The sequence below is a fragment of the Zalophus californianus genome, chromosome 2 (genome assembly GCF_009762305.2).
Source record: "Zalophus californianus isolate mZalCal1 chromosome 2, mZalCal1.pri.v2, whole genome shotgun sequence".
NCBI lineage: Eukaryota > Metazoa > Chordata > Mammalia > Carnivora > Otariidae > Zalophus > Zalophus californianus.
This window is the reverse complement of record NC_045596.1, coordinates 110,885,549-110,957,637: the sequence shown is the minus strand read 5'-3', so window position 1 is coordinate 110,957,637 and position 72,089 is coordinate 110,885,549. Positions and strand designations below refer to the sequence as shown.

Below are 72,089 nucleotides of genomic sequence, written 5' to 3'. Positions count from 1 at the left end.
AGTGAAAAAAAGACTTTCCTGCCTCCATGGAAGTTGCATTTTAATGGTGGAGTAAAGTATGCATGATACATACATACAAATATGACTAGATTTTGGTAGACAGTGATAAGAGTTACAAAGAAACATTAAAACATAAGAAGGAGAACCCTTCACTAGAAATATTTACTATCAAGAAAATAAGACCAAAAAAAATGTATACCAGCTTGATCAAACCAATCTGGAATCCTACCCTGATCCTCAAAAATTACTTCCAATCTCAAGGAAAAGATACACCGATGAGAGTATGGATTAATGGATAACGCTACAGAAAGTCAGAAAAACAACAAAAACAAAAGAAATATGACTGTAAATGTTGCATAAAGAACTAGATGATACAGGTTCTTGTCCCAGCACCCTATCTTACATGCTCTGAGATTCTGGGTTGCTCAGCAAATGTCTTTGAAGCTCAGTTTCTTCATCTGAAAAATGGATTCAATATTTCCTGTTCTGTGTAGCTTGTGGATCTAAACTATACCATGTAATTTATTCTCAAGCCAAAAACACAGTTAAATAGAAAATGTTATTTTTCTATAACTTAAATCCTGATTCATCATACAACTGTTTGCTGTTATGTAGAAACTTAATATTAAGCAATGAATAGTTTTATAACTGAACTTGAGTTTGCTCCTTGGCAGGTTACAGTTAGAGACTACATCAGATGAAGTTGTCACACTAAGGATACTTTATTTGTAGCAAATAAATTGATCTTGGGGCATGACTTCCAAAACCCTGACTCCCTGAGTGGGGGTGAGTAGGTTTCTTTTGTTTAGGGTTGGGATGAACATTTAGAAAGGGGAGTTTTGTCATGCTTGTAAAGGTGGGCAGAAGGTTGAGCAGGCATAAGACATTAATATTTTAATGAAGCAGAGGTAACTGTCAGACAAGAGGAAGGGACTGTGGGTGTGCTCCAAGAGCTGGTATAAAGTGGATGGGGTCTTGGACACTTATCTGGGGTAAGGAATGCAGGGGTCCTTTACTTTTGAAATAGCACTGGGAATTTTACCACTAATCTATTGTCTTGATATGGTCAGGCTATTTCAGGCCTGGTAGAGACTGTAGGTTTTGCATTCCCTTTGTTCCCTTAGAATCCTTAACTACTGTTGTTTTTGCATTTCTTTGTAATTCAGCACCTCCTGGGAAGTTCTGCAAGAAGTGTTTGGGCAAGTATGACATAGATCACAAAAAATACCTGCGGGTCTAAAATGATTTATCTTGCGTCCCAAAGGTTGTATCTCTTCTTTCTTTTCTGGGTATCCCTAACTCTTTCTGCTTAGTTTTCTTAGCCTTTTAATAATTTTCTCACTCTCTGTTTTCTCGTCTACCCCCTAAATTTCGTGGCCATAACTACGATGTAGGAATCTTTGGGTATGTGTAGTCATTCTTGTCCAATGATATCATATGTGAAGCTATGTTCCTTCCGTGATCTTTCATTACAGTATCCATTCCCTCTGGCATCTAATGAGATCCCCACAGCCTTGGCACCACATATACTTGATTTTATGCCATCTGTGATTTCATACTGGATCCTCTGGCTTTGTCTCTCAGAACTTGTAGGTTCCTCTCTAATTATGTGCCCTGGTTTGCCCTGGACTTGCTGGTTTATGCTGGATTAATAACTAATCATGTACCCTTTGACTCTCAAAAGTTTCCAGTTTTGATGAAAAACTCACTTCATTTAAGCATATTCCCTGGTTTGGACTACATGGCCTAGGAGCTTTCTCAGTCCCTCTCTGCCTGCACCTTTTCGGACACTGTGTCAACAATCCTGCCTCCACAGAATGCTGCCATGAGACACTTTGCTACAAGGCTCGCCATTTCTTAGTGCATCAATGGCAAGATGCAGGGCTCTCACAACTCTATTCAAACCACACTTTGCCTGGGGTTTTTACTCTTTCCTATTGCCTGAAGAACGGGTATCTGTTGGCTGGATGATTTTCTGAACTCCTATCAGCAAATAACTCATTGTTTTCCCCTAACTTCCTTATTGTTTGCTTGGTCTGGAAAGGGGGAGATTGGCTTTTCAAAAAAAAAAAAAAAGAAAGAAAGAAAAAAAGTGGCAGAACCCCAGGCCTTGATTCCTTGGGGTTTTGCTTTTGATATGCAAAAACAGGCTTTCTGAATTCTGAAACCTTTCCTCTCTCAAAAAGATGCGTCCTTGCAAATCAAACCCCTGCTTTTCAAGGCTACTTAGATACTTAGGAATGTATAATTTGACTCTATTCTCTGGATCCTTATACATAATTTCCCTTCTGAGGCAAATGTCCCAGACACCTCAGCCTGAAGTTCAAGTTTTACAGTGAAAAAAGCAACGATCAAAAAGAAACACGTTTGTGTGCACATGTGTGTATGTTTCCTTTCTTTTTTTTAACACTTCAGATAAAAAGCAAGTAAAATGATGTCTGTGAAAACATGTAGTTTACATAAAACTGGTCATGAAGTGATTTAACCATAGCTCCCAAGCCACCATTATTGAAGAAGTATCATTTAAAGGATTAGAAAGGACAGGCTACGGAGCTAGGTAGAACGGGGTAATTATTTTCAACTTTTAAACTAAATAAAAACTTTCTTCCAGCCTAAAGGATTAAAAATATTGCTCTCACGCTAATAAAAACAAAAGGCAAGTCGCAGACGTAAGAATGCAGCCAGCAGATAAAATTCCATCAATCACGGTGATTCCGAATGTTCAGGTTAGAGACAGAGGCTAAGAGATACAGCCTCACCATTAAATACTAAAACAGGAAGCCAGCATTTTGCAGAATATATTGGAGGGAAGCAACGCTGTCTGCAGAAGATAATTGATAAAGATGTGGTTGTTTGAACGACTGTGCTTTGACCTAGTGCATAAGCAAAGACTAAGACCCCTGAGGCAGACATCCAGCCTAGATAGCAAAGCATAAGAACTTTACTTGAAGCCTCACCAAAGGATCCCCACAACCTTGAAAAAGAAGCACCTGGAACAAATTAGAAAATAAATTATTTGGTAGTTACACCTGAACATTAGGGAGGAAAATCGGAGCCCAATAGCAGACCCTACTGCATGTCTTTTTCATTTTAAAAAATATATTTAGAAATATGTGTTTTTCATTTCAAAGAGTTTAGTCATTTTGATAAATTATTTTGCAGTTTTCATAAAAGTTTACAACTTACAGCTGATATTATGCATAGATATTTGGGTGAAGGGATTCTGTCTGGCTCTAATAAAGAAGTTTCTCACCTCACATAGGCTAAATCTGTTAATTAGCAACCTCCATCTACGGCAGATTTTATTATTTTCTGTGCTGTGCTCCTAAAATATAAAGTCCTAAATAAAGAAATAATAATACAACAGCATAAAATGTTAATCACATTAAAAAGAGCTCATTATGGCCTGTTTAATGGAATGTAACAAATTTTACTTCAAATTCCCACTGCACAGAGTCCCTTTCAGAACTGTAATATGGCACAAACCTCGTTACAGCCAAATCCACAGAAGGCATGACAGCGGGGCATTCTGCTTTCTTCCATCCAGAACGCTTGCATTTGGAATGCCCTCTTATGATGAAACTCTGAATAGACTATCCTTTTTCTTGAACCCTCGACCTCACATCCTTTAAGTGGATAAGGTATTAGCACATCAATATTTTATTGAAATCCTATAATAAGCAACATATGCATTACATTTCTAGGATAGGAAGGAGACCATTTTAGCAACAGGAATTAGCACTCTATTGAGTAAGAGATGACATTTGACTCTATGGGTCATTCTTTATAAGTCAAAATTCATTTAGTAATAGTAAAGTAGAAGAATGTGGGTAAGAGATCAATAAATAATGTACTCTATTCTGGCTATAGGAGACGCAAATAGGATTGGATCAATCATAATGAAGTTTATGTTTATAATATATTCTAATTTATTTTTAAAAAGCAATACCTGAAATGTTAATGGGAAATACGTTAGCAAGGGGTCTCAGGAGGTAATGTGACTCCACTGGGGATGACTTTGCATATGACTGCAGCTAGCAGAGATGGTGTCATTTATCTAGTTATTTATTTTAACTAGGGGCTTTGCAATGGTGTGATAATTATGAAGGCATCATCCAGGAAAAGTGTCCTCTTTTTCCTTTCTATCAAATATTATTCAGTTTTCAGGGCACCTGGGTGGCTCAGATGGTTAAGCGTCTGCCTTCGGCTCAGGTCATGATCCCAGGGTCCTGGGATCAAGTCCCGCATCAGGCTCCCGGCTCCTTGGGAGCCTGCTTCTCCCTCTGCTTCTCTCTCTCTCTCTCTCTCTCTCTCTGTCTCTCATGAATAAATAAATAAAAAGAATCTTTAAAAAAATATTATTCAGTTTTCAGGAACAAGCTCAAGTCCTAGTTCCTTCAAGACATTTGATTTGTTTTGTCTCTTCTGACCTCTAGTGATCACTCTGTTCTTTAAACTCCTACATTTTAGTACCACACCATTTGTTTTTGCATTGTAAATTCTTGTCCTTAATAACATGAGGTAAGTTTGCGTTGTTTCAGCAACATAATCATAGTATTTTGAAGTCAGTGAATATGTCTTACATTTCCTTTAATCCTACAAATACCCTGAACAATGAGTGTTACATAGAAGCTGCAAAATAAATATGTAATGGAAATAAATGTTTGGGCTGTACTAGACAAGTAAAGTGTGTCTGGAAATTAGGAGAACAAAAAGTTACACTACACGAAATCTCAGATGTTCTGGGTAATATTTTTTTTTACTTTTCTAGGCAAGGTAATTACGTCTTTAATTACCATTAATGTAAGTATTAGATCAACTGTGTCAATAGTGCCATTTCTCTGATGACACAGTTCAAAAGCAGCTCACTGCAAGAATCCTCCTGTAGCTATATTAATCCAGGAACCCAGCAACTTCATACATAGCATTATGAGGAACAAATCACCCATGGGGTGCCAGGTTTCGTGCTAGATGTGAGACATTCAAAATGATGTACAAAAAAGGCATAATTCATGCCTTATGATTCTTACAGTTTACTGAGGAACAGAGATATGAAACCATTGCTGTGAATGAAATGTGTATGTGTTTAGTGAAATAAATATCAGGGGATCCATTTCATATTTTTTGTTCCAAGAGTATCTTTATGAGAAAATAATACTCAAACTCTGGCTTGAAGAATTAGAGCTAGGCCAAAAAAAAAGAAAAATAATATGCAAAGAAAGGAAAAGATTGTGCATCTTCTAGAGTAAGTAAAAGATGAGTGTGGACTTAAGCTTAGTGCAAAGGAGGAGGGTAGGTAGGAGAGGGGTTGATGTATATCCATTCCTTACCCATGTTGTTTGTTGAGAGCCCACCATGTTTCAGGCACTTTGCTAGGTGCTGGGAAAACCATAGTGAAACTTGATCATATATTGCCTGTAAGGTTTTTGTTCTGAGTTTATAATCTAGCAGTAAAGAAAATATCAGTCAAATAATTGATTGTAGAGTAATCAAGTTATATCATTTTTTTAAGATTTATTTATTTATGTTAGAGAGAGTGGATGGCGAGAGAAAGAGAGCAAGCACAAGTGGAGGTCGAGGGAGAATCTCAAGCAGACTCCCTGCTGGGCGCAGAGCCAGACACAGGGGTCACAACCATGAGATCATGACCTGAGCTGAAATCCAGAGCTGCTCGCTTAACTGACTGAGCCACCCAGATGCCCCTGAAGTTATAGTCCTTTTAGCATTCTTGGGTTCTTTTTTAAAATTCAATCTGAGATAACTGTAAAGACAAATATTATCACTAATTTTAAGTATAGGACAAAGATTATGTGTACATTAGTAATGTGCCATCATGCAAGAAAGGTGTTGTCTTAAATTGGGAGATAAGTAAACATTTCCCTGAGAGGAATTCTTCAAATGAGAGTAAAATTTAAAGCAACAGCTAAGCATGAAAAGGGGGATATAGATGAAAGAGCATGTGCAAGCATAATATTTCCAAGAAAGCAAAATTTAGTCACTGTAGCTGGAGTATAGCAAATAAGATGGAATGCTTCAGGAGCCAAGCCATGTGACATCTTCTAGACCATGCAGAAGATTTTTATATGTATAACATATCTATAGTTCACATATGTTTTGTTTTTTCAGAGCATAAGGAAGCCATTGGAGTATTTTAAGCAAGAATGATGGCATGATCAAATTTGCATTTTGAAAAAATCATTAGAACTTCTTAGGGCAAACAGATAGGGAAAAACATTCTGAGGGAACTGGCGCTTTAGTGCCACAAAAAGTCAAGAGGGAAAGGATTGTCAGGTCACCGGGGTGGCTCAGTCACTTAAGCATCTGACTCTTGGTTTCGGCTCAAGTCATGATCTCAGGGTGCTGGGACTGAACTCTGCCTCAGACTCTGCTCTAAGCGTGGAGTCTGATGAAGATTATCTCCCTCTCCCTCTGTTCCTCCCCTGCTGGCACACACGCTCGCTCTCTCAATAAAATAAATAAATACAGTCTTAAAAAAAAAAGAGGAAAAGGAATGCAGCCAAAGTAATGTATTTTATATAAAGTCTGCCTGGGCTTAGGAAAGATCTGAGAGAGATTAGGTTTAGAAGTGAGGTGGGTCTTCTAGAGGAAGATCTGTCATTGGCTCCCCCTACCCCAGGAGTTCAATGAACAGGGACCAGGGGCTGCCGTTATAATTCAGGATCAGAATGGGGACTCGTTCATCCTTTTTTTTATTTCTTTGAAAGTGACGTGACATTATTAGATATTTATTGGAATGGTAAAAGACCAACATGCACAATTTCATATTTTAAGATATGATTATAAATTGTGATTTTTATTTTTGTGCAGTTTTTAAAATGGGAAAAATTTTAAGGCAATTGTGCAAGGGAAGTACTTTACCATTGCTCATAGAAAAACAGAACATTTCCCATTATCAGTGAAGTTCAAACAACATTGGCAGTTCAGGGAAAACGGAGAATGTTGTCATGCCCAGGTGACAAGTCCCCAAGGGAGAAACAGAAATTCAGCTAGGCTTGGGTGAGAACCAAATAAAAGATATGCATGACTGGCTTCTTGAAAGAAGAGGAGAGAGAGAAGAGCTGATCTGAGAGAGCCTGAGATAGTAAGTCAGTGTCCCTAGGTCCCAAAAAATTAAGAGGAAATAAGGAAAGTGCTTGTATTCTGTCACAAAAGGACACACAGGATTAAAATAATTCGTAAAATTAGGACGCAGCATGTAAGCATCAATAACTAGATGCCATCCTGGAATCCCAGAGAAGTTAGTGCAACATGCCGGAACTACAAGATCATGCTTGTGCCATGAACACCTTTGCTGAAAAGGGCTTTGGACAATGATCATAGCCCAGATGCTTCACCTTGATGTGAATACTCCCAGATGTAGTAGCCATTTTCTGAGAAAGAATTCTCTTAACAAGAAAATCCTGAATGGAGTAAAGGCAAATTAGAGGTTTCCATTTGTTTTCACAACTGAAAACACAGTGTGAAATATCATCACTATTAACCATATCTGTGTCAGCCTCCCTGGAATATGTAACATTTTCATATTAACAAATGTTTTTGCCCAGTGATTTTCTGTCATTAGTAACCTTCAACCTTTCAGGTGGCACTGGGGACTTTTTTCAAAACAGAAAAATGATGGCACTCTTGAAGGAAAATAACTAAGAGCGGACCTATTTTTAAGAACTAAGTATGAGAATGTAGTGTAGTGAACTATGGTTTCATTGAAGATAAGCAGTTAGTATACCAAATCCAAAGCACTGAGGATGGGGAACTTCATGGAAACTGAAAGGAAAGAGTGTGGGGAGTCTGTGACTTGGGTGACAGTTTGCTCAAGGCAACCCTTCATGGAGAGAGCTTGGGGGGAAAATACTCTGATCTCACACCTCTTTTCCCTCTACCCTTCTGCTGCAGCTGCTCTCTGGGGAGTCCAAAAGGAAGCATAGGGCAACTGAAACAGTAAATGTGATGCACAGAGGTTGTCCTGGAGCAGGGTGAAAGAGGTGGGGACATGGGCAAACTCATGGTCATGCTCTGCCTTGCTTCTCTCAAGGGTCAAAGGAAGAGATCTAGCACAAACTGCCTTCAGAGGAGGGTTCTTAGAACATGTGGGTCAAGAATTTTAAATTTTATTTCTCAAAAAAAGGAGTTTTTGAAGCTTTGTGCAGAAACTATAAGTTGAGAGAAAACAAAATCTCGTTTTCAACGTGGAAGTGATGTTTATGCCATAAACAATAGATATGGGAAGAATGCTTAACAATATGAGATAATTTTTCACATTCTAAACTTGATAAAGTTTCTATGTGTTAGGGATAATAAACAATATTTTGACACCATTATGACAGGTCCTGTGCCTTATATATCTTTACCACCATTGTAGAGGAATTGTGGAGTACTTCTTTTAAGTTTAAGGATTCATGAGCACCTACCACTAATCTTCCTCTTTGGAACTGAAATTCCTGGAAACTGGCTCTTGCCATAGGCATCCATGGTGCCTTAACTGTGTGGGGCAGGAGAACAGAAAGAGATATATCTGAAATCAGGGCCATGGAGAGCGAGAAGACAACCTGAGATCCCTAAGGCCTCTCAAAGGCAGGGGGAGAGCAGCAAAAACATTTCATGTGCCAGAAAAGTAGAAACAAAATAGCTGGAGGATAAAACTACCAGTCTAAAGAGGATCTCATGATTATGGTAAAGCCATTGCAGCCTCAGATAAGAATCAACTCAATGTGGGCACGCCTGGGTGTCTCCGTGGGTTAAGCATCTGCCTTCAGCTCAGGTCATGATCCCAGAGTCCTGGGATCGAGTCCTGCATCGGGCCCCTTGGTCAGTGGGGAGTCTGCTTCTCCCTCTCCCTCTGCCTGCCGCTCCCCCTGCTTGTGTATTCTCTCTCTCTTTCTCTCTCTCTGACAAATAAATAAAATCTCAAAAAAAAAAAAGAATCAACATATAAAGGGGAAAGAAAAAAATCGAGATTTTATAGTGAAGAGGAAATAAAACAGGAACAAGATTACCTGGAAATGACTAAATTAAGTTTTCTGATTTGTCTTTTACCCATATTCCCTGCTTCCCTCAAAATACACTCTGGGCAATTACAAAAAAAAAAAAATAAAAGTTAAGAAAGCTGTGTATTTTTTTTTTATCTCAGTTTTCTGTTGGTGAAACACTGTATTGGCAGTTGGATTTGAAGGCACCCACAGCTGGGCCAGGTATTTTGTGGCAGATTGGATTCCCTGAAGAGCAGACTTTGAGATAGATATGTGTGCAGGGACTTTATTAGAGATTTCTCTTGGGATCAACATTTATGGAAAGAAAGAAAAGGAAGTAAGATCGGCAAAGGAAGAAGTCAGGCTCTCTCCTTCCTGGCCCCTGACCAAACAAGGAGCCATTCATCACTGTCTATGAATCCATAACCTTGGGGGAACTCCTCTTTCTACAGAATGTGGGTGATGACTTGTACGAGCCAAAGCTCTGCTCAGTAAGAGAATTTTCCCTCACCACTATCTTTCGAAGTCTCTCTGAATGTAGCTGTAATGTATCACCATCTATTTTCAACTACAGAACCATCTGTAAACCAATCTCAGGCATTTCCTTCTACTGCTGTTAGGTTATAAGATATCCGCCATACAGACCTTGGTATCAGCTGAAGAAAAGCCTCTGGTAAAACAATGGTGGATGGCGTGAGGTTCTGGGACAACTATTTATGTAGCTTACTTATGCCACCTGAACTTGCTTGTACTTGATCTTATAGCAAGAATTGATCTGGTATATACACATTCCAGGTTACTAAATGGATTGTTGCTGGTCCTGCCCCACTTTATAAAAGAATCTAGTTCATAGTAAGCCATGTTGACTACATGATCACTTTAAATCTCATTAGTAGTCACTTCTCAGGACCTAAAAACACACTAGGATCTTTTTTATGAGGTATATAATTGGCACCATAGATGGAATAGCTTGTTATGATATCAGGAGTCTGTTTTAGATTTTCTCACTGGGCTTATAAAAAACTCCACACAGGGTCTTTTCCCATCACTCTTGCTTTTAATAGTATAGGTTCTGCTGGGCCATATGCCACAAGAGGTAATGTTGCTTGTAGAACGGTAGAGACATATTACAGAGTTTTTCTTTGTGTGATCTCCGCTAACTAATAGCCTTTTGTATCACCTAGTATATAGCTTCTAGCTATACCACGTGTGGTCTTTGTTGGCCAGAACTCAAAGAGGCCTACCAGGCATTATGCTTTCATCTTTGTAGTGGAAAGTACCAGATATAATAACAATCCCTTTATTTTGAAGAGGACATGCTTGTATGCCTCAGAACTGTTTTATTAGGTTGCAGACCTCTGAATTTTTATAAGCTTTATAAAATTCTCTTCTTATTGCTACCATTCTTACCAAAACTCCAATATCCATGTCATTTCTTGTTCATCCACTCCAATAGCATGGTGTCATCAGTATAGTGGAGGAGTAAGATGCTTTTTGAAATGTTGAACAGGTCCAGGTGTTTTCAAAATATATATTATGACAGGGAGCAGGAGAATTAACAGTCCGGGGGAAAGACTATAACTGCATAATGTTGTCTAGTCAAAGTAAATTTGAACTGTTTCTGAAAATGATACACCTAATCAATGGTCGCATAATATGTACTTAGAGACGTTCTGATCTGCTTTTGCAAAGATTCTTTATCTGACACAGAAGCGCCACTGGGGCTACTGCTGCATGGATTTTTACAGTAGTTCACTATAATAGGATCCACCTGGTTTTTGCATAAACCATCATCTGGTTTTTACATGGATCAAACTGGTACATTAAATAGATATATAATGAAGATCATCACACCTACATTCTTTAGATCTGTAAGGGTGGCACTGACTTTTGTCATTACACCCAGGATATGATATTGTTTGATTTACCATCTTGGTTGGCAGAAGTTCAGGGAGACAATTCCAGAGAATTCCACATGGTCTTCCCTACTATGTTTTATCTCATGGAACAGGAACTCAACTGGCATTTCATGCCAACATCCACCAACTATGCATTTCCCCTTATATAGTCAGGGACTGTGCAAATAATCAGCATGGATCTAAAGACTCTAATTATTACCTGGCCTGCATATACCATCTTTCTAATAGGAAACCATGATGACACTTCAAGTCTTGAATTATCAATGTTAAGTGTGGCCAAGAGTCCCTGAAATGTTTGAGTTACCTCCTTTCCCAGTATACAAGTACTCATTTATATGGTCACAGGTCCTCTGGAGAAGACCTGGGGTAACGATTACCCTGGTCACTTCCCATAGTGTTATATAGAGAATTTTCCTTCTTGGGGAACTGGGTCTCTCCTTCATTCAATGCATTCTTGGTCTGAAAACTTTCTTAAGACTAGAAACTGAGCAAGGAAAAATGACTTCTTATTTGGGTGACTGTCTTCATCCTCCTAATCATTCATCCTTTATTTATTTTGAATCACAGATTAAGTAGTACTTGTATAGGCTGATAATTTATTTTGCCCCTTGAAATACCATGTTCTACTCATCATTTTCATAACTCTCTAGCAGTTGGCCCACCCCGTCTCTGTTTGATCCTGCCACTATTTATGACAAGCCTGTGCTCATGTCTTTTAACAGGTAAGTGCTGCCACTTAACCAATGTGGTTTTAGAATATTATCATTCCTATTTTTATCAATGAGCCTAGTCTTGTAAAGACACCTACTGCTAGCCCTGGCCTAGAGGGAAGTGACTCATGAGCTTTTTAGTGTATCTCACCAGCAGATTTCTTACTGGTCTGGTCAATGATGCATCCTCTATGTCCTCCTGTGGAGCATAGTCCTCTGGTTGGTTTTTCCAGCTGTAATAAATGTCCATCTTAGCATAACGACAGCTTGGAGTCTTTTAATCTTTTTATATCTGTCCGCCTTGCAAATTCATCATTTCTATCTCAATGCAGACCATCGTTTTCTGTGCTTCTTGGAAACATGCTGAAAGTATGTTCACACCATCCCCTGGTGTCATAACAGGTTGTTAAATCCTGTATCCCCAGAGAATGATCCCAAATCAATAAACCTATTTTATCTAACTATGTATTCTGTCCTTTGTTCAGGCACCCCCCCAAATCTAATCCCATGCATACTCTTCCAAATCTTCTTTTACATGGTAGGTGGTTCCTGAAGCTCCTTTTAAAATATAGCATATTTCTTTCTTTATCAGACTTAACCTGCACCTAGTTATGTTATGTTAAGTTATGTTATGTCCTAATGGCTAGGAGTGGAAATAGCCCAAGGGAGGTGTACATTGTCTACTGGGGAAGAAACGTCTGCATTTGATGAATTAGCAAAAGTTAGGCAGCCAAGAATGACTCTAAACATCTCTTTACCTTAAAAATTTTACTGGTTAGCAAAACAAAATGGTTACTGAATTATCCTCACTACTAAGAAATTGGACTCTTTATATCAACAAAATTCACAGGTAACTGCAATTTATCCTTTTAAGAAATAAAACTGACTTTTACTTTATTTATTTATAATTCACCTACTCATTTAAATATATTTACACACTTCACTGACATTTTTTTATTAAACCATGACTTTATTTCACATTTTGCAAACTCAATATTATATTGAATATTAAGACACTGTGTTGATCTTAAGTCGTGTTGAGACCCACAAGTTGCTAGCTGATTAAGGAGTTATTACAATTGAAGTATGGCAATGACTCATTTTTGAAGAATTCCATAAAAAGATTTTTTTTAAGACAACCACTTTACATTGAAGAATTTTAAGTTTTTCTCTAATAATTATCATTTACTTTTTGTTTAAAATATGAATTTAATAAAATATATAATTAAATGATTTCATGTGTTTAATTTAGTTTCTTAATTCACCAAACAAGATTTATTTGACTTTCAAGAAATCCACTTACTTTGTTCCACATATGGTTGCATGTTTGGATATTTTTTTTTCTTTTTAAATTTTATATATACATATATGTGTATATCGTATGTGTATAAATATATGCATAAATATGATATACCCTTTTCCATCATGGAGCTAACATTCTAGTGAGAGAAAACAATGAACAAGCACATGAAGACATGTACAAGTGATAAGACTATAAAAGCATAATGAAAGTAGGCAACTGGGAAAGAGGTTATGTGTAACTGGTGACCTTTCCAATGAGGGAATTTTTAGCAGAGACTTTCAGGAAGAGGAAGAAAAGTCACGCACATATATTTTGCTGAAAAATTCTAGGTAGAGGGAAGAGTAAGAGAAAAGGTATGAGAAAAGAGAAAAGGCTCAGGTATGGTTATGTCCACGGACTTATCTCAGAAAAGTGTGGAGCCCAGTATGGTGGGAGTGAAGTTTGAAATTAATAGTATGGATAAGTCAAAAAACCTCCCCAAACATAAAATATATGTATACATTATTATTATTATTATTAAACATACATTATTAAACATACATACACATATGCTATTGTATATATGTTTAATACCCAAACTTAATTTGGTAAATAATCATATGATAAAGATAACTAACTAGTAGACTTAAAGGATGTTGTGAAATGCTAATACATAAAATCCAGAGAAATAGTTTTTTTCATTTTAAAAAAAGAATAAACATATGAAGAACCATTTCTACGATTCCAAGACTTCAGACCAACAGCAAAAAATGAACTAGGGCAAAATGGCCAGTATTAAAATGTCCTTCACTTTCATAACCTTGGTGTGTCTCACCTGGACTGTTCTTCTCATAGTGGGGATCAGAAATATTTTCTTTTCCTTTGAGATAGAGCAACTCACAATATATGGATTTCAGAAACTATTTCACAGAGTCATTCAATTCCATTTATTTCAAATACCGCTGCTGTGGGAGTAATAAATATGCAACTGCCTGTAGACACAATGAAGTATTTAATCTTGAGCAAAGGTTGTTGAGTTGTTAAACATGAAAGCCACAGAATGTGTTTCTCCACTCTGAGGAAAATAAAATTTTATTCTGGATATTTGTGTCCAAAAACGAACAAGGAGATTAAGGCCAAATGTGGACATAGGAAGATTAAAAGGATTTAGTGTATCTAGTGATTTTTGTTTTTTTAGGCTGACCCTGCAAAAGGTAATTTAGTATTTTTCATGAAAGAAAATTGGATGGAAGAAATAGATAGGCAGCAATGTACCTTTACAAATGCTAATGTTCACATGAATCTTAAGATTCGAGTTTCAATGTGGGATAAAATATGAATAATAGTAATATTAGGCAGATGGTCTTTTCCCCTTATGTCTTGCCCAATGAAGATAGACAAACGCAATAAAAGTCTAAAAGAAAAAATTATTTATGTCAAGTTTCTTATGTCATACACCACAATCAGCATATTTCTTTAAAAGCATGAATTCAAAGTTTAGCTTTAAGAGAATACTAGATCTTTAAGATTTCTTATGGGAAATATATATATACATTTTAATTAATTTTTTCTTTTTCTTCATTGACCTAAAATTTCACTGTAATTGTTCTCGATGATGAACAATTAAAGTAAAATTTCCTCCTTTCTTTTATTTTTCTGTGTACTCTTTAAATCCCCAATTCATGTCAATGACAAAGGCCACCAGCAAAAACCAGTAAGAGGAAACATATTAAAGAATGTCTACATGATCAATGACTAATGAAAATCCTAAGAGAAACTTGTTCTGAGAAATGCATTACTATAAATTGACTTAATCATTATCAGAAATGTCATTACTAGATTCCTTATACCCATAACTAATGTACTTTTAAATATACAATATTGAAATATTAGCAAATAGAAAACATGCTAAAACCAAAGACATACAGGACTAATGAAAAAAGAGCACTTTCTATACTTTATAGGTAAATTCTATACTATAAAGAAAGTAAATGATAACTTTTTTAAAATTACATTTGAACATGCTAACATACAGCTAATATTATGACAGCTGAAGGTAATACTAATCTTATTTTATAAAAACCGGAAATTATTACAGTACAATAAAATAATAATTATGATAAGGCAGTTAGTTTTATGATTCACAATCCAGTGGCTGGTGGAGGGACTGGTAAACCTAAAGTCTTACAGGGTTGATTTCTAACTAGAAAGAAACATTATCTGCAATCAGTATACAAGCTGCAAAAATTTGTACATGGTCTGTACTCTTCAGGTTAGTAAAAAATCACCATAAGAAGTTTATAGTATATTCAAGATTGTGTTTAGCAAATCTATAAAGTGCAAGTACATTTTACTTTCTATGGAGAGTAAATATTTTAGATTTTGCAAGCTCTGTAGTCTCTGTCTCAGCTACTCAACTATACTAATACGGGCAGAAGTTACCCTTAGACAACACATGCATGAGTAAGTGTAGCTGTGTTGAAATCAAACTTCACTTATAAAAATAGGTAGTGGACTGGATTTAACCTGAAGACCCCAATCTGCCAATTCTAGTTCTGGATAAATCTGTATAACATAGTAAAAAAAAATAGCACAGGATAAATGAATAGAAACTACCAATTCAATTACATATAAGATAATTAGTCAAACAATAAAACCTGGGTTTTTTGTTTTTGTTTTTGGCTACCTGAAATGGTTGACTGTCAAAGTTCTCGTTAAGAATCAATTTACCATGTATATTCTGTCTTGCTCTAAATATAAATAAACTTCTGTAAGCAATTATAATATAAGTAAAATAAGTTACACTTGTGTCTTTTGCATTAGTAAAATTTGGAGGGGGTCTGTTTTGGTTTGGCTAAGTAAGCTCCTACTAAACCTATGCTCACACAAATTACGATGAACAGAATACAGAAGTAACTAGAGAGTGAACACATATAGAACATTAAGGAGAAGAGTCAAATACTGGAAGAAGGAAATGGCTCAGAGTAGACTTACTGTTGTTTATTGGCTTTAGGCTTTAAGGAAGATGTCTGTGGCACAAAAATGATGGTTAAAACAGTAATAGAAAGTGAAGTATTTTCAGCCTGAAAAAAACAGAAGACAGAGTTTGGGCAACCACAGGGTGTTATAAAATAAAGGATGACTCTCAGACAGTAGAGAGTCAAAGTGAAGAAGTCCCAAACTCTTTATGTAAACTCTGTTGAATCTTTGATTTACCTGTGAACCATGCATGACACAGACTTCAGTTAGACAAAAAGAACCACTCTGGGATTTTTTAGTTATCTAAGAGACAGAATTTGCATTTTGAGTATGACAAAATTAAAAGCCTACTAAAACATAAAAACTGAAAAAATCAGCAATTTGGAGAACATCACATTCACAATGACTAGGATATAATCCAATTATTCCACATACAAAGAACTAGAAATAAATGACATATTCCACAAAAACACTGATTGATATATAGAACAGCTAAACAAAAAATTGGAAGATATGGATGATCGGAATAACACCATTAACCATCTATTTTGGTATTTACACAACACTACCCTAACATTAACAACAAAATAAATCCTAAGTGACTACCAGGAAATAATGAAGAACAGTGTAGAAACTAATAAAATAGAACACAGACAACTAATAGAATAATTTAACAGAGACAAATTGTTTTGTTGTAAAGATCAACACGATTTATAAACCACTAACTAGATTAATAAAAAAAAGAGTGCAGGAACACTAATTACCAATATCAGAAATGAAAGGATGGTTATCATTACAAGAGGTACAGGCATAAACAGAATTAGAGATTATTATGAACAATTATCTGCCAACAACTTCAATACCTTAGATCAAATGAGCAAATTTTTTGAAAAATGCAACTTACCCAAACTGACATGGGACAAAAGACAAAATCTGAATAATCCTATGTCTAGGGAATAAATTGAATCCATTATCATAAAGCTTCCAATCAAGAAAATTCCAGGACCAGATGGTATCACTGGTATATTCTTTCAAACATTTAAGGAAGAATATTACCAATCTACATAAACTTTTTCACTATATAGAGGAGGAGGAAACATTTCCAAACCCACAGAAATATATTAAAATAAAGTGATATTAATGACTAGCATTCCCCCATGAATTTATATGTAAGATTAATTTATAGTATTTTAGAAAATCGAATCCAATAATATATAAGAAGGATAATGTATCATAGCTAATAGGTTTTGTCACAGGCATACAAGACTGATTTAACTTTCTAAAATCAATTAATGTGTAGTTTGCCATATTAACAGAGTAAAGAAGAAAAAGTACAAATTCAATTTCAATAAATAAAAAAGCATTTTATAAAATTTGACACTCTTTCAAAATTAAAACTTGTAACAATTTAGTAAAAGAAGGAAATGTCCTCAACCTGATAAAGGACGTTTATGAAAAACCTAGGGCTAATATTCAACTTAATATTGAGGATTTGAATACTTTCTTTCAAGTTGGGAACAAGTAAAACAATGCCCATTCTCACCACTTCTGCAGAGGTCTCAGCCATTGCAAAAACAAAGAATAGAAATAATGGTACAAAGATAAGAGAGGAAGAAGTAAATTTATTTGCAGATGGCATGGTGTTTACACAAAATCATCAGGAATCTACGATGTCATTACTAGGACTAATCAGTGAATTTAGTAAAAAAAATCTCAGGATACAAGATTAATTTACAGAAAGCACTTATATTTTTATATACTATGAACAGAAATTCCAAAAATTCTATTTGTATGAGTGTCAAAAACATAAAGAACTTAGAAATAAATTTAACAAAATATGTTCTAACACCTCTATACTTAATGAAGACCTAAATAAATGAATAAATAAGAAAACCTATTGTCATAGATTGCAAGAGTCAATATTAAGATGTTAACTCCTCTCAAACTGATGTACAGATTCAGTCAATGTCAAATCAAAAGCTCAACAAGTTTGTTTGTTTTTGGTAGCAATTGACAATATGACTTTAAAATATGTGTGGAAAAGAAAAAGACTTAGAATATTCAAAGCAATCTTGAAAAAACAAACCTTAAAAATTTAGAATAGCTGTTTTCAAGCCTTACTATAAAGCTACAGTAATCAAGAGAATGTTGTTTCAGCATTAAGAATCAATCTCCACATTAATAGAACAAAATAGAGAGCCCAGAAATAGACTCATACTTACAAGACCATTTAATTTTCAGCTTACGCTCCCAGGCAAGCTGGTGTGGCAAGAAATATCTTTTCAACAAATGGTGCTGGAATTATGAAATATGTATATGAAAATAATAATAATCTTAATGCCCATCGCACATTCTATAAAAACATTTAAATTTAGATGGAACATAGGCCTATATATAAAACTTAAAACCATAAAACTTGTAGAGGAAAACATGTTTTCTTGATTTGGAGGGTTTCTTCTTAGACAAGTTACAGAAAAAGTAATTCTAAAGGAAAAAATGATAAGTTAGACTTATCAAAATAAAAAATGTATATTCATATGATAAAAGTATTAAGAAAATAAAGAAACCATAGTCTGCATGAATGTATTCACAAAAATATATCTTTAACCAAGTACTAGCATCCACATATCATGGTATATGATGAAAACCTTCTACAAATTAATAAAAGAGACAATCCAATAATAAAAATGAGACAAAGCTTTGAACAGACACTTCACAAAGTAAGATATAAAATGGCCAATAAGTGTATGAAGAAGTGTCAATCCTTCAGTAGTATTACACAGTAAAAAATGCAAATTAAAACCACAATAAGCTCAACTCCACATCCACCCCATATGGCAAAAGTTAAATAGACTTACAACATCAAGTAATGGTAAATAGGTAGAACAGCCAGAATTCCCATATATTCCTGATGTGATTCCAAAATACTAAATGACTTTGGAAAAAAAAAAAAACAAACTGATAATTTCTAAATAAAATTACACATAAATCTACCCTATGACTCAGCAATTCTAATCCTATGTAGTTAACCAAGAGAAATGAAAGTATATGTCACAAAAGTTCATATGAGAATGTTCATAACTCTTTTCATAATGGCAAAGAACTGGAAACAAGCTCAATGTACATTAATAGGAGAATTAATAAGCTATATTATATTCATGCAGTTATATATTTCTATTCAACAATGAAAAGAGAATAACACTCAACTTATGCTCAACCATATGGTTATTCTACTTTTATGAACAGGATAATCAAATATACAGTGGAAAATAACCATAACCATGTTTATCTTGGGGTGTGGCGAGGGTAAGAGGAAGCTTTTTGGTGATAATGATATTCTATATATTGTTCCGGGGTTGTGTTAAGCAGATGTGTGGAAAAACTCAGAGAATGGCATTAAAATGGATGTATTCCTTTCTATATCAATTTTTATCATAAGAAAAAATGAACAAATACTAAAATCTATTTAACAATATACATTCTGATACCCTAAAGAGAAAATGTTTGAAATTTATTTTGAAATGTACCAGTAAAAACATTTTTGGTTAAGGGATGGATAGAGGGATGGATACATGGGTAAATGGATGACAAATCAAATATAACACAATAATAGTAATAAAATTTAGATGGTGGGTATACAGGACACATCTACAAAATTATTTCAAAGGCTAAATGTTTACAATAAAATTATAAAATATTACATTTTTGAACATATTTTGATTTCAGTTTGTTGTCCCAGCCTCGGATTTTGTTCTCCTTCAAGAATTGTTAAACTGAGTGGGTTGGGGGTTGAGGGTGTTGAATTATTAACGACAGAGTAATAGGACCTGCTGTGCAGTTTGCTCAAGCAAGGCATGTTGTAACTGGAGTTTATTTTTGTTTTTATGGCGAGGTACACAGCATGAAGACTCGTTTCCACAAATGTAAAGTCAGTAGATATTTATTGTTGTCTGTAACAGAATCACTCCTGATTTGATGGAAGTCATGTTACCCCTCTTGTCTATTGATACTTATTGGTATATGAAAGACAGAATGTGTTTGTTTTTTTTTTAAAGATTTTATTTATTTATTTGAGAGAGAGAGAATGAGAGATAGAGAGCATGAGAGGGAAGAGGGTCAGAGGGAGAAGCAGACTCCCCGCTGAGCAGGGAGCCCGATGTGGGACTCGATCCTGGGACTCCAGGATCATGACCTGAGCGGAAGGCAATCGCTTAACCAACTGAGCCACCCAGGCGGCCAGACAGAATGTATTTGAATAGGGCTTGGGAGTTTCTATTGAAACAAACTGAATAAAATCATGATCTATTTTTCTTTGGCAATTAGTTTTACTAGAACATTTTGCAGATTTAGAGATTCTTCTAAGTTTCATCTTCTGGCATGAAAATGTATCAAAGGTCCTAAAGGAAAATTTTCCCTAAAGGAAGCTGCCATGTGGGCTGATGATCTGCAGTAACACGAAGGGCTTCAGGTTTGGTGGCTACTCTCAGACACAATCGAGGGACGAACTTGGAATCTCCAGGCTTAATTACCTGGCAAAATGCCCTGCTTTGAGGATAGGTTAAGTACATGAAGGTGAACTAAAATTGCTCTCACTTTGAAGCATGGTACAAAGTTGCAAATATGAAATGAAATGGAGCTATGAAGGTTGTGTCAGAATTCTTTGGAAAGGGTCTTCCACAGGGATGCGGCGGAGCGGCAGCCAAATTAGAGCTCCTGGAGGACAAACCACCCTCTATAATCATTCACCTGCCTCATATCTGTTGTCAGAAAGATGGGCCAATACCTTTGACTTGACATTCATGCTCTTGGTTCTTTGATCATTTAAGATGCGGCAGGAGGGACATGTTGTGCCTCTTGCTAATAAAAACATCTAGAACTCTAGCAATTATTTGGACAATAGAAGTGATAGGATTCTATTTGCACCCAAAAGTGATAAAGTAGTTTGTGTCAGTTATAAAACAAATATTAAGTAGATTCCTTCCTCCGGTCATCTGTTCTGCAATCATACATCTATTTAGTATCAAATGGTTGCTTTTAAGAGTTAGGGAATAAGGAATTTATAAATAAAAAGATATTGATTTCATGCATGCTTACATAAACAAGCAATTATAATTTTGTGGTGTAAGGTTTACTTCTTTGAATAGTCTCTTATACATTGCTGATTCAATAGGGTGCTGGGTTAATGCTTGAAGACAATCAAAACAGTAAAATGAGAGAATACTGAAGCCACTTCAGTGGAATGAAGACTATCCCCAGAAAATAAATGGAGTTACATTTTGGAGCACCTGTTACCTCCCACTGGCAATGTAGTCTGGATTAAATTAGGTACCCTGATGGAAACTCAGTAACCTCATCTGTAATGTGGGAATAATAATGATTATAATAAACTCTTAATGTTAGAAGTAAATCTAATTTTAAATACTCTTTGAATTTAAAACACAGCACATTTATGAGGTGGCTCAGTTGGTTAAGCGACTGCCTTCGGCTCAGGTCATGATCCTGGAGTCCCGGGATCGAGTCCCATATCAGGCTCCCTACTCAGCGGGGAGTCTGCTTCTCCCTCTGACCCTCTTCCCTCATGTGCTTTCTGTCTCTCATTCTCCCTCTCTCAAATAAATAAATAAAAACTTAAAAAAAGAAATAATTCTGTGAAATGTGAAATAAAAAGAGGACTGATAAAAATAATTACATGATCATGAGTTCAGAATCAAATGTGTTTTTTCACATGTTTACATTAGAGAATGGATGGGATTTAGGGATTTGGTACATTTTCAATATCCAGAATCAGAGTATAGGAAGTTTTAGTATAAAAAAGTATTCTTTACAATGTATTTTGTTAGAATTACATAAACGAAATCAAGAATCAGCTTAATTTTGATGTACTTTGTGTTCCTGAAAATCCCTCATGAGGTTTCAAAATTACTACAGCCCTTTAGAGTGTCAGGGAAAAAAAAAATCATTGTAGTTTAGACTAATATTTGAGTGAAATCACAAAGGAGAGAAAACTTTAAAAAATTAAAAGTCACTCCCCAAAATCAAATGTCTAAAAATAAGATTATATTAGATGACAAACCAAATATGTGTTATTGTTGTCAATAAGCATGATAAACTTTTCTTTTTTTTAACTTCAAACATTGGGATTATATCCCATGATCCATAAATGGCAAGTTATGAAAAAATTTTAGATGTTGTCCCAGACAAACTGAAGTTAAAAGATAGGGAGTTAGGATTACTTTACAAAGTAATCTCAGGAACTTTTCAGTGCCTTTGGAATCATTCCTTTATTATCACAGGACTTCAAGTCATTTTCCAACCCAGAAGTTAAATGTTCTACCTGGCAAAGTGTATGCAACTCTTTAACTTCCAAAGTCAAAACACTCACTTCAGGAAGTGGTGGGGCTACAGATAGGAAGTAGCAATAGAACCCTCATGGATGGCTGTAGGCTCATTCCTCCCTGTTTGGTGTGGCTCATCAGATCTGCCCTGCTTGTAAAGAACGGAGAGAGTTATCAGGTGCCAGTTTTGGGGTTTCATCCTACCTCTCTGTAGTCCCAAGTGATTTCCCATTTGTTTCAAGATATGATAGCCTCTTACTAAAATAAATACGAATAATGTAATTTCCAAATTCATCTAACAATCATAGATCAATACTATGTTATCTATTTAGACGTCCTTAATTCTGTAGGTTACTTATTTTATCAAATAAAAATTTGTTTTCAAATTTCTTTTCTAACACAGAGAATGTGAATTAGATAAAATAAGTTAAATGTCACAGTTTGAGTACAGAAATGGAAAAGATAAAAGAGACTTTTACTTTTCTTTTAATATATTTCCCTTCTCTAAGAGGAGTTCCTCCTGAGGTTTCAGAAGCTCCATAGTGTCTAGTATTTGTAAACAAATGGGAATTAAATGCCAGCTCCATGCCACATTATATTAGCTGAAACTAAAGTCAGTTTAATTTTTTTCCAATTGAGTTCAATCTTTGCGACCCTTTGTCCTTCAGTTTTAATAAAGAGAAAGTAGTTTGTTTAGATCAGAAAAAAAACTTCAGAGAAACTTAAGAACATCAGAAAATTAACACACCCCTCTATTTGTTGAGCCAATATACTAAGTCAGAATGATCTAAACTGATAGCTATTTTATAATAGCTTGTCCAATGTATTACAACTAAATATAAAAATCTGTGCAAAATATATTTTCACAGCTAAGATAGTCAATTTATGTGAAAAAGAACTGAAATATGGTTTTCTTGGAGATTACGGAAATAATTGTCACAACCATTACTTTACATTTCAAATCCAAAAATGGTAACTTGTGTTTCTATAATATAATTAAAAGGGCAAGATATAAAACATATTATGTGAAACTGAAAAGCCACACATTGATTGTAAGAACTTGATAGCAGGTTTATGACCTAGTTACACTGATTATTTGCAAGGATACTGATTTTTAAACTAAAAGACTAAAAAGATTAATATCCCATCTCATATTATAAAGTTATAAAATAGATGTATGTAAAATATATTACAATTGTTAAATAATGCCATTAAATAATATTTGACTGAGTTTAACATGTGCTATAATGAGAGCATGAGAAGTGGAGTAATGATAAAAGGAGCTACAGTAATAAAACTTAGTAGAGATTCAAAAGTGATGCAACTGTTATATACAAATCAATTTTAAAAACAATGTAAGGACTGAAATTTTTCCTCTAAATTATTTTATATATATTTTTACAAATTTTAGGAACTACACAATGCATATTATAATTTTGGTAGCCAAACCCTAACATAAACAGGGGTAAAGATTTGACTCTCTTTCTTCAATAACTTAACTGCTGGAAATTTTGAGTAAGAATATCAAAGACAGGAACATTTTCTTATAACTGTCATTCTCTGCAATATAGTCTTATCATACATAATCCCATACAATATCTCTCCTGAACATCTGGAATCTACTATCATGTTCCCAATATTTGCAATCTTGTTTCCCTCCATTAAAATGTCACTGATAGTTTTAAAAACCTCCTTTACATGAGTATTTTTTTTTAATATTTTATTTATTTGACAGAGAGAGAGACAGCAAGAGAGGGAACACAAGCAGGGGGAGCAGGAGAGGGAGAAGCAGGCTTCCCGCCAAGCAGGGAACCCAATGTGGGGCCCAATCCCAGGACCCCAGGATCACAACCTGAGCTGAAGGCAGACACGTAACGACTGAGCCACCCAGGTGCCCCTTTACATGAGTATTATTGTCAGTATTTGACATTTGAAGATATAAAGGATAAGAAAGTTTAAACAATTTGCAAAAGTCATGTGGTTACTAAGTGTCAGAGTTGTACCCAAGTCCAAGTTCAAATTCCCCATGCCTGTTACACAAACATCCTTACTTTGACCAACTCTACCGGTTTTTTTCCAATTTATTGCCTTTGTTTACAACATTAAGAAATTTTAGAAATAGACATTAATTTTGGTATAACTTGGCTCTAAATCTTTATTTTACACGAGTTAACGGAGGGCTATGTGGTTGAGTGATTTAGAGCTATTAACGCCTCTTTCAATGCGTGTTCCTTTTCTTGCTTACTGAACAAAATCCCTTAATAGCAAACATTTTATAAGTCATAATAGTAACAACTAAAGTGCAAAGAGAATGACAAATTAAAAACAAAAAACATAGATTATAGAAATATATCCAAAGAGCAATGCAATCTATAAAATTAGTGTAAAGATTAGACTAACTTGTCAAAATACAAAAAGTCACATGTCAGAAAAATTTTTATTGAATTTAATGGCATATGTGTCTATGGCATATGGTATATGTACGGAATATGGCTGTGTGCAGTATATAGAAAATACATATGTTAGGTGCACCTGGGTGGCTTAGTCGGTTAAGCATCCAACTCTTGATCTCAGCTCAGGTCTTGATCTCAAGGTCTTGAGTTCAAGCTCTGTGTTGGACTCTGCATGTGGAGCCTACTTAAAATACATTTGTTAAATATAAAGATACAGGAAAGTTTAAAATAAAGAAATGGAAAATATACTTGGCAAAGAATTACTATAAAGAACTAATGTAACAGAATAACATTCAACTGGTTAGGCTGTTCAATTAGTTTCCGATGTTTACCCTAGCAAAACTGCAGAAATCAGAAAGCAGTTTGTATATGAAAAACTTGCAAACCACCCCCCCCCCGCCACACACACACAACTCAGAGACATCCCTGGGAATATAGAAGGTGTTCTGATCTGGCCCATGAGTTGCAGACTGGGCTGTGGGGATTTGATGCAGCCTGGGCCTTCATGAATCCAGAGACAGTCATCACACGATGGTTCAAAGAAATCTTGCTTTCACTTCTCCCTGTCATTGCACAGAGACAATTATTGCTTGTTTCTTTACCCCAGAAATCTGCAGCTACAGCCCACCTATTGGTGTTCAGGAAGAAACATTTAGAACACATAGAAGTCTTGCTGGGAGTTAGAAATTGAATGAAACAAAATCAGGTTGGAACAACAAATTCTGAGCGTTGTTCCTCTGCCCACAAGCCAAGGTTGGCTGTCAACATCTGTGTCTTTCCAACACTTTCTTTTCTATGATTTAAACGTGAAGCCCTTAAAAAGTGGTCTTGTGGCATAAAAGCAAAGTAGCAGGATAAACAAAGCTCCTGTGGTATGTGGAGCTCCCTGCACTAGCTCACCGTATCCACAATGCTTCACATCATCTGAGGGACATAGCATGGATATAACACTTTTCCCAACATGTATTATTGGACAGAATAGAAGCAAACATACACGTAAAGGACACAGTCTCTATTCAAAAGAAAGACAACTAACTGGAGGACACATAGCACTTAAAATGAGTGGAATGCAAAGATCAACTTGCAGTAAACAAACACACTCAAATGGAGAAGAGAATATCAGAGAGAAACTCAAGTTTAATAGGCTGATGTTTTTAAATATTGGAACATTCTTTCTACAGAATTAAAAATTTAAAATTGCACATAAAATAAATATTTAGAATGAGGAAATACCACCAATATCACAAAATTTAAAAAGTAGCATAATTTTATGTACAACTTTAGTTTAGTTACCCATCTGAACTTCCAGAACTGTTTTATTTCCCTATACTTTTTGTCTACATATTCTCTGACCATCTTTTCATATGACAACATTACAATATTTTTCCAAAAGAATGTGGAGATTGATAATTCAGTCTTTCTTTTAACATGGTTGATTAACACTGGTTCTTTAGTAATACAATTTTAAATACTTCTTAGAACATTAAAGCTCTAATGGTAATTTATGTAAAATTTAGTGCTTTTTTTGTCAAATTTGGAAAAACAACTATCAAATATTTTTCATATATGAGCAATAAGATTTCAAGGATTCAAGTTTTACATGCACGTCTTGAAAATGTTCATAAAAATAAATAAAATGTTCAAGTTCAATCATGTGAAGAAATTTTAAAGGAACATAAAATTTTTAATCTAGAAAATAAAAAAGTATCCTATCCATTGGAATCAGGACTTTATTTTCATTTTAAATTATAAAATGATATAAAATATTAGAAAAAAGTCCAACTATGCCGTTAATTGAAATAAGTGGAAGCAGAACAAAAAGGTATACTCTGAGTTATGATTGATATCAAAGATAAAATTATATTTTAACTACAGGACAACATAATTATAATATGTAAAGATATAACAATAATATATTGGATATTTCAAAGTCTTAAATAACTGATTTTATGGAAGATCTTTCTCTTCATAAGTAAAATTCACCTCAAAAAATGCAATCTATAAATTAAGATATTACTCATATTAACAATGAAATTATACAGTGTCAGAGAATTAACTTCAGACTGTATAAAATCTCTCAGCAGATACTGACAGTGTTAAAAAAAATCTCTCAGCGGAAATAATGTAAATATTAATAAATGGTTCAGAGAACAGATACTTTATTTAGGATCCACTTCCTTTACCTGCAATTCAAAACTATTATAATTCTGTTTATTCAAAAAAGCTTTTATTGACTATCTACTTTATAAAAGTATTGTGTTAGGAATTGTGAAATATGATGAAGAGAAGTGACTGGATTCATATGCAGAAACACATCAAGACACTGGGAGAAGGATAGATAGATGGGTGATAAGAGAAATGAAGACTGGTAGTTTGTGATTTGTAAGAGCAAGAAAGAAGTAAAATTCAACTCTGATGATGATTATAGATGTATCAGGGCAAATGACTGCCCTTCTACCATTCACCAAATCTCTGCAGAATTTTATCGTCTCTTTTACTCTAAACTTTGATCCTTCAATTCCTAAAGTGTCTAGACCTTTCTCTTCAACTCCCGAGAGCCTGGAAACTGTAGTTATAAAGGAAAAGAATGTTTGGTTTCAGCCAGCCAGGGGGCCAATGTGGCAGGCAGCCATGTTGGATAGTTCTGCAGGGCTTCAGACATTAGTTGAAACCCTGTTAGCCTCCACCACTCTTTAGTGCCTTACACGTGCCTGTTCTTCTCCCTGCCCCACCCAGCCACCTTCCCACCAATTGATATATTATTAATCGTCACTTGCATATATTTGACTTCATGACTTCTGGAAAGTTGTAATGGATTGAATAGTGCCCCCCTCACTGAAGTTAATCTCCACCTGGAACCTATGCATGTGACTTTGTTTAGAAATAAGATCTTTATGGATGGAACCAAGTTAAAATGAGGTTAACCTGGATTAAGGTGGGTTCTAAATCAATGACCAATGTCCTTATAAGAAGAGGGAAATGTGGACACAGACATACATAATGAGATAACAGCCACGTGAAGAAGGAGGCAGAGATTGGGGTTATGTTACCACAAGCTAAGGAAGGCCAAGGACTTATAGCAGTCACCAAAAGCTAGAAGAGGGACATGGAACAGATTCACTTAGAGCCTGCAGATGAGACCAACCATTTTGATTTAGAACTTCTAGGCTCCAGAACTGTGGGAGAATGAAACTTTTGTTTAAACCACACAGTTTTTGAAAATTAGATATGGCAACTCTAGAACACTAATACAAAGGTATTTAATTTATTTCTTGACAGTCTTTAAAATAAGCAATTAGATGAACTGTTCAATTTATTTACAAGCATTAGGTTTGATGTCAATTGATGTGGATACACAAAACTTTTCTGAATTTCACTCTATTACAATATATTCCTTAACTTATAAGAAGAAAAGTATACTTAGAATATAAGTATGGCTATCATACAGAGATAGTAGTAAGCATAAGAAATATTTTATCATCTAGATTTATGTATTTTTAAGTTAAAAACTACCACAGGTCTTATTTTTATTATCAGGGGTAGAATTTAGCATTGGTGATTTCTAAGATCATTTACTGCTCTGTATCTTATTATTTTCTGACCAGATTGAACATGGATCTCTTCTAATACAGGCAGGTCTCTCTTCTAGTAACATTCCGGATGGGCACAGCTATCCCACTGCCTGCTCCCCATTAGCACCTTTAATTATTCTAATTTTGTGGTAGAGACTCTCAGTTTTTCCATAATACCCATTCTTACATTCTCTATTGGACAGAGAACCCTCAAAAATTATCCAGAACAAGGAGCCCTGCAGCTAAAGGTGGTCACGTGACCATGCTCTAGTGAGTGAGAAATAAGCAGAATTGTGTGTGTAATTTAGAAAGAGTTCTTGTAGTGAGGCACTACCTTTTCTTTTCAATCTCCTCCTTTTTTTAAAAATCCTTCCTTCATGTTACTTTTTATGTAAGAGATATGAGAGCAAATGTTCCAGGAGTCTTGAATGGTGGGTAAAATCATCTATGATCTCACAATTTTGGGGGTCAAGAGTTTAGGCATGGTTTAGGCTGTATCTCTGCTCAGCGTCACACAGGCCATAAATAAAGGTGTCAGCTGGGACTGTGGTCCGCTCTTGAGCTCAAGATCTTCTTCTAAGCCCATGTGGTTGTTGGCAAAATTCAGTTCAAAATTTCAGTTGCAGGACTGAGACACTCAGCTCCTGACAGCTGCCCGTCCTTCCCTGCTCTGTGCCCTTCACTACAACCTGGAAATTTGCTTTTTGAGGCCAAAAAGAAAATGTCTCTGCTACTTCAAGTCTCTAATTTAGGGAAAGCCCGAAATTTCTTTTAAAGGGCTCACCTAATTAAGTCTGGCCTCCCAAGGATAAGTTTCTTTTTACTCTTAACTCAAAGTCAACTGATTAGGAACCTAACTATCCGCAAATCTGCAAAATCCCTTTATATATTCCATAGTTTATGGGTTAGAAAAATGTTACAATTTCTGTCTACACAAGAGGATTATTTGCCTGTGTAGAGTAGGGGGTAAGATTCTTAGGGGTCACATTTGAATTCTGCCTACCAAACTGACGATTTTGTGAAACCACAAAGTAAATTATGAAAATAATCCTGAACTGCTGAAACGTGGCTTTTTTCTACACAAAAAAGAAATTTATATCTTACTTAAGATATACTTACTTATAACTTACTTATCCTATTTGTGTTTTGAACATTTACAGTCAAAGTTAATTCTAATGAATACAGCAGCTATTCTCCCACCCTTTATGACAGAGAAAAGATAACAACACCAAACAGCTTTGTCTCCCCATCTTCTGGCCCTCCCTACCCTGTTCATCTTGAGTTCTTCTGCCTGTGACTTTGTTAGCTCTTTGTTGGATAACCCATCTGAGTTAGCTAATTCACATGTAGATTTTTTTTCTCTTGACTATGGAACTAATTACTATTTTGGAATTAGCTTCATAAAATATTTTATAATTTGTTCTACCTTGGCTCTAAGTCATGAAAAATTGGCATTTTGTCAAAAATACTTGGGAGAAAATATTTACATTACATTTTCCCTGTTCCCACTCCAGTTTGTTTTTTCTCGCTTTAGTTCCCATCTAGTTCCCCAATCTACACAAGATTATTGGCCACAATATATGTAAAGCATGCGTTTAGATTGTTTGGGGAGAAGGGGGTTCTAGTTCATCTCTTCTTTCAATACTTCCAGAATGATACACTGTTTAATTCACAAAAAAGTAAAATGAAAATAAGCATTATAGGAGATAGGATAAAGCTGAAATTTCTTAACCTTCTAGAAGTGTCTTGCATACCTTTCTTCTGTTCATGGTGGAAAAAGATAGGCAGTCAGTCTTCCTATTTCTTCTACCCCATTGCCTCTGCTGGGACCTTCGGAAGATACTTTTTTTTAAAGATTTTATTTATTCATTTGAGAGAGAAAGAGAGATTGGGCGTGGACGTGGGGTGGGGTCATCCCAGGACTCTGAGATCATGACCTGAGCCAAAGGCAGACGTTTAACTGACTGAGCCACCCAGGCACCCCAAAAAGATACTTTTTTTGACTCCCTCAGTTTAAATAGAAACTTAACTGTGAACTCAATTTTCAGATATTTCAGGATCTGCCAATATGCACACTATCTCTGAGAAATCCTCATTCATGAACTTGAGTTTTCCTGAAAGTCACAGTTTATAAACAGACATTAGCTTTAAATTTGAAAGTGTGGATAAAAATATATAGTTAAGACAAACACACAGCCTGATATGTATATACACATCATTCTGTTGTTTCTATAGCCTTCACAAGTTCCCAAATTTTGATAGCAACATTCCCAGGAAAGGGTCTAATGTATCCCATCCCATTTCCTCATAAGTGAATTGTATACATACATTTTGATGGAAAGAATAAAGAATTACGTTGTGGGAAAATTTCAAAAATTGCTCCTACCTCCTCCCCCCGCCCTCCGACACACACACAGACTCCTTGAAAGGAAACTTGAAACAATGTTTTTGGAAAATGATGTTTAAGATAATAAAAAATGTTCACTTGGAGTTTAGAAACCAAGAGAAAATTGAACTCCTCAATGAATTCATGTCAGATGAGCTCTGAATCTATCTAAAATAATAATTCCAGTACTAGTAAAATTTCCATAAATTTGTATTCAGAGTTTTCTCCATCTTCAGTTAGCTTATACGAACATCAGATTCAAGTCTATTTCAAATTTTTCTTTAATATACTGACTAGCTAAATTTAAATAGCATTTAAAAGATAAGGCAAAATCCAGGAAAGTGAAATGATGTAAAATCTAGAGTGCATGGATTTCGTACTTCTTTCAACTTTAAAATATATTTAGGAATTCTGTAATTTTCTAATAACTTTCTCGGACCTATAAAATTGAAGGCATGTAGGCATTTACGTTCTATTCAACTACTACATATATATTATCTATGAATCTATTAGAGTAACCTCATACATACATTGACCAACTATATCAATCAGGGTTCCAATTAAGAAAGCAGGATCACTATAAAAATTGCTGCTATAAACATCAGGATGCACGTATCCCTTCAGAGCCCTACATTTGTATCTTTGGGGTAAATACCCAGTAGTGCAATTGCTGGGTCATATGGTAGCTCTATTTTCAACTTTTGGAGGAACCTCCATACTGTTTTCCAGAGCGGCTGCACCAGCTTGCATTCCCACCAACAGTGTAGGAGGGTTCCCCTTTCTCCGCATCCCTGCCAACATCTGTCGTTTCCTGACTTGAAATTTTAGCCATTTTAACTGATGTGAGGTGGTATCTCACTGAGGTTTTTGATTTGGATTTCCCTGATGCCGAGTGATGTTGAGCACTTTTTCATGTGTCTGTTGTCCATTTGGATGTCTTCTTTGGAAAAATGTCTGTTCATGTCTTCTGCCCATTTCTTGATTGGATCATTTATTCTTTGGGTGTTGAGTTTAATAAGTTCTTTATAGATTTTGGATACTAGCCCTTTATCTGATATGTCATTTGCAAATATCTTCTCCCATTCTGTCGGTTGTCTTTTGGTTTTGTGGACTGTTTCTTTTGCTGTGCAAAAGCTTTTTATCCTGATGAGGTCCCAATAGTTCATTTTTGCCTTTTTTCCCTTGCCTTTGGTGATGTTTCTAGGAAGAACTTGCTGCGGCTGAGGTTAAAGAGGTTGCTATCGACAGAAGAATGGATAAAAAAGGTGTGGTATATATATACAATGGAATGTTAAGCAGCCATCAAAAGGAATGAAATATTGCCATTTGCAACAACATGGATGGAACTGGCGGGTATTATGCTGAGTGAAATAAGTCAATCAGAGAAAGACATGTATCATATGATCTCACTGATATGAGGAATTCTTAATCTCAGGAAACAAACTGAGGGTTGCTGGAGTGGTGGGGGTGGGGGGGATGGGGTGGCTGGGTGATAGACATTGGGGAGGGTATGTGCTATGGTGAGTGCTGTGAATTGTGTAAGACTGTTGAATCACAGACCTGTACCTCTGAAACAAATAATACATTACATGTTAAAAAAAAAAAAAGATGAAGGGGGGGAATCAGAGAGGGAGACGAACCATGACAGATTATGGACTCTGAGAAACAAACTGAGGGTTCTAGAGGGAAGGGTATTAAAGAGGGCACGTATTGCATGGAACACTGTGTGTTATATGCAAACAATAAATCATGGAACACTACATCAAAAACTAATGATGTGATGTATGGTGATTAACATAATAAAAAAATAAAAAATAAATTAAAAAAAAGAAAGCAGGATCACATTAGGTATTAGAAAATCAGGAACTTACTATATAAATTAGGTCTTACACGATTGTTGGAGACCTGAAGAATTAAAGGGTTAGAGGGATCAGAAAAAAAGTCACTAAATAGCCCTGATATTGATGAAAATATCAGAACTCACAGAAAGCTACTAGAGTGGAACCACAAGTTGGGCAAGGTAGACGTCTGTGAATGGTTGGTGGCTCTGTATCATTCCTGTCTCTGTGAGTTGACCCCTAAGCATCTAGTAGTTCAGCAGGGCCAGAAATTGATGATGAGAGCTGGTCATGGAGCAAAATAAGAACAAGCTGCAACTCTGCACCTGTCCCTCACTGCCTAAAATAAGGACAGTGTCCACAGTGCAGTGATTTTCGTTTCATCTTCTCCCCAGTCTCACGCAAATGTCTCTGTGTCCAATCCTTACTTGGAACTATTGACAAGAAAGGAAAATCTTGGAAGTATCGTGTATTTAAATTGACATGATAAAAAAAATCACCCACTCTCCCTGTAGCTGCCACATTTCAGGGTGAAAGCTGCCTTGATTTCAACTGGATGAATTATGACCATTTGGAAATCAGTTTCTCTGACTCTCTGATTGGACAGATGAGGAAACAGAGTGCCTGGGAGCATAAGTTAATTTCCCAACGACACACAGAGTTAATGCTTAAACAAATTCATTATTGGGCGCCTGGGTGGCTCAGTTGTTAAGCATCTCCCTTCGGCTCAGGTCATGATCCCAGGGTCCTGGGATCGAGTCCCACATCGGGCTCCTTGCTCGGCGGGAAGCCTGCTTCTCCCTTTTCCACTCTCCCTGCTTGTGTTCCCTCTCTCGCTGTCTCTCTCTCTCTGTTAAAAAATAAATAAAATCTTAAGAAAAATAAAAAATAAACAAATTCATTATTTTAACTGCCAATCCAAGGTCTTTCCATTTCTACATGACAATGATAACTTTCCTCACTTAGGAACAGGACTCTAGATTACATTCAGTGTCATTATAAAACTGGTGGAGAAAAAGACGGTAGTAAATAAGGTATTTTGCAGATTATGTAGAGCTAACGTCTGTGTAAATTTCCCTATTAACTACTCTGTCTTCTAGAAGACAATGTAAAATACCCTCTTTTCTTCTGTCAAGCTTCCATTTATAACAGACCATTACTAGAAATTTATTTTAAATCATTTTAAGGTATCTCATCATTTTATATTATCCTTGTCCATATTGTACTGTATGAATTATGAAGGATTAATGCATCTTTATTTTGAGTGACCAGCCATGCCCGATGGTTTTAACTATGAAGTCATTCTTTTCCCCTGGTATAAGGATAAATTTACATTATAATTAACAGCCAAAGAATTCCTTTTTATGCTATATAATGATCCCTTCCTTTAGTTTTGCTTTTCAGACAGTACATAATAAAATCACAGGGGAAAAATCTTTATTTTTAATAGTCACATTTATGTATTTAATGAACATTATTGAATTTTTCAAGTACTTATTGGAATAGGAGAGAAATATTTGTGCACTATTATTTTATTTTAGTCTAAAAGAATGCAGTGTTTGGCTGATGCTGGAATGTTAATAATTAGCACCTCTATTAGAAGTCAGCTCCTGGTTTCCAGCAGCATTATGCTGGGAAGCTATGTTTCCCAAGTGAATGAGAATTATACAGTTTTATTAAAGAAGAGCCTTTCCTTTGAATACAATTTTAAGAAAATCTTCAAAGGAACAAATTTAAAGCCTCAAATCAGAGCACAGCACTAATTAGTGTGTAACAATGATTTAGGCAGAGAGCACCAGGCCTTGTTAATTTTCCAGGCCCATTCTGTAGTCTCTTTGCTGTATATTTCTTTTGATGAGTCAATTTCATCTAGGTGCAGCTTTTTATATTTTAACGACTGTCATAACACTTCTAAAGTTTTAGAAAATGGTACATACTGATGCTGAAATCTGGCAATTATCTTCTAACTCTGCATTCCAACAACTAATTTTATGGCTCAGGTTAAAATGCTTAATTCAGTTTCAAGTATTTTGCATTTATAATATTGCTTTAAGTGACATGTCTCTGAATAAAATAATGTAACTACCTATTTGTTTGTGTAGCCTTCATACTTAGAAATAAAAATGTGCATCAACCATCAATTATAAATCAAGTTATTTAAGATTCAAAGGTGTCAAGAACATAAGTTCCCTTGATCACTTTTCATCTTGCAATGTCTTTTAGGAATTACAAAAGTTAAAATATCAGCTTCTTAATTTGAAAATGCTATGTACTACAAATGATTTATCAGAATAAATTGTTTTCTTCATTTAGTAAATAGTGAGGTATTGATCTGAGAATGTCATGGGAAATTAGAAAACAGTAACACCAAAGTGCCATATAACTATGATTTATGACTTCAGCAACATGAAGTGGGAATTGATTACTATTGAAGTCAATACCAAGATTCATTGACTCAGATATTCACAGTGACTAAGGCTAAATTGGGAATCAATGTTTATATCAAGAAAACATATATATTTCTATGGATAAAAATATGCCGCTATATCCTGCCATCCTGTTATCACCTATTATGAGAATTCAATCTCTGTAGCATGATAGATATTTTACAATTTAAAAACTATCCAATGTCACCTCTCTTAGTCTGCATCATTAATGATGGAGTACTAGATTATTTCAGTCAAAAACTGGTATTTGTATCAAATAGAAATGAATCATAACTACAGTCCCCTTCAGAATTATTGAAGGATCCAAAATACCTTATACAGTACCCTGAAGAAGACATCATCACAAAAACCACAGCACCAAGCTAGAGAGGATTATGCTCCATGAAATAAGTCAGTCAGAGAAAGACAAATACTATATGATTTCCCTCATATGTGGAATTTAAGATACAAACAGATGAAAATTGCGGGGGAAAGGAGAGGCAAACCAGGAAACAGACTTAACTATAGAGAACAAACTGAAGGTTGTCAGGGGGGAGGTGGGTGGGGGGACGGGTTAAATGGGTGATAGATATCAAGGAGAGCACTTGTGATGAGCACAGGGTGTTATATGTAAGTGACGAATCTCTAATTTCTATACCTGAAACTAATATTACACTGCCTGTTAACTAACTGGAATTTAAATAAAAATTTGAAAAAAAAATACACAAGAAGAAAGCAGAGAGGGAGACAAACTATAAGAGACTCTTAATCTCAGGAACAAACTGAGGGTTGCTGGAGTGACACTGGGGAGGGTATGTGCTATGGTGAACACTGTGAACTGTGTAAGACTGATGAATCACAGACCTGTACCCCTGAAACAAATAATACATTACATGTTAATAAAAAAATAAATAAATAAACACAACAACAGTTCAAACAGATGTCCACCTGGCTTACAAAAAAGGTTTAGATGAAGGACTCTATTACTAAATAAGTGAAGAAGATGTTACTGAAGGAGTTAAGCACTAAAGACTTATAGGGCAGACACGTTAGCAAAGAAATATAATTTATACTAATTTTAACAATTATATTAATTTATAGTCCACATACCTAATATGTTCAATTAAAATTTTAAACAATTCCAGCCTTCTTTGTAATGCTTCCCAACCCCCTTTTTGCCCAATTTCCTTGCTATTTCATTTTTTTTATTTCATTTGTGATTATTTCCCCTTTAAGTTGGATCAATCTAATCCTCTTATGGAATGGTCACGTGACTTACAGATAAACCATGCTTTTTTTGTGTTTTTTTAAAGATTTTATTTATTTATTTCAGAAAGAGAGAATGAGAGACAGAGAGCATGAGAGGGAAGAGGGTCAGAGGGAGAAGCAGACTCCCCGCTGAGCAGGGAGCCCGATGCGGGACTAGATCCCGGGACTGCAGTATCATGACCTGAGCCGAAGGCAGTCGCTTAACCAACTGAGCCACCCAGGCGCCTATAGAGCGTATTTTTAAACTATAGCTGGATTCGAATACTTTATAAAATATTTATTGAGCACTTGTTATGGCCAAGGCTGATAAATAAGACACTCAGAACACATGAGGACATTACATCCAGTGTATTAGTAACAAGCGCAGCAGCAGCTACCACACAGAATCCACAGTGTTTAATGAGGATGCTTCAGGAACTACCAGGGATAGGAGAGAGGCAGCAAGGATACAGCTGAGTAATAAGTGTTCATGATACTCCTGGCTTTCGTCAACAGTGTACTACTTTAAAGAGAAATGTAAAAACAACAGCTTGCGATAAAATAATGGTGGTCTACAATGTTATTCCAAAATAATGATCAGTATGTTTTCACATATAAATGATTCTTAAACTTATATATATAGGGTCCTCAAAAAACTACTTGAATTATTGACAAGAAATGCATTAAGACTGTGGTTTATTCTTCTTCATATCAAAATGCAAAACATGAATAGAACTGAAGGGGTAGGAAAAATATTAGAAAAATAGACTCTAAGTAAAATCTGTTGTGTTAGAGTTGTCCAGAGAAATAGAACCAACAGGGTGTGTTTGCGTGTGTGTGTGTGTGTGTGTGTGTATGTGTGTGTGTATGTAATCTAGCAAAAGAGAATGAGGGAAGGACAGAGAGATTTTAAAGAATCAGCTCATGTGATTACAAGGCGTGGCAAGTCCAAAATCCAATGGGGTAGGACAGCGGACCGGAGACTCAGGGAAGAGTTCCAATTCAAGTCCAAAGGCAGTTTGCTGTCAGGATTCCTTCTTGCTAATGTGGAGATGTCAGTCTTTTTCTATTAAAGCCTTCAGCTGATTGGGTGTGATCCACTACATTACGGAGGGCAATCTATTTTACTCAAAGTCCACTGATTTAAATATTGTTCCTATCCAAAAAATACTCTTACAGAAACATCTGAAATAATGTTTGACCAAATATCTGGGAACCATAATCTAGCCAAGTTAACACATAAAATTAACCATAAAAGTTGTGGCTGAAAACATAAAAACAATAATAATAAAAGTAAAATGTGTTTTCTTTTCTTATTAAATTCATTATATTTCAATTGTTTTCATATGGCTAAAATATGAATTAAATCAATTAGATTTAGCCCAATAGTAAGAAATAGAGAATAAAAGCAGAGCAGCACCAAAGTAGGTGTGCCTTATGCAGAGGCAATAAATATACCATAAAATATTTAATATCACTAGTTTCTATTTAAAAAGAAACTTAAAAAGTATTAACTGAATTTTTTCATGATTTTATTCTGTTTAATAGAATGCAGCTTTAAATATAAAATGTTAAAGTGTTTTAATTAATGTAGTTTTAATTCCATAATTAAAAATCCAACACTTTAACCAGTTGATTCTGGAAGGTGACACACGAACTCATTATTAAGGCCACATGTCCAAGACACAATCGTTAATCCAAATAGTCATAAAGACCACCTATGAAATATCAGGTACTCCTTTAGGTACTAGGGAGAGGTGCCGAACAATGCAGATCCAGAAGCTGCCCTCATCAGAAACATAGGCAGTTAACAAATAACACACCACCGTTTTTTAATTACAATTGTGGTAAGTAGCAGCACAGAAAGTATACACTGAATGGGTCAAACCGATTTAGTTAGTTTAGGGACAACTCCAAACCTGTGTATGTCCATTATGTATTCCACAAGAGGATGCAATTTGTGCCTTCGAAATGCCCCCTTCCAAATTCTTACTGTGCTGAAAGAGAAAAGAGTTTGTTTTAGGCTTTTCCAGGGGCCAGAAAACTAAAGTAGTTGTGTTATCAGGATAAGCTATAGACCAGTAAAAACACAAATCCATATAGCATTTAAACTTTTTTGATATTTTGGTAAAATTAGAGGCAAAAGATAGGAATAAGAAAAGCCACTTTTAGGGATTGCTGGAGTAAGAATATACTGGAGGAAAGAATATGAGAAGGAGCAAAGCAGTGTTAGTGAGTTATTTTCTTCCTAGCCTAAAATGTAAAGAATATTTTTGTGGGGTGGCATATAGGCACGTTTTGTGCAAAACACTCTGGTAATCATTAGAATGGTTATGTTTGCAAATACTGCATCCCAAATAAAGACAACACAATGAAATTACGAAACTGAAATTCAAGTCTTTTTCTGACCAGTTCATTTACCTTTAGTTATTAAAGCTTCTTTCCTAGACATGAAACTAAGCAAGTTATTTGAGTTACAGTGCAGTTTATCAATAGTTAGTTCAAGACTCCATGGCAAGTCACATAAACTCTAGGAAATTTCTCAAAATCCAATACTATTAATCAGTGTAATAAAGAACAATTTCTCAAGCAAAGAGTAGAACAAAGCAAAGCAACGTAAAACAAAAACAACTTCTACTTGATAAATAATAAATGGATAAACAAAGGATAAATGGATGGATGGATAGGTAGGCGTGTAAGTGAGTAGGTGGAAATGCTCATGATTTTCATTCATTAACAATGAGGTACTGAGCTATCTTGGTCCCCCACATTTTACCTGGCAGTCCCTTAAATGATTTCTACTGCGTTGTCATATCATACTCCCATCACTTTCCATTATTCATTCCTAAAGTTCTGCTGCCTTACTTCTCTTTTACCCTGAGAGTGAATGAAGTCCTAGTCATGTTCTTTTCTATCCTTAAGGAAGGGTAAGAGGACAAAACAGCAAACTGAGGTCTGCCTGTGGGAAAATCAAGTTAGAAGGATCAGCACAGCAAGTTGGAGATGTTCCTATGAGCTCCCATTTGGAGTTTTTGGGAGCACCAGGTTATTTTTAACTCATTCTCACTCAACCTTTGAAGTAAAAAGTACTCCTCAGTTACTGCAAAAGCTGCAATCTACTTCAGCTGTGGGCAGTATCTTTATTTTTTTTGTGCAAGGGTAGTGACTCTTAGTATAGGAATTCCAAAAACACTTCAAGGCGTGTTTATTGGTAAAAATCACGGAGTAGAAAAGCACTACCCTCTTGTCCACTGATGCTACATTCTGTGAATGGAAACGTTCATCATTTCTACTTCAGAACCAGAATTCCAATGTACAGCGTGAGACAACGGATAATAATGTTATTTAACTCCCGGTTGCTTATTACGAAATAAAACTACTGGTAAAATAAATGTTATTAGCCAGGATGAAGAAAAAAAACATTGTGAGTCTGAAATGATAGAACAAATCAGAAGAACTGGAACCACAGTGCACTTACAATTACTTTTGTGAAACTATATAGATCATTATAAATAGTATTGTTACCTGCACAGAAGTCTGTAGCATTGCCAGTAAATTTGCTCCCTTTTCAGTTCGAATTAACGAAATTGGAGACTTAGGGATAACTGATGGTATATTTACACTAATATATGTCAGAAAATGTGTAGGATAACATTATGTATCAATGGAACGTACAAACCCATAAGTAACCTCATTATATTTCTTAGAGAACACTTGGCAGGGCAGAGAAACTTTCAATATACTTTGAACGTAGAGGGAGGAACAAGAATTACATGAAGCAATTGTCCCTCTCACCCAAGTGTTTGAGTTGCGAGAATCCTTGGAGAAGAACTCTCTAAAATCCAATACAAATTTAGACTCTAAACTGTAGCACAATATGTCATTGTAAATTATTTAAAACTTTGAGTGAATTCAGTGCAGTGTGCATTCACAACTGTCTTTATAAATAACATGTTTTTTCTTCATGTACTGAATTATAAAAGCCATAACCAGTTCATCATGAACAACCCCGTCCTTCTTTCTGACATATTATTCAGCTATATTATTTTGGAAAGATCAACTTACATATCGCCCAGAAATATTCAGACCCTGGAGATGATATTAGTGAGAAAACATTTCATTAGCAAATTCTGCCCACTCGGTTGCAGACATTCTACTCTCAACATGTTAAAACTTGTTCACATCAGAATATATTCTCGTCTTTCCTAAAACAACACTTCTTCCACAGTTTTCCCAAAGCGTTCAGATTGTTGACCTGGAAATGCTCCTCAACATAAGATTCTTAGACAGCAAAGAAATTCTATATTTGGGTCCTGGCCATGCTTCAAGGGTTTCTATTAATTAGGTTAGATGATTAGTTTAGGAATAGCCTATGGAAAAAAACACAAGCCTAGAAAATTGTCTTGATTTTGAACTTTTTTCATTGGGCCCTAGTTCTGAAAAGTTGTTGTTTTGTAGAGAAGATAAATGCTTCAACCTGTTGTCTGATGTATGAACTTTGAATGTTAGCCAGGCGCTAAAGCTCATAACGAAGCAAGTGACCTTTTCATTCTTCCGTGATAGCTGCGTGGCATCCCAGATCTCCAGGAAGAATGTTTGGGACACAGGGTTGTATTGAATCACCTTGCTTACCACGTGTCAGCATGTGACTGGTTTGGGCAAAGCAGCAACCCCCCCCTTTTTTTTTTCTCAAATCCAATCAGCTGATCAGTGAAACGTAGATCTATGTTGCAAAGTGATTCATATTGCTAGTAAAACTGAGATGAGTTCAGTAAAATGGAAATTCATACTGATCTCAATTATATGGCACCTCACTTACATGGTTGCATTTGTATGAATCACCTAGATGACATAAATAATGCATATGACCTGTGCATTTTCAGACTTCATAATTATTCCTGGAAGACACTTTCTATTAATAGCATTATAATCATATGATCATTATAGTTGCATACTTTATAGTGTTTCCTGTTTTTTCTCAAAGCAGACTTACTGAGTGATTTGCTGCCATTGTTTAAGTCTTTGTTAAACTTTTCAACATTTAAAACATGACATATAACAAACTTTCACTTTACTAAGAAATGTTTTTCCCTCAAACTTCTAACCTTATTTTCCTGCAATTTTAAAACATGGTAGCAGTGTATACTTAAGATAATGATAATATGTTATCAAGTATATACCTTGGTTACGGTTATCTTTGATTGAATGATTCAGTCTAATCATTTTTCTAAATTAAAAACTGAAACATGTAATCTAAGATCAATAAAGATAATTCAAATTTAATTTTGTGGTCACTGAATTATATTCAAGCCTTGCCTATAGTGTTAAATTAGAAAGTTATCTAATGGAGCCTTTCAGACTGACATTAACTGTAGTAAATATATATTTTATGTTTCTATCACTTCTTTAGTAATGAAAACCCCAGTGTAAGTAGACAAGTCTTATTATTGCTAAGAAATGAAAATTTATATCATAGCATGGCAAATGATCATTTACTCTTTGGACTATTTACTAGTGACACATATTCTATATTTTCATACGACAAGGTGATTATTTGTATGATGTATGGGAATAATTTGATAACAATTTGGGATTTGTTACAGAGTAAATCTGTCCTGAAACATTATTGTAATGTTATATCAATAGCAGAAGAATCTAGTAGGAAATCCTCTTATAGAATACTGTAACCAAAGAAAACACTCCTTCATATTATATAAAATCTAAAAAAGATATAATTCTGTGCATATGTGATAGTCTCCCACACTGAGGATGATTCCTTACATTTCTCGGTATCAAGTAGTCTGTCCAGGCTCTCGAATGTATTTCTCTTTGTACTCCTAATAGCAGTATCTGGCAACTGGGGAGACTTTATTTGTCCTTTCCAGATTGGGGGAAGAATGGGATAAGATAATAAAGGGACATGCTCCAAGTCACAGAACGAGCAAGTCGTGAAGCTGGAGTAGAACATAGGCCACCAGACTCCTGTAAGAAAACTTTTCTACCAAAGACTGCTGGCGTCCTGATGCTCATGCAGAGAAAACCACTAAACCTGCTGAAAGTGAACGTTAGTTCCACTTTGGTATTAACCATTGACACCCACCTTGTGATTTGCCCATTCCAGGAGATTATTTCTAGTTAAAGCTAATAGCGACTGTGGAGTAACATATAGCGATCTTTAGGATAGAACATCTCTGCACCAGACTCTACAAGACTCAAAATGCCAATCTGAAAAGTATTAGTACCTACAGGACAATTGCACAAACACACGTACATACACATCGTTCATTTGTGAAGCAGAAGGTTATACAGACAAGAAATGCATTTTCCTCTTTGATGAAATAAATAAAGAAGCTGTATGATTGCACAAATAAATTGCCAGGAATAGACCAGAAGTGGAAGAAAAATAAATCAGGAGTAAAAATAACTAGCTAGAAAAAGACATTAACTGTATGCAAGAAAGGACTCAACTGTTGTTCCTCACATTCAGTGTTTCATCTCAAAAAGATGAATGAGATCTCAAAAGAGATCTCATCTCTTTTCCCTTTGTTTCCTTTTTTTCCTACCTTTAAGAAGAATTATATTAGGACTCCTTTCTTACTCTTTGCTTTTCCCATCACCTTTGAAAGTTTTGATTTGTTTTCTCTTGTTGTCAAAAGTACCTCAGGTTTTCTTTGCGTTATTCTCCAATTTCTCAGAATTGGACTCTTCATGTCCCTGAATCTTGTACTGATCTACTTCCTTTTACCACCAGCCTCCTTCCTTAAACTATAAAAGAGGGAACGAGAGAGCCTGAGAGAATCGATGCAAGTTATCCCTTGTACAACTAGGAAATTCTAATACCACCGTATGCAGACTCATGCTGTAACAAAAGCTTTAATCATGAGTAATAAATGATGAGACAAGGTGGTTCTATCCCCAACAGGAAAACTCTCAAGTTAGAAAAATAGTAATAAAACTGAGCAGCCTCATAGACGGTAGATTTATGCTTTATAGCTGCTAAAGTCCCACACTTAACCAGCCGGTGGGGCAGAATCATTCCCATGGATCATAAATCACTGGCTTTTCTACAGTACTTGGTGTTCACTTTCATGTTACTACTAAGACAAATGCTATCTTGTAGTTCAAGGAAATTTGCATTATGTGGTAGAATTATATGAATTGCCAATCCGGTTCTCCTGAGTGCCTGCAGATTGTCATAAAATAACAAAAGCAATACTATATTATGGAATTGCTGCTCACAGCTCTACTCTTGATGGTGAGCCAAAGTACTGGAGAGCTTTAGAGTTAGGTCCTAAAAACACATTTGAGCAAGATACGGCCATTTGAAAAGCTTGTGTTCATTTTTCTACAGAAAAATTAAGCATAAAATCTATGGAAACAACATCAAGCACAACGTTTCCACCTAGTTCCCAGCAATTTGTAATAGCCAGGCCCACAGAAAAATCACTAAAGCTATAACAGACAATTGACTTTAGAAAATAAATTATTATCAAATCTCTTCTCCGTGGAAAAAAATGTAGAACTAAACCCTGTTCGTTATAGATATCAGCAACCCAAAATAAGTGTGGTAAAATGCTAAAAGTGAAAAACAGAAGCTCAAACTCCCTTGCAGTTTGCCACAACATTCTTTTAAGGACTGTCTTATAAGAATCAATCACTACCCCTGTGTTGCCCCAAGAACCTATTGTATAATTAATATGGTTCCACATAAGACACTAGCATTTTTGTTCTGACGCATGTAAGCAGATCATTTTACATAAAATATAATAGTATGAAATAAATTAAAACTATCAGTAGTTATTTAAAAATATTGCTAATAAATAGACACTATATTTTCATTAGAGTTAGGAATAATGGGATAAGGCTGAAACTATTGAGAAATAGAAGAAACTATAGACCATTTAGATTTAAAGTGGACTTACATAAAATTTTAATAGATTTTAATATTCAGAAAGAATTATGTAGAAAACAGTATGTTGGATACCTCTAAAACTGAGGGGGAAAAAATCTCATTGTCATAGAGTCTTTGACTGATATTTACAATTTCAATCATTTGAAAATAGATTTGAAGCATTGTTTGACTGATCAAGTACTTTAAGAAAAGCACATTAAGGCAAAATATAAAAGAGATTCATGTCTTCCAAGGTAAGATGATGCCTAGGCATACATATGTTCACTCCTTTCTCCCAAAATTTCACTGGAAGTGGAGCAGCATAATCAAAATGGAGTAGAGATAGCCCTGATATAACCACAATAACCCTGAGGTAAGAGTATCTGTAGGTGTTGCGAATGGTGTGACAAAGGAGCCTGTGACAGGGGAGGAGAGGAGAAGATTATGGTTCTCAACACTGAAAGGCCTTCCCTGAGCAGCTTCAGAATGTCTCCAAACTTGGATGGTGCACGTCCAGAGAGTGGGGATGAGACATAGGACAGTAACCAAAGTAATCACATTTGGAACAACCGGGCCAAATATCCGATATCACCATCAGCACCACACATTCTGAGAGAAGAGCAGAAGTGTTGCTGTCTCCTAAAGTAAAAAGAAATTTTGCATTCTAAAAAGTTGTCAGAGTCTGGCTAACATTCCTAGTGAGAGCGTTAGAGCAAGATGTAAAACTTCTCTGAGCATAGTACATGTGTTGACTAACAGGAACTTGTGCACTAAAGTGAATCCTGTCTGCTGAAACCCCTGACTTATGTATAGAGGACTCACATCCCATTCAGAGGAATCTGGAAGAGAAGTGAACCTACCCAAAAGAGAAGAAATGCCTCGCAACTGTCTATACTAACCCATCTTCTCATTCTCTCACAAATACAAACCAACAACCAAGGATCATAAAACAACTGAAGAAAGAAAAGGAATAAAAATACAAAATTTAGAACCAAAATTAACCATGGATGAAACAATGATAATTCAGGGAATAATAATGATTGAAGAAAATTCTGCTCAAGATTTTCAGGTTAGAGAAAATAGTGCATCCAAAACATAAGGAAGGACAGCTACCAAAAAAAAAAAAAGAATATTCAAAAGACAAGATAAAAATTTTGGTAACTAAAATATAATGAAAGCAAAAATAATAAAAATAAAACACCAAAGAAGGCTCCAAGGTCAGAAAGCCAAAAGACAAAGGTATCGAAGGAATGAAAGAAAACGTAAGAGAAAGGAGTTTAAGTGCAAAAAGCAAAATATGGTCTCCCAGAAAGTAAATAAATAGAAATAAAAGGAATATATAGAATGGGAAGAAGTGCTCATAAATATAATAGGAGAAAATGCCCAAGCCTGAAAATAAAAAAAAATTTTGACCAAAACCACATTCCAATTGCCCAGCAGAGAAAAACAAAAAAAGCAAAAGAGCAAAGAGTACATATAAATGAAATGTGTTCCTTTCATTTAGCCATAGGACTCCCAGGAAAGCATCTAAAAATAATAATAATGGGTACATGATACAGTGTATGATAACTTTTGTGACAAATGAAAGGAAAATGTTTCTTGTATCAGTAAAAAAGGCAGAAAAGGATTTGTTCAATAAATATTTAAGTGCCTTCCATGTTAGGCATCATTTTAAATGCTAGAGCTATCCCTGCAGATTAAAGACAAATATCAGTTTCTTCATGACACCTTGACACTTGTATTCTAAGTGAAGAAAAAGGAACATGAACAAAAAAATAAAATAAGTAAATATATAACAAAAATAAATAAGTAATTCAAGGTAATAAATGAAATAAAATCTGCAGAGAAGGTAATAAATGAAAATAAATCTGCATAGGATAAGGATTGATGAGGGTACAGTAATTAGGGATGAGCAGAGTTTATAATTTCAGAATTGAAAAACTTAGGAAAAAAATCTGCAGAGCAAAATCACTGCTCCAAGTATGAAGCAAGTTAAACTTGGCAGGATGTTGGATTGTCATAGGTCCAAAGTTGACCTCCCGATCAACAAATGTGAATTTATAAAGCAGAAAAATATAGAAGTAATTCCAAGAGGAAAAAAAATGTTTTTTTCTGGTGTCAGTGATATTACTGTATGATATTGGAAAACCAGAGTTCCCTTATCTATAAAGGAGGATTTAGATTTCACTATATCAAATGTGATCCATCTAAAAATTCTGTGATAGTGCTAAAAACTCAAGTTTAAAAAGCCCTTAAGTTAAACCAGATAAATGCATTTAAAATATGGATGTATATACACATGTTCATTAAAACACCATTTTTAATTACAAAATAACTTGAAAAAATACTCCCATTATAGTGGATTGCTTAAATAACAATGTTACTTCCAGTTAATGACATATTTTCAGCAGTCTTACAAAGAATAAGGAGCATTCCATGTTACATTTTTAAATGAAACTAAAATCAAGTTAAAATGTAATATAAGTGATTAACATAACATATTAATAAAAAAATAAAATGTAATAAAATACTGTCTTATACTGGAAATACTGAAAACTATTAATAGTAGTTCAAGAGAAGGTTATATACGGCTTAAGTTTTGCATGGCTTATTTATTTTTCTTTACCACGTGCAATTGTTAATTTTAAGACATTTCTAAATAATCAAAAAAAGGAAATTATGTGTACTAAAATAAAAGGCATCCAAGGCACCTTACATTTTTTTAAAAAGTTTCATATGACAGTATGATTTCCATAGTAGGAAATGACAAAGGAAAACCATGCAGTTTATACACACACAAACAGAAACATATTTAAAGATATGTAAAGATATTGGTAGTATACATACAAAACTGTTGGTTGCAAAGAAAGTCCTCTGAAGAGGACTTTTGAATCAGGATTAGGGAAAAGAGAAAGACATATGAAAAAGAATATTAGCTTTTTATCTTATTTCTGTACTTTTAACTGTTATTTAATGAAAGCATATTATTTCTTTTTTTTAAGATTTTATTTATTTATGTGAGAGAGAGAGAGCACATGAGGGGGGGAGGGTGAGAGGGAGAAGCAGACTCCCCGCCGAGCAGGGAGCCCGATGCAGGACTCGATCCCGGGACTCCAGGATCATGACCGGAGCCAAAGGCAGTCGCTTAACCAACTAAGCCACCCAGGCACCCAGAAAGCATATTATTTCTATGAAATTATAGTAAGTGGAGAATATATATGTATGCTTATACATGTATGAGCAATTAGAATACACACACACGTATATCTAAGTATATAGAGATATATCTGACATTTTAGGAACATTTAACTCTGTATTAAGCAGTTGGCATATTGAAATTTTACTACTTAATTTATAGTAAATCTGTGTTTGATCAATTTATGAGGAGGATATATTACACAACAAATACTTTAACAGAAATATCTATGGGTAATATAAATATAGTTAGCCATCTCCAAATAAGTCATGTAAAAGTATTTGGACACCTAACTTTGTTAAAATAATTATTTTATATCTTAGTACTGATCTGTTCAGCCTAAAATGTTATCTCTAGGATACAAGGACAGAAGCTGAGAATCAACTGAAATTTTCAAAAAATGAAGTATATATGCAAAAATATTTGAGAGATAAAAAGGTACTGAGTCCATTAGTCTCCAAAACTGAAGTCACATATTGAGAAAGGAAGTCACTGTGCCAAGTAATGACCTTCCTCCCTTCCCAATGCTAAATGATGATGAAATACATTTTTCGTTATTTGGGTCACTGTATTTTGGACCCCTTTCACAGAGTAGATAAGTTGGCATTTTCATTAATAATTCCCTAAACAAAGGCATACTTTTCAGTGTTATCTAAAAAGAGGAGAGAGACGGGATATGCTCTGAACTAAGGCCTAAATTTGCATTAATCAGAAATAAAGAGGTATTTTGGAGTCAATCAGAGAAAGACATGTATCATATGACCTCACTGATATGAGGAATTCTTAATCTCAGGAAACAAACTGAGTGTTGCTGGAGTGGTGGGGGGTGGGAGGGATGGGGTGGCTGGGTGATGGACATTGGGGAGGGTATGTGCTATGGTGAGCGCTGTGAATTGTGTAAGACTGATACATCACAGACCTGTACCTCTGACACAAATAATACATTACATGTTTAAAAAAAAAAAAAAGAAGAAGAAGAAGATGATAGCAGGAAGGGAAAACTGAAGGGGGGAAATCGGAGGGGGAGATGAACCATGAAAGACTATGGACTCTGAGAAACAACCTGAGGGTTCTAGAGGGGAGGGGGGTGGGGGGATGGGTTAGCCTGGTGATGGGTATTAAAGAGGGCACATAATGCGTGGAGTACTGGGTGTTATGCACAAACAATGAACCATGGAACACTACATCAAAAACTAATGATATAATGTATGGTGATTAACATAACATAATAAAAAAACTAAAAATAAAAAAGAAATAAAGAAGTATTTTATGCTAAGATTTTAACTTTCTTTTTGAAAAGCAATGTATGTATCAACTGAAAAGTTGAATTTCTCCTTGTTCTTGGTTTCAATAAATTCTTTAAAAACATTTACCCAAACTTAATGCCATTCATTTATGTCAAACTCATTGCTTTTGAAATCCAGAAAGCACAACTCTGACACAATAAACTTGAAAAATTAGCTACTGGCCATGCATGGGCTCCAAAGAATTGCATATTTTTCTCAGGTTCTTTAGTAATGATATTTAAAAGTAATACAATTTATTAATCTTTTATACGCAATTTCAGTGCACTTCCTTGTTCACTTTAATGACATATGACATTAGCCAAAATTGTGAAATTTTATTAAAGTTCTTCATGATGTATACAGATTCAAATAAATCTTCTTATAACAGAAATAGGAATCACTTTAAATTGGTTGGTTCGGCTCAGGTCATGATCCCAGGGTCCTGGGATTGAACCCCGCATCGGGCTCCCTGCTCTGCGGGAAGCCTGCTTCTCCCTCTCCCACTCTCCCTGCTTGTGTTCCCTCTCTCACTGTGCCTCTCTCTGTCAAATAAATAAAATCTTTAAAAAAATAAAAATAAAAAAATAAAATAAATTGGGTAATGGTAGTAAAATGTTCCATTTAAAAATGTTCAATTGGGGCGCCTCTGTGGCTCAGTTGGTTAAGGTACTGCCTTTCGCATCAGATCATGCATGATCCTGGAGTCCCGGCACTGAGTCCCACATGGGTTTCCCTGCTCGGCGGGCAGTCAGCTTCTCCCTCTGACCCTCCCCCCTCTCATGCTCCCTCTCTCATTCTCTCTGTCTCTCAAATAAATCTTTAAAAAAATTAAAATGTTCAGTTGATGATTAACGTACCATTCCATTCTCTGAGATTCGTTTTTCATTTTCTAACTTCTGTTTCTGAGCAAAAATTGAATGACAAAATTATCTGACATACATATTTTTGCTAAAAAATTTTTCCTGTGTAAACTTTAGGCCAAATGTCTACAGATACATGCTAGAAAAATTGGTAACTTGTAAATGCAAACTAAAATACAGTCTATACAATCAAAACAATTAGTGCCAATGGATGACCAACCGAATAAGACAATCAAAAAGTGGTATGTCTTCAGACACCTGACCCTGCAGTGATAGGTGGTGGGGATAAGCTAAGAAGATCCCATCTCTGTACTGCCCACAGGCAACTTGCACTTGCCAGACACCATCATCTCTTACTTGAACCGATCCTCTTCAGTTTTGCTCACTTAAGCTATAATAGCATTTCTACTTACCAAGGAAAATGATTCTTGTGAAACAGAATCCAATCTTTTTAAAACCTAAAGCCCAAATCCTCCTAAGACTTCCCATTGCAACCCAAATAAGATCTTATCTCCTTAGGCCAGTCCAAAATTTCCCATTCAATAATGCCCTGCCACTCCCAGACCACTGTTTCTCATTCTCCCAAACATGCCAACCTCATTCTTTTTAGAGATCTTCTTATTATTTGCTGATCTGATCTGTTCTAGATTTCACATTACAATCCCCTTTCTAGGGGCGCCTGGGTGGCTCAGTCGTTAAGCGTCTGCCTTTGGCTCAGGTCATGATCCCAGGGCCCTGGGATCGAGCCCTGCATCGGGCTCCCTGCTCAGCAGGAAGCCTGCTTCTCCCTCTCCCACTGCCCCTGCTTGTGTTCCCTCTCTCGCTGTGTCTCTCTCTCTCAAATAAATAAATAAAATCTTAAAAAAATAAAAAAATCCCCTTTCTATATATATAAATATATATATATATATAATTTAATTCCAATGTCATTCACAGTGTTGACAGTCTTATATCAAGCAATTCCAGCTACACCATCCCCAACACTATCTTTCTCTATTACATTATGGGTTTTATCTATTAATTTAATACTTATATGTATCTGAATTATCTGATTACTTTTCTATGATTATTGTCCATCTGCTTTCTCTAAGGAAGGGGTCTCCCTTATGATCACTGACACAATTCACTGAAGGGAAGAAAGTAGGCACACATATTTGTGAGCCGGATGACTGATGAATGTCTTCTCTGGTTTCTCTGTATCTCCATCTGGAACTCCTATTAGACCAATAAATACTGGAACTGATGAATATTTCTACTCTTCCTTTTAACTTGTCATTTCTACTTCTTATCTATCTGTCTCTAACTCTATGTGCTAGGAAAATTTCTTGACTATCTTTCAACTAACAAATTTGACCTTAGTTAGGGTCTTCTTCCCTATTTAACTTAATAATATATTTTGTTAAGGGGAGGAAGACTAAATTTAGTTTTAAAATAACAGGCATGGTAGACTACAGATATTCTTTTCTAGCTTATCCAGCTAATAAGCACTCGTGAGGAGTCAGGAACTCTCTGTGGTCTCTTGTCGTACCTTACAGCAGACCACCTGCGCTGCCATATGTCCTAGCAGCAGAAAGGCTGCCAAGGAATGATTTGGCTGGCCGACCCTCTTGTTCTTACCTTGATCTTTCCTTCATTCTCCTGATCCTCTTTCTCTACTTCCATGCCACACCACCCACTTACATTGATCCTGGCGACTGAAGTTTACACATGAACTAGGATTTCTCGGCTCTTGACCTCAGCTCTACTTTGGATATCTTTTTTTTATCCCCTTGACTTGGGACTTTTTAGAAAACTCTTAGATAAACTGGCTAAAAAAACGCCTACTCTTCCTATTTGTCCATATTGTCAACTCCTATCCAGATACGGTTGAAGATGCAAAGACAACACTGTCGACGTGCCCTCAAAGAGCTTGCTGTGTAGTGGGGATGTGAGCCCCGTGCCTGACCATCATTGCAAAGTCAAGAGAGTTCTGTGTGACAGGGGAGGCAGAGGTAAAGGGCTATAAGAAAACGCAAAACCAACTCATATTAATCCCCTTCAGAACAGATTTGGTTATGAATAAATTTAAAAATAAAAGAACAGGCATTATTTCTTTTTCACAGCATCCATTCCTGTTTGATAGATACCATTTTGACTATTTAAATCTTTATAAATTCTATAATAAGGTTATTACATTACTAATACAGAATTTTCTGTTTGCTTTATTAGTCCTATTTCTTTGGATACCAGATTCTGTTGCTGCATTTAGTGTCTCCCAAATGTTTGCTGATTATTTCGTCTAATGGTTGTATTGGTTTATTCAATTTTTTAGTATAATTATTATTAATCACTTAAATAAAGTTGCATGAAATAGATCAAAAGCAAACAGTTTAGAAGCTAAAGATTCAGACAGGCATATTTTGAGGAAGAGTTCCATATTTTTAGTAAAATAGTGAATAAATAGCCTCTTTATTACATGAGAAGAAATATAAAACAGAGTTTCGAAAAGTGCTCAGTTTAAAGGGGATCATTTGTGGCTGACCTAATTATTTCATATAATATGAATGATATGCTTGCTACATGAAGGCTGTGGAATCTGTGTTTGATAAGAAAAAAAAACTTTATAAAGCAGATCATCTGATCTATTCATTATGTTTTCGTCCATGAAATTAGCACATATAAAAGTAAATTTTTATTTATGATGTATTTTATTCCAAGAACATTGCATAGCAAAAACAAAAAAATTAACTTGTCATGTTCCTCTATTATTTTACTTTACACTTCATTTGTTTCTGTTACATAGCCTTGTACTTTATTATTACTCATTGTTACTAACAGGCACATTTGATTTGGCTCCAATAGAAGTTTCTGTAATCTATTAAACTATGAAACTAATGACTGTAACATGTAACAGGTTTAATTACCTGTATTGATTCTAAAGTGTTTATCTCCTTGTTTGTTCCTTAAAAATAATCCAGTTAGCTCTATTTATAATTTATTGATGAGTTAATCGAGTTAATCTTGCAAAAGGAAATCTTTTAATGTCTACAGGTGACCTGTTTAATATCATTCATGTTACTTTGTACTTGCAATGCATATAACATTATTTCACATTTAAAGCAGTATTCAACTTTATTTCCTTCTGTTGATCTTCAGCATTCTTATTACAGTGAATAACGAAATATTAGCTGAGTATCTTATTAAAACTCTTTAGTATGTGTGTGACTATTTCTACAGTAATCAGTTAAAGGATATTATCAATTATTCTCTCCATCTCTCTTTCTCTCTGTCATACACACACACACACACACACACACACCCCTGTAAAGGTATAAAGGTATGACTTTATTACTTTCCCATTCCTCAATGTATTTGGTTTAATCACCTGAATATTCCAGAAGGAAGTCTGATTAGATTCTACTAGACTTACTATCTTTAGTCATACACCTGAAAAAGCAGTTTGGTTTTACTTTGTAGATAGGGTGAATTTTATTTTATTTATTTTTTAATTTATTTATTTGAGAGGGAGAGAGGGAGAGATCATGAGCAGAGGGAAGGGTAGAAGGAGAAGCAGACTCTCTGGTGAGCAGAGAGCTCAATGCAGGACTCAATCCCAGGATCCCGGAATCATGACCTGAGCTGAAGGCAGATGCTTAACTGACTAAGCCACCCAGGTGCCTGATAGGGTGAATTTTATAACTAAAAAGTCTTTAGTTAATGAATTGACTGCTTGAAAGCTGATAATCTATGGTCCACCTAAAGTAGGTAAGCATCTTAATGTCATTCCCAAATTCACTTTAAAACCATACTTGTTTTTTCTTCCATCTTTTAGTTGATCTAACTCTACATAGTTATGCTTTAGATCAGTGGAATATAGGTAAACAGATTAAATTAATTCTCTAAACACACACACACACACACACACACACACACACACTTATATCCTTGCTTCTTCTGCTTCCCTCCATGTTCACTACTGATACCCTACTCCGAGTTGCCATCATGGCTTCTGGGTTTTTGCCATAGCCACAAACATCCTGAGTAGTCTCTCCATCTGTACTTGCTTACTTCTAGTACCAATAAAATTGTGTTCCTGCTTCACTCTCTTTACTGGGTCCTGCCACAACAGAGTATTCTCCACTGGAAAACTTGGCATCATCTCATCTTTTTAACCTCTTCAACTTTATCTAGTGTCATTCTTCCCCTCTTTCTCAATGTTTACACTGCAGCCCCACTGATCTTCCTCTTTTTTTCCAGGCTCTTTCTCTCTCTCTCTCTCTCTCTCTCTCTCTCTCTGCCTTCCCTCCTCAGCCATACTCACAGCTTTCATATATGTTCTTCCCTGATATTCCTTCTGGCTCCTCATTCCACCAACCCTTTCTCAAATTAAATGTTACCTCCTTGAAAATGCTTTTCTTGACTCCATATAAAATTAGACCTACCATTGTAATGTCTTATAACACTTTTAGTTTTGTTTCAGAGCAGATAATTTGTACTTTTGTAATCATGCATTTGTTAAAGATCATTTGTCTTTTTTTTTTTAATTAATCTGCAAGCTTCCTGAAGTCAGGGGGCATGTATATTTAATAAAATCATTAACTATAGTGCCTGGCATAGATCTTCTCTCATATAGACACAATGAATATTTGAGTCTAAATGAACAAATTTTTCTCTTCAAAATGAAATAAGGATATAATATAAATATAAATATTTTTAAGGAGCCATATGTCTGTAGGGATTTGTATATATTTATATATATTTTAAGTACATATCGTATTTTAAAAGCCTTTCCATTAACTTTGAGTAAATATTCCAGTAATTCTGATACTGAGCCTGTGTTTCCAGAGATGCTTTTAAATATTTACCCAAAAACTTGAAATATGTATTCCTTTTATGGAGAAAGTAATACTGTACTTTTTATGCCTTGAATCTAAGTGAAGTTAGGCAATTGGCCCTGGTTTGAATAGAATACACTGGAAAAAAAATGCATTTCATTGTTTTCCAAGTTTTCCTTATATGGAGATATAATTTTAAACATCATTTTAAACAATGTTCAATGAAAAAACAGTGAGCAGGAAAAGGAAACCTTTTTTTCTTAAATAAGAATAAAGGAGTGGGGCGCCTGGGTGGCTCAGTTGTTAAGCATCTGCCTTCGGCTCAGGTCATGATCCCAAGGTCCTGGGATCGAGCCCCACATCGGGCTCCCTGCTCCGCGGGAAGCCTGCTTCTCCCTCTCCCACTCCCCCTGCTTGTGTTCCCGCTCTCACTGTGTCTCTCTCTGTCAAAAAAAAAAAAAAAGAAAAAAAAAGAAAAGAAAAAGGAGTATATATTTTTCCTATAAATTTTGTCAAGAAAATAAAAATCCTTGGAAAATAATGCATATTTAATTTATCATCTTACCGGTCCCATATTTATTAAAAACAAGTGGAGTATAGTATGTCTTATTAATCTTTATTACTCATGTAAACACATTAAAGTTATGTATTATGATGAGACTCATCTCAAATTTTGTCAAAAAACAGTGTCCTTTTAGGTCTATTGTTTTATTGTCTAACCTGGGAAATCCAGAAATGTCTAATTCAGAATATTAGCGTTGTATCATTATTACCTAAATTGTTAGTAACCAGTAACTGGCAATATGGCAAAGTTATCAAAAACCCCTGATTCCAAAGCTGATCAATAACTAAGTAATCCTAAATAAATTTCTTCACTCTGGGGCCTGTCAAAAACTGAGTTATTCATACACCGTCATGGAAAACCAACAGGCTTATAACACTCTCATTAGCATAATTACCTGACTCACTATACCTCAGACTCTTATTTAAAATAAGAGTTATAGATTCCCACCACTGCCCATTTCAGACTTTAGATGTTACTGTATGTGATCACTGAGTCTGAGACACTATACATGTCCGTAAAAACAAAATTCAATTAAAAATTTAAAAATACAATCTGCATAACATTCTTAAATTTACATATGCATTCTGAAGAGAAAGTAAAAAAAAATATGTAAAACAAACATGAAATTTTCTTGAGAGTAAATAACCTTTTTCATATAACCTGATAACTCCCCAGCATGTTCAGGGCTCAGCAAGTACTCCACTGATGTAGTTGATGGTATGAGTTATTTGTTTCTTGACTTTTAGTGTGTAATATGTTCACAATTCCTCATAGTATGCCAACACAGGAGATCTTTTAAAATCTGCTGCTCAAATTAGATTTGTCTTTGAGATAATTTTTGAACCAGTCTGTTATAAAGTATAAAAATGTAGTTTTAATATTTGTTTAGCTGTGAGTGCTGATTAGAGATGATAAATCATTCTTATCCATGATTAAAAAAAATCTGTGGTCAGAGTACTGAAGGAACAGGAGTGCTTATAGATCACAGAATTATCTGGAAAGCGTAACCATATGCTTAAAATGAATATTCAAGGATTCTCTGAAGTCTATTATGTAAGACAATAGAATACTTTATCAATGTAATCCTTTACCAAGGTAGTGTTTATATATAATAAAACATATGTACAGCAATAAACCAAATGTTTTTCTTTTAATTTTTCAGAATATGCTAATTTTTTAACAAAAATGTAAAGAATTTCAGGGATGCTTTTGTCCAAAAATATGAATAAAAACTCAAGAAAAGAAGTTATTTAATCAGCAGCTGGTAAGAATTTTATTTTTATTTTTCTAGGAAATATTCATACTTAAATGAGCAGAACATTATCATACAAAATGTATTATCTAGCAATTTTGTATGACAACATTAATTTCCCATGACTAGTTACTAATTTGTATTTTTTACCACAATTTAGGTATTTGATTTAATTTACATTATTTTTTCATATACTTTTAAATGAAGAGCACAGAATGCTAACAGTTATAAGACAGTGGTGAATACATTTACTTTCATTTCGAATAGCTCCAAAGAACAACATATATCCCTAAAACTTTCATATTACTAGTATTAAATTTTTGAAAATACTTGTTTCATTACTAAATATAAGAGAATAATATTGAGTTTACCATGCTTAAATAAATGTTGCAGTTCACAGTTTTGTGAAAACACCTTTCAATTCAGAGTTAAACACATTGGCAATAAAATATTAAGCATTCATATTTTGCATGAATAACAAGGGATCACCAAAATTGAAGTCCCTGTAATATTCTTGATTAATACTGACTTATACTCTTAGAAATGTCATCCCTAAATGATTCAAAATATTATTCAATACATTTTAATTTTCAGAAGTCTTTGAACTATTTCTCATCTTGGTCATTCATATTCATTCAGTTCACTGACTTTTTATGAGAACACACTATGTTTCAGGTACTGTCTGGGTGCTGGGGAAATTGGGGCAACAGAAGAGAATAAAAATGCCCTCTTCACCAAAGAGGAGACAGAAAATTTGCAGATAAATAGATACACATATAAAGAAATACCAGTTACAACTTTAAAAAAATAAGTTAAAAGAATCAAAAGTGACTGGGTTTGCCATGTTAGATAGTATGTTCAGGAAAGGTGGTAATTGAGCTGAAACCAGTATGAAGAAGGCAGCAGACAAAGGAGACGGTAATTGCATAGGCCTAGATGTGGGGGTGTACTTGTTAGGTCCAGGAGACATAGAGGGAGTCTGTAGGCAAAAAGCAAGGGAGTGAAGAGGGAGATTGGTAAGAAAGGAGAGGTCTAAGGTGAGCCAGAATTCAATTTACAGGATTTGTAGAACAGAATAAGGATGTTGAGTCCTATTCTAGATGGAAATGGAGAAGGATGGAAACCATTGAATGATAACATATTTCTATTTCCATTTAAAAAGTGAAGTTGGAAGGCACCAGGGTGGCTCAGTCAGGTGTCCAACTCTTGATTTCAGCACAGGTCATGATCTCAGGGCTGTGAGATTGAGCCCTGTGTCCGGCTCCAGGCTCAGTGCAGAGTCTGCTTGAGATTATCTTTCTCCCTCTCTCTCCATCCCTCCCCCTACTCCTGTCAAATAGGTAAATAAATCTTTAAAAGAGAAGAAAAAGAAAGTACAAAGTGAGTTGAGTAAACAGGAAGCCAGAAGATCAGATGATAGGTATTGAGGTATCCTGGCAAGAGACAATGGTGGTTTTTTTATTTGGTGCTAGTGGTGAAGGTGGCGCTAAAAATTTTGTTGAGATGTACTTTAAAAGTACAGTAACAGATCTAACTGGTGGATTGGGCATATGGTTAGAGAGAAGAAGAGGCATCAAGATTCTTTTTTCAGTCTGCTCTTTCAAAAATTTAATATTAAAAAATACTCTATTTAGTTTCCTTCAAGTATAAGAAATGGTGGAGTTTGATAAAGTACGTGGGAGAAAACAACTCATATATTTACAGTATTTGTATTTCTCATTATTTAACTTGCACATTCATCAAATATATTCTACTTGGGTCAAAAATTACTTCACCTGAAAGAAAGTGATGGGATAAAGTCTTCCAACAGAACACCAGTGCCTAGAAAAATTAGAAATCACTAGTTCTCATTCTCAGGAGATATCAACAGACATTTTTAGTTTGTGAAGCTTTTTCAGTCTTCCATACAAAAATAAATATAAAAGATGAAACAAGGCTTGAATAATTTCATTGGAAATTTCCACTATATTAAAATGTAAATATTTTTCTCATGTCAACATTTTTCTTTGGATGTTCATACAGGTTTATTCATTATTATAAACTGACAAAAATTTATGAAAATTCTCAGTTGATCTGGTCAAATCTAATTGCCTCCTGTCGCTAATTTGGCTGGCCCTATGCACAATTGGTCTTAATACTGCCAACTTCAATCATGGCGAGGAGAGAAAAAATATATTAAAGTTGCATACAGGGTGAGCTATTTTAATAAGAAGATGCTATCTCAGCTTTTTCACTTATTAATACCTTTGCATAATAGAATTTCTATCATGATTATTAAAAGTGATATTTTTTCCAGATGATCCCTTTCAAAATTTAAAATTATAAAAATAAGAGGGTTACCGATTAGTTCATGATTATGAAAGGTACTTTTCCAACTAAAGGAGCTCTCTAAAACTAACAAAGATTCAAATAAACTTGTAGCAGAAATTGACCAAGCAGGCACTCCCACGTACCATTTATTTGATTTATTTGGTCATGAAAATGGAAAGGTAGTCCTTGCTAAGCTTAATTGAATAACATAGATCAGAATATTATATCCTTGATACATTTATGATTTTCGTAGAGCCAACCAATTTTACATATAACTCCTCCACATGAAATATGATATAAGTAGCATCAGTGTGACTGTTTTAGGTCACAAATTTGAAATGTCTTTCCATTATATCATTTTGAAGTCATTTCTCTTTGTGTCTGTGTTTGATTGGGTGAAAGTCACATCAGAATGTTTGGCCATAAAACTAAACCTAACTCCACTAGTGTCTTTCAGAGTAGTGTCATCAATCTTTTAAAAGGTGAATATGACCTTATGATAATGTATCATGCAAAAGACAAGATTTTAAGCCTTACATGGTCTACTTCAGCAAGAAATGACTTATTAACTAGCACTGCAATTGAGATTATTCATCAGCATTCTTAATTCAAACAGGGACTAGTTTTTTTCCAAGTTAAGGGCTGGGAAAATTAACTATGGAGTCTAGTTGATAAAATAAAAACAACTTAGGATATAAAATACTATATATATATATATGTATATATATGTATATATACATATATATATATATATATATAGCAGAAAGCAACCTTTTCCAAAGTTTTTAGTAATGGAAATTAAATTCATTTATAAAAACAACTCAATTTTAGTATCTTTCAGCTATTCAACAACAACAGCAAAACCAGAATTATTCTATTTATTTCAATGTAAATTATTCTGTTGCTTAATTTAGTAATGAGGGAAATGAAATATGAGCAGATTATATACACTGCATATTAGGAGAGAAATATCTATTATGCTCATACATGGCATACTTATAAATTTAGCAAATAATTATTTCAAATGCCAAATGAATATCACTTTTTATGCAAAACTCTTTTCTCACCAGATTATCTCCCAAGAATTTAAGGTTTATTTTTAGCTCAGATAGGACTCTCTGCCATCTAATCCACAGAATAAATCCCTTTCTGTCTTAATACTTTACTTTTATTACAAATGAAGCATGTATGCTACCCTAGTAGCTCTCTGTTCATATGTTAAGATATAATATTTCCCATATTCCTATTGTTGATGTTGTGGATTTTAGTTTCCATTATATTACAATGACAAATCAAACTGGCTACTATTTATATTCAGTAAGGGCCATAAGATTTTTTTTTAAAGTGGAATTTAAGTTTTACAGAAGGAGGTGGTGTCAGCAACATATGAAGAATTTAATTTCTTTTGATCTAAATATGCCTCCAATCCACTTAAACATCACTTTTCTTCTTCTCCTGTTTGGATTTGCCCTTAATAAAACATCCAAACATCTATGGATTTTCGATAGAAGAAAACTCAGATAAGCATTACAAGGGAATACATAAAACTTTTCCTCGAGCACAAAAGTTTGAAATATTTTTTATCAGTATTCTTACATAATTCTTTATAGTAAAAATTCCAAAATGTACTTAGGAATGCAAAAAATAGCTAAGATTTTATTATTCTCATTGATTTTTATTTCTTCAATTATTTCAATAGTAATCTTTTTTTCTATGAAACTGATGATGAAAGTATATATAATTTTTTGAACATTTTTCCCTCTACCAAGTTTCAGTGTAGAATGTTGCTGTGGAAAAAGAAGTCTTTAGCTTTGATATTTGCTTGATGTACTGAATTACCGCAAGGAAGTAATATTCCAAAACATTACCTATTGTGTTATTTCTTTAGATGTAAGACAAAAGTTAATGTTACTATTGAAGAATATACATTCTTCATTTAAAAACTAAGCACAAACTTAATAAAATCAAGTATTCTAAGATGTTAACATTTGCTGATATTAATCATCTACATTTATTCACATGATGATAATTCTCAAGTTAACCCTAAGAAAAATAACAAAACTAAAGTAAATATATCCAACTTTATAAGCTTGATCAATTTTTATCATATTTTCTTTGATTTGGTCTTTTTTCCACCCTCATTTTAACATTTAACTTGCCAACTAATGTGTATATTTGCATAAACCTATACTTAACATTTATTCTATAGGCCCCTAGACAAAAATCTAGGTTAGCTTAAAAGGTCAAAAATGTAAGATTTGTAAATGTTACAATAGTAATCCTGATAGTTCACAGGGATGATATATTAGACATCAGACATTGTGCTTTAGGCAGGGAATGTCCCCTCCCTGAAAGTAATAAAATCAGTGTCTAACTGCTTTGATAATGAGAACATAAACCACTAAATATTTTTTGCGATTTCAAGACAACCTTATCTTTCTCTTAAAATCATTCTTAGTTTCACATCGATGTTTTCTCTTAGAGGAAACTATTTTTCTGTTTCCTCTCTATGAGAGCATTTGTGTATGCTTTAAGTAATTTTAAATAAGGCACCCTCTTAAAAAGTGATAATTTATACTACATTAAGACGAAAAGTGATTTTTTTTCATATAGAAGCATGGAGTTAAACCAATGTCAAACTTCCTGTATCTATGATTTTTAAAGAGTTCGGTTTAGCTTTGTTTTAGATATTTGCTTCTGAAATTTTACTTTTGATCCATGTTTTAGCTTCTATATTATTAATTTCTATACTACATTACATTTTAATATTGATTACCAACATATTCTGTTGTATTTATTTTTCCAATTTCTGCTTCTGACAATGATAGATTTGAATTCTAATCTGAGTACAGCAGTTTTTCATAACAGGTAGGATTTTAACATTCTTCTCTAAGCAGTTTACAGAACAACAAGAATAAAACCAGTAAGACAGAAACTTTAAACACTCCCAAGTAACTTGACTTAGCTGATATTTATAGAACACTGTATCTAACAAGAGCATAATAATTACTCTTTCAAGAGCAAATGTTATACTACCAATATAGGTCATGTGGGGGCCATGTAACTGGTTTTGATAAATTTTAAAAGTTAAATAACTTATCCTGCTCCCTCTTCCTTTATCTTTCATGACCATTCCCCTCAATAAAACTTTCACATAGTTATTCCCATTCAGCATAGGTAATACCTTCGGTCCTGCAAGAAAATGAGAGGTAAGATAGAAGTTTGGGACTCGGCTTTCTCTCTGGCTGGCTGGCAAAGAAGACCCATACAAAAAAGAATATGTGGTACTGAGAGTTCCCGGCACTGATGGCCTGATAATGAAGATTTCACAGCTTCTAACTTGGAGAAATGTACTGGTGGAAGGGAATGCCCTCACTGATGCAGTGATTCAGACATTTAAAAGATACAGGAAACCAACTCTTAGCTTCAGCTCAGGTCATGATCTCAGGGTGGTGAGATGGGGCCCCGCACCAGGCTCCACATTCAGCACAGAGTCCGCTTCAGATTGCTTTTCTCTCACCCTCTGCTCCTCCCCCCTGCTCTCACTCCCTCTCTCTAAATAAATAAATAAAGTCTTTAAAAATAAATAAGTAAATATTTAATTTAAAAAAATATATAAAATATATATAAACACATATATCTCCCAGGATGAGGAGAATGACAGAGATTAATGCTACCATTAAGAAGATAAAGGATACAGGGTTGCTGATCCCTACATGTTTACATTTAAAATTCCATGTGACCCATAGAACACTCAATGAATTTTAGAGAATACCGTAGACTACAACAAACTCAACCAAACTGTGGCCCTAACTGCAGCTCCTCTACTAGAAGCTGCACTGTTGCTAGAGCAGATTAATAAGGCCCCAGGACATTATATGTGTTGCTCATTTGTCCAATGTGTTTGTACTTTTCTATTCATATGAGAAAACAGGACCAGAAATAATTAGCATTAGAACTAACAATAATATTACTTATAGTTTTACCCCATATGGGCCAGACTGGCTGGTCTGGGGTCTGGAAGGAACAGGGTAAGAATGAAGACAAGGGGGTTGGGGCTAAAGGCATGTGAACAGACACACATTTATACCTACCAGAAATTATCCACCATGGCAGGGGCACTAAACAACCAAAATGACTTGAACAACTGACCCTGGTCTTGCTTTGTTATTAGTCACCATGGGACAATACAACGGGCACATAGTCTTGCCACCATGGCAAAGATGGAAGCTACATATGAACTCATCAGCATATCACTTACCAAGGTTTGCCTGTCTAACTTACCTATCATCTACCTATCCAGCTACTGCTGCCTCAAAATGTCCAACTTGCCAGTGACAGAGACCTTCACTGAGTCCTGGGACATGGGGTTTTATTCCTCAAGGAGACCAACAAGCCCATTGGTGGCAAACTGACTATATTGGGATCCTTTCATCCTATAAGGCTCAGTGTTTTTTTCTTTCCTCACAGGCAAAGATACCTCGTCTGGAGATGGGTTTTCTAATCCGTCTGCAGAACCTCAGCAAGTACTGACATACTGGTGTTTACAAAAGACCTGATCCACAGGTATGAAATTGCATATAATATAGCATCCAGCAAGGACCAAATTCATATAAGGAGGTGTGGAAGTGGTTCCATGACCATGCGCTCTACAGAACAATCACCTCACTGAGCACTGGAATAGCCTAGTGAAGGCACAGCTAAAGCAACAATTTAGAAGCAATGCTCTGAGAGAATGTATATTATTCTTCAAGATGCAGTATATACATTAAATCGGAGACCTCTATATGGAGCTGTTTCCCCCATAGGAAGAATACATGAGATCAGGTACTAATCAGTGGAAACAAGAGTGGCCCCAGATGCCATCACTCCTCATGACCCACTGAGGACTTTTTGCTTCTTGACCTAAAACTCTGGGGGTTAGCGATTTTAGTCCACAAAGCAGTCACCCTCTTTCTAGAGAATACTGCGATGATTTCTTTGGACTGAAAGATACCACCACTGCAGGAAAGTTTGGACTTCTAGTTTTCCAGGAACAGCAGGTGAGAAAAGAATTACTATCTTAGAAAGAGTAATTTGTCCTGATCAACAGAAGGAGGTTGCACTGGCTTTGCAAATGGAAACTAAGAGAAATATAAAACACAAGTGATCTACCTGGACGCTTCTTGGTTTTCCCTTGCCTGTTTATAAAGGTAAATGAACATGCACAGTAACCTGGACCAAGAAGGCAATATGATGACAAGGGGGAACAGGAATCAGAGTCATGCCACCTAGGGAGCCACAAAGACTTGCCAACATATAGATGAGGATGAAGGGAGATCAGAATGCAGTAGGAATTAAAAAATGAGGTATCAGCTATGGCCCCAAGACCAACTTGGTATAGGTGCTATAATTTATTCTACTAACTTCACTCTGCTCAGCTTCTTCTTGGGAAGAGAGACACAGGATCCATGGAAGAGCTGCATGAATATGTGTCTCTTCTTCATGCAAGCTATAGACTATGATACCCGTGGAAGTGTTCTGCTCAGATCCCTTTCAAAAGAAACTTCATGTGAAGAGTACCATTGATTGATGGTCTTAGCTCCACTAGTAGGTATTCACTCAGGCACCACTCAAAGACAAGGCACCAGGGATCAGTCCTGGCCCATTCCCAACACAGGATTTCTCTAATGTGGAAATCCATTGCTACGGTCAAAACTTTCTCTTTCTCTTTCTTTTCTTTCTTTCTTTTCTTTCTTTTCTTTCTTTCTTTTCTTTCTTTCTTTTCTTTCTTTCTTTTCTTTCTTTCTTTTCTTTCTTTCTTTTCTTTCTTTCTTTTCTTTCTTTCTTTTCTTTCTTTCTTTCTTTTCTTTCTTTCTTTCTTTCTTTCTTTCTTTCTTTCTTTCTTTCTTTCTTTCTTTCTTTCTTTCTTTCTTTCTTTCTTTCTTTCTTTCTTTCTTTCTTTCTTTCTTTCTTTCTTTCTTTCTTTCTTTCTTCTTTCGATTTTCTTTATTTATTTGAGAGAGAGAGAGAGGTGGAAGGGTCAGAGAGAGAGGCAGACTGCCCGCCGAGCTAGGATCCCGATGTGGGACTGGATCCTGGGACATCAGGATCATGACTTGAGCCAAAGGCAGTCACTGAACCAACAGAGCCACCCAGGTGCCCTGGTCAAAACTTCCTCAGAACCGTGCTGTGTCCGAGGGTCTTCCCCACCCAATTCTTCCTTTTTTTTTTTTTTCCCCTTTTTTCATAGCTGTCAAATTTACAATGTGGTCTGGAGGTTTTCCCAGTTGATTTCGGTCCCCTCCTCCCCTTTTATCTTTTGCAGGCATCTCCTTAGTAAATCCTTTGAGCAACAAATCCCATCTTGGTGTTTGCTTTTAGGAGGACCCAAACTGATACAATTCATATAATTACTTTGCCTCTGGCCAAACTGTTTGAGAAAATACAGGATACAAATGACCGATATCAGAAATGAAAGTGGACATCACTGCAGATCATAAAGACTTCAAAAGTTTAATAATGGAATATTATGTGTGTTTTCCCAAGGAAGAAGGAAGTTTACCAATTAAAAAAAATTGATCTGACTTTTGAGTAAGGCAGTCTTGCAGGTGGCATAGGTACAGTAGTAATTCTTAGCACAAAGGGATTAATGAACTGGATCTTAAGTAAAAATAACATAATTTTGCTATTTCCATATGAACATATTTGGAATTTTTTTTAAATAGGAAGTATGAAAATATAATATTTCAAAAATAATTTTTGAGAAGGGCTATGTCATTTTAATAAGTTTATCTTTTTTTAAGTTACTTCTAATGAAAAAGGAATCACTCAAAAATGTCAAAATCTCTGTTAACCCCGGGGCACCTGGGTGGCTCAGTCGTTAAGTGTCTGCCTTCAACTCAGGTCATGATCCCAGGGTCCTGGGATCGAGTCCCACATCCGGCTCCCTGCTCGGTGGGAGGCCTGCTTCTCCCTCTCCCACTCCCCCCTGCTGTGTTCCCTCTCTCGCTGTCTCTTTCTGTCAAATAAATAAAGAAAATCTTAAAAAAAAAAAATCTCTGTTAACCCCATGTGACTTGTCATTATTCAAATCGTACTTGATTGCCTCAAAACTCTCCACTCTGGCATCATGGATGTAGAGTAAGCAAAATAAAATAATACTAGAAATTAAATAATATCGAACTGAATAACTGAATAACTGAGATCACCTCTTCAATTATGATTAGAAATAAAAATCTGACATTAATACCTTAGTAATCTTTCTAAAACCAGGATAAATAGGTTTGGCCAAGTTTCAATCAACTAGAGGATTTTTTTTTCTTCCTAATATGGAAAAAGCATCTAGACAGATGATTTAATGAAATAATGTATCTTTTTATGAGTGCTAGAAAAGTGATTTGAGCAAGAATATGTCCATATTTGTAAGAATGTACATATATTTCCTTGATTAAGTAAAGCAAAATTGATGAAAAATTTCTTCAGGAAAATAGGGAAAGTGATCATGATCATGGTCAAATAGAGACTTGAATAGAAACATTTTTTGAAATATTTATAGAAGTTTAATTTTTGCAATTTTCAAGTCCTTCAAATTTTCTCCCTAGATTCTTCTTTGCTTAAGAAAAAAAATAGCTTTTTAATTGTTAGATTTAAAAATGCATATTAGATTCTTGTGCTTTTAAAACATTACTATTTCTCCTCTCTTAGGTTCTTGCCCCAGGCAAAAACCAACGCCTAACACAAATACTGAAAAAGAAGAAGAAAAAAAGAAACCTCAAGAGACACACTAAGATATCTTAGGATTTGAACAATCAAAAAGGCAAAGGTCATATGGGTTATTTGAAAGCTCCTTTGAGGGAAAAATTGATCCATTGCTTTAATGTTCTCCACAACAAGGATTAATTCTCTTTGAGTACTTTAAATAATATAAGGGAAAACCCATTAAGGAGAGGAGACTCAATTCACTGCTCTGACCCCCTGATCTATATGAGAACTTTCAAAACCAATCCCAGACTAATATATTCTCTATTGATTTTGATTTTTATATTATCTTAAACCCAGAGAGAGTTTATTTCCTTCTAAAAATATAGTTTAAAATGATCAAAAAATACTGTATCCCCTAAGTTGCTACGAAGAAACTCTCCAAACACTAAAAAAAGTTCTCAGTAGATGCAGGAGGCAAACAGTAGGGGATAAGAGGAATATAAATTGAAATTGTATCAATTCATATGTCATAATTTATTCTCTTTCAAAATGAATATTAAACAAGTTAGACTTCACTCTAATGAAGTCATAAATAATAACAAAACATTCTGTTTTATTATTATATATAATATGTAACACATTAATATATAACATATATTGATATAGCACTTTGTAGATTGCAAATGGCTTTACAGAATTTAATCTACACAATGATGTGAGTAGGCTTTGCTATTATATTGCCTTTAATAGCTTGTGTAAGTAGTGAGTGGGCAAGCCGGGAGTGGGGAGGTCACCTTGGGGAGGTGGGATTGGGGCAGCATGTCAGGCTCCTTATGGCTCTATCTGTGGAATTGTCTCTAGACTCTGGTATTGGAGCCACCGTCAGCACCTGGCAGTGGCCAGCCTTGCAGTGGTGTGTTCTAGGTCAGTGGCTTCTAAGACTCCAGTTGGATTCATTTGAGAGGGCAACATGGAGAATTCAATGGCAAAGAATCTCATGCTATCCATTCATTATTTATGATGTGTTCCCTGATGCGTACAAAGAGGTAGTGTATTCCTCAGCAGACGAAGTGGAAAAAACTGACAGAATTATTACAGTGTTGCTTACCAGTATCAATGCAACAGAAAGTTATTCTGGAGCAAATAAAATTCTAAGAAAAGTGAAGAAAGGCTCACTATTAATAGATTCCAGTACTATTGATCCTGCAGTTTTAAAAGAATTGGCCGAAGAAGTTGAGAAAATGAGAGCAGTTTTCATGGATGCCCATTTCTGGTGGTATGGGAGCTGCTCCATCTGGGAACCTCACGTTTATGGTGGGAAGAGTCAAAGATAAATTTGCTGCTGCCCAAGAGTTGTTGGGGTGCATGTGCTTCAAAGTGGTGTACTGGGGAGCCATAGGGACCAGGTCAACTGCAAAGACCTGCAACAACATGCTGTTAACTACTAGGATGATTGGAACTGCTGAAGCTATGAATCTTGGAATCAGGTTAGGGCTTGACCCAAAACTGTTGGCTAAAATCCTAAATATGATCTCAGTATGGTGTTGGTCAAGTGACACTTACAACCCTGTACCTGGGGTGAGGGATGGAGTTCCATCTGCTAATAACTATTAGGGTAGATTTGGAGCAACACTCATGGCTAAGGATCTGGAGTTAGTGCAAGACTCTGCCACCATCAGAAAGAGCCCAGTCCTTCCGGAGAGTGAAGCCCATCAGGTCTACACGGTGATGTGTGCAAAGGGTTACCCAAAGAAAGACTTTTCCTGCGTCTACCAGTTTCTATGAGACCTTCTGAATTTACCCTTTGTCTGTGGACACTGATGAAAACCAAACTCTATCTTGGAGCATCCTTATAGCTCTCTCCCCAAGTAAATGGGTCAAAGGTCACCTGTCTGCTTGTGATTGTCTAGGTCCCAGTAAACTCTAGGGTTCTTCACCCATTTTTAATTGCTTATTTTTTTATCTATTTAGCAAACATGTATTATCTGATTTTATTTTTTTTCTTTGCAAGCCCCTGATGTACTCTGTTAACTAGCTGACTGACCTTTCTCAAAAGTTTGATCCCTGAGTATCTTCAACTACATCATTTCATACTTCAATCAGGCTTTTATTTACTCCACTTTACAAATAAAAACAAATATTTTTTTCAACAGGATGAAACCTATCTTAAAGAAAAGAAATTGGTGTGAGGAAAGGAGTCAGAAAAAGGGGTAGTATAGTTAATTACTACCTGTGTCCCTGAGGAAGTTTGTCCTGTTAACCAAGTGGTGGTATTCTTACATTACAGAGGTTACTGATTTATTTTCCAGGAGTTGATAGAGCAAGAGAACTCTTTGCTTCATGTTTTATAATTTGGACTCTGTTATATTATTTTAGTGTGTCCCTCTTGTAACAACTTCTAATACTCAGCAAACTTGTTTTTTATATTTTTCCTTCCTTATACATTCTTACTATGGAATTTTTTTTTACTTCAAAAGAATGACATATATAGAACTGTTTCAGAGCCATGATATTTGCTTTAATTATTATATTATTCTAGATATAACCATATGATTTTGAATTCAAGTAAAAATCTGTGCTGATAATAAAAAAAATTTGTGCAAGTAAGTAATCCCTCTAGGCCTTGGTTTTCTTACTATAAAAGTAGGAAACTGCAGTATATTATTTCTAAGCCCCTTTTTAACTAAAATAAATAAATAAACAAATAAGTAAGGACAGCTAATGCTAAAGAATAAATCCCCAAAGTAGTTTGCTTTTCTTGTTACAATGCTCCAATGTGGTATTATTTACCGTAGTTGTTTTTTTTTTTAAGACATCTTTAAATATCTATAAATCAAGTACCATAAAATTCACCAATAGAAACTGTACAATTCAATGTTTTTTATTATATTCACAGTGTTGTTTTATCACACCACAATGTAAGTTTAGAACATTTAACCACCTCCCAAAAGCCCCATGCCCATTAGCAGTCACTCACCTCTCAGCGCTGGCAACCACTAATCCACTTTCTCTGTCTATAGTTCTGCCTATTTTAGACATTTTATTTGCATGGAATCATATACTATGTGGTCTTCTGTGACTAGCTACTTTCACTCAGCATTATATATTCAAGGATCTTTCACCTTGTTGCGTATTGTCGCATGTTGGCATTATTTCATTCCCTTTTATTATAAAGAATATCTAATTCTTTGAACGTATGTTTATTCATCAGTTGATGGACAATTGTTTTTACTTTTTGACTATCATGAATAATCCTGCTATAAATATTTGTGAATAAGTTTTTGAGTAGATATATATTTTCAATTCTCTTGGATATATACTTAGGGATAAAATCAATGGGTCATAAGTTAACCCTATGCTTACCATTCTGAGGAACTGCCAAACTGTTTTCTATAGTAACTGCAAGGAGAGTATTCTAGTTTTTCCACATCTTTATCATCACTTGTTATTATCTTTTTCATTGTTATGGCCATGCCAGTGGGTATAAAATTGTATCTCATTGTGGTTTTGATTACATTTCCCTGATGACTGATGATGTTGATCATCTTTCTATGTGCTTATTTGCTACTTATGTATTTACCTTCAAGAAATGTCTCTCTCCCTTATATATGTGTGTGTGTGTGTGTATAATATATATATATTATTTTTTCTTCTATATTTTCTTCTAAAAGTTTAGTTTTAGTTCTTACATTTAGTTCTTCCATTTACATTTAGTTCTTCCATTTTGAGTTAATTTTTGTGTATGGTGTAAGAGAGTGTTCCAGCTTCATTCTTTTACATGTGGATATCCAATTGTATCAACTCTATTTCTTGAAAAGTCTATTCTTTCTCCAGTAAATTGTTTTGGGAAACTTGTATAAAATCAATTGACCATAAATTTTAAGATTTTTTTTCTGATTTTCAATTCTACTGCATTGATTTATGTGTTAATCCTTAGACCAATACCACAATGTCTTGATTACTGTGGCTATGTAGTAAGTTTTGAAATTGTGAAATATATAACTTTATTCTTCCTTTTCAAGATTGTTTTAGGTACTTTGATGTCTTTTATTTCTATTTGAATATTAGAATAAGCTATTTCATTTCTGAAAAATATAGCTGGATTTTGATGAGTTTGCTTTGAAAGTGTACATCATTTTGAGGAGTATTGACATCTTAAAGATGTTAAGCCTTCCAATCCATGAACATGGGAAGAATTCTTTTTTATTAAAGTTTTCTTTAACTTCTTTCAACAATGTTTTCCAGTGTTCAGAATACATATCTTGCACTTCTTTTGTTAAATTTATCTTTATTTTTTCTTTGATGTTATTGTAAATGAAATTGTTTCCTTAATTTCATCTTTAGATGTTCATTGCTAGTTTATAGAATGCAACTGATTCCCTCTGCATCCTTATCAAAGCCCCTGTGATTACATTTAGAATCCAGCAGATAATCCAGGATAACCTTCCCATCTCAAGAGCCTCAATTTAATTACATCTCCAAAAGTCTCTTTTGCCATGTAGAGATTATTTATAGGTGTCACTGATTACAATCTAGAAAATATCTTTGGAGTTGTTATTCAGCCTACCACAGGACAAATGGGATCTAAAATTAGTCCAAGCTCCACTCTTCATGCCATGTACCAGAGGGCATACAGTGTGAGACCTGAAGCTGAGGAATTATTTCCTTTGGTCCTTAACTACATGGATATATCTGAGGACTTTTAATTTTCTTACTTTTCTTCCTTTTTCTTTTCTTTTTTTATTTAGTTGCTGTTTTTCAGGAGGCATTGAAGTAGAAGGCTTGTGGAATGCAAAAGAACAGTTATCTAGCAATTCAAGTGTTAAAGGCTTTTTATGGTTTTCTTCAATGTGTTTGTCCGATTTGATATGGGGGTAATGCTGACCTCATAAAGTGAGTTGAGAAGTATTTTTCTTCCTCTGTTTTCTGAAAGAGATGGTGTAGAATTGCCATTATTTTTTCCATAAATAGTAGAATTCACTAATGAAACCCTCCAGAACTAGTGTTCTTTGTTGGGATATTCTAAACTATGACTTCAATTTTGGTAGATTGTATCAAGCAATTGGTCATAGAGTTGTTAGTGTTTGTTTTTAATCTTCTTAATGTCCATAGAGTCTGTAGGGAAATCCCCTCTTTGATTCCTGACACGAATAATTTGTGATTTTTCCCTTTTTCTTTATCAGTCTGTGTAGAGGTATTTCAATTTTTTAAAATTTTTTTATATTAGAGAGAGAGAGAGAATGCAAGAGAGAGAGCAAGAGCAGGGTGTAGGAGGGTGGGCAGGCAGAGAGAGGCTCAGCAGGGAGCCCATCATGGGGCTTGATTCTGATCCCAGGACCCTGGGATCATGACCTGCGTGGAAGGCAGATGCTTAATGACTGAACCATCCAGGCACCCAAGAGGTATTTTAATTTTATCAATCTTTTCAAAGAACTAAATTTGGTTCCATTAATTTTTCTCTATTTTTTCTCCTCAATGTCATTGATTACTTTTTCTTCTTGTTTTTTATTTAATTTGTCTTTTTTCTAGTTTCTTAAGGTGGAAGTTTAAATCATAGATTTGATAAGCTTTTTCTTCTCTAAAATAAACATTTAATGTTGTACAGTAGCCCCCCCACCCACCCATCCATGGGCACATACTCCAAGACTTCCAGTGGAGAGCTAAAGCCGCAGATAGTACCAAACCCTATTATTTGCTGTTTTTTTCCTGTAAATACATACCAATCATGAAGTTTCATTTATAAATTAGGCACAGTTCTCTGAGCTTCCTGGATCTGTGGTTTGTTTTCTGTTATTAACTTTGGAAAATTCTCAGCCACTTACCTTAAATATTTTGTTTCTCTATTTCTTCTCTATCTGGTATTATCATTGTACATATGTTATATTTTCTGAAATTGTCCAGCAGTTTTTGGATATTCTGTTACCCATCTCCCCTTTTTTTCATTATTTTTTTTCTCTTTCCTTTTTAGTTTGGGATGTTTCTATTGACATGTTCTCAACCTCCATTTTTCTTTCCTTCACTCTTTCCAATCTCCTGACAATCCTACAAAAGGCATTCTTCATTTCTGCTACAATGTTTTTATTTCTACCATTTCTTTTGA

At 35.0% G+C, this 72,089-nt stretch overlaps 1 pseudogene; it reads left to right on the top strand.

Annotated features, from left to right (window-relative positions):
- Positions 1 to 42,052: 42,052 nt before the first annotated feature.
- LOC113925495 lies at positions 42,053 to 67,774 on the top strand (annotated as a pseudogene).
- The last annotated feature ends 4,315 nt before the right edge of the window (positions 67,775 to 72,089 follow it).